The sequence below is a fragment of the Micromesistius poutassou genome (genome assembly GCF_964030765.1).
Source record: "Micromesistius poutassou genome assembly, chromosome: 22".
Classification (NCBI taxonomy): domain Eukaryota; kingdom Metazoa; phylum Chordata; class Actinopteri; order Gadiformes; family Gadidae; genus Micromesistius; species Micromesistius poutassou.
Window position 1 is genome coordinate 13081543 of NC_140292.1, and position 72089 is coordinate 13153631.

The window sequence follows — 72089 nt, forward strand, 5'->3', positions numbered from 1 at the left end:
ATATAACACCTACTGTAATATATAACACCTGTAATATATAACACCTACTGTAATATATAACACCTGTAATATATAACACCTACTGTAATATATAACACCTGTAATATAAAACACATACTGTAATATATAACACCTACTGTAATATATAACACCTACTGTAATATATAACACCTGTAATATAAAACACCTACTGTAATATATAACACCTACTGTAATATATAACACCTACTGTAATATATAACACCTACTGTAATATATAACACCTGTAATATATAACACCTACTGTAATATATAACACCTGTAATATATAACACCTACTGTAATATATAACACCTGTAATATAAAACACCTACTGTAATATATAACACCTACTGTAATATATAACACCTACTGTAATATATAACACCTGTAATATATAACACCTGTAATATATAACACCTACTGTAATATATAACACCTGTAATATATAACACCTACTGTAATATATAACACCTACTGTAATATATAACACCTGTAATATATAACACCTACTGTAATATATAACACCTACTGTAATATATAACACCTGTAATATAAAACACCTACTGTAATATATAACACCTACTGTAATATATAACACCTGTAATATATAACACCTACTGTAATATATAACACCTGTAATATATAACACCTACTGTAATATATAACACCTACTGTAATATATAACACCTGTAATATAAAACACCTACTGTAATATATAATACCTACTGTAATATATAACACCTACTGTAATATATAACACCTACTGTAATATATAACACCTGTAATATATAACACCTACTGTAATATATAACACCTGTAATATATAACACCTGTAATATATAACACCTACTGTAATATATAACACCTACTGTAATATATAACACCTACTGTAATATATAACACCTGTAATATATAACACCTACTGTAATATATAACACCTACTGTAATATATAACACCTACTGTAATATATAACACCTACTGTAATATATAACATCTACTGTAATATATAACACCTACTGTAATATATAACACCTACTGTAATATATAACACCTACTGTAATATATAACACCTGTAATATAAAACACCTACTGTAATATATAACACCTGTAATATATAACACCTACTGTAATATAAAACACCTACTGTAATATATAACACCTACTGTAATATATTACACCTACTGTAATATATAACACCTGTAATATATAACACCTACTGTAATATATAACACCTGTAATATATAACACCTACTGTAATATATAACACCTACTGTAATATATAACACCTACTGTAATATATAACACCTACTGTAATATAAAACACCTGTAATATATAACACCTACTGTAATATATAACACCTACTGTAATATATAACACCTGTAATATATAACACCTACTGTAATATATAACACCTACTGTAATATATAACACCCACTGTAATATATAACACCTACTGTAATATATAACACCTACTGTAATATATAACACCTGTAATATAAAACACCTACTGTAATATATAACACCTGTAATATATAACACCTACTGTAATATATAACACCTGTAATATAAAACACATACTGTAATATATAACACCTACTGTAATATATAACACCTGTAATATATAACACCTACTGTAATATATAACACCTGTAATATAAAACACATACTGTAATATATAACACCTACTGTAATATATAACACCTACTGTAATATATAACACCTGTAATATATAACACCTACTGTAATATATAACACCTGTAATATATAACACCTACTGTAATATATAACACCTACTGTAATATATAACACCTGTAATATATAACACCTACTGTAATATATAACATCTACTGTAATATATAACACCTACTGTAATATATAACACCTACTGTAATATATAACACCTGTAATATATAACACCTACTGTAATATATAACACCTGTAATATATAACACCTACTGTAATATATAACACCTGTAATATATAACACCTACTGTAATATATAACACCTGTAATATATAACACCTACTGTAATATATAACACCTACTGTAATATATAACACCTGTAATATATAACACCTACTGTAATATATAACACCTGTAATATATAACACCTACTGTAATATATAACACCTACTGTAATATATAACACCTGTAATATATAACACCTACTGTAATATATAACACCTGTAATATAAAACACCTACTGTAATATATAACACCTACTGTAATATATAACACCTACTGTAATATATAACACCTGTAATATATAACACCTACTGTAATATATAACACCTGTAATATAAAACACCTACTGTAATATATAACAGGCAAATAGCTTAGCCTGCTGTCTGTACGATGGATTTCTACTGCGTGTTCATTCTGTGTCATCACCATTCTTCAACATGGTTGAGGAGTGTTGGAAAACCCTCAAATGACAATGATGGAGCGTCGGTGGTGTGACCCAATCCAGATGTAGGGTCACAGCGGGGTACGGCAGCCTCTGGGACATCATACGTGATGTTTGATGTCTTTAATCACGCTGTGTGTTCGCTCCACAGGTTCATCGCCATGAGGTTCAAGGCAGTGACCTTCATCGACTCCACCTTCGTCAACTGTTACTTTGAAGACGTCTCCTCCGTCGCCTCCTCCTTCAAGAACTGCACCTTTATAGATTCCTTCTTTTATAACACTGGTTAGTCCACGGAAAGACCTGCCGTCTGTCTGTCTGTCTGTCTGTCTGTCGGAGCATCTGTCTCTGTGTTTGTCCCTCCATGTCCATTTGACCGGGTTGTCTGTCTGTCTGTCTGTCTGTCTGTCTGTCTGTCTGTCCGGTCAGTACTAGTCAGTACCGGTCAGCTGAACCCAATGGTTTGGAGGCGGAGGGGATGTTGTGTCGTACTAGACGTTGTGTTGTACCAGACGTAGGGCAGAACCCTCTCAGGACGTTTCCAGAGAGAGGTGCTGATTCAGACCATGTGGAGCACAGGCTGCAGAATGGCCTCCGTCCAGCACTTAGGAAACAGCTGAGCATGAGGAGATGATAGCAGCCTGTCTGGCTGCTCCTCTACGGAGCAGTGGGCAGAGACACAGGGGATACTGATGAGGGATAGGAGTGGATGTACAGTAGAGATGGAGGCCATAGTTTGTGAGATGATCGTTATTTATGTATGTGTCACTGAATGAATCCATCGTCACCACTGTGGATCAAGGAATGGTAAATGTTTCAGTTGTCAACAACCTGTTAATCAAATGGTACCACTGTTAGATTGAAGTCACGTGTTTATTTAGTTGGGTTTGTAGCTGATATCCTCTCATTGTGTTCATGGGGAATATATTCCTGAATACCAACGAGTGTTTCAACTCCGTTCTGTGACGTCCCTCTTCCCTCCCGCCCTCTGTTCAAACGGCAGATATCGATGACGCCAAGCTCACCAACTCCCGTGTGATCAACAGCTCCTTCCACCACAACAAGATGGGCTGCCAGATGACGTTTGACGACGACTACAGCGCCTACTGGGTCTACTTTGTAAACTTCCTGGGAACTCTGGCCGTGTTGCCTGGCAACATCGTCTCTGCGCTGCTCATGGACAAGATCGGCCGCCTCAGCATGCTGGGTAGGAGAGTCTGTTTGATGTCTGCTCCGGTGGGATACTCAGATCTCACAATCCACTTTAGATCTGGGAGCGCATGTAAACAGCTGCCTCTAATCTGGTTTGAAAGAGTTCAGATTGACTTTAGATCTAGAAGCCCATGTAAACAGCTGCCTCTAATCTGGTTTGAAAGAGTTCAGATTGACTTTAGATCTAGAAGCCCATGTAAACAGCTGCCTCTAATCTGGTTTGAAAGCCCCTCCCTTATTTTGCACACCGAATATATATTAATACATAATACATATGTATTAATATAGCTTATTACACGGCTCTTCTCAATGCTGTGGAACGCTCCGTTCACTTGCACGTCTTGGGCGGACTATTTCTCTTCTGATCAACACTACCAATGGTAATTGTAGAAAGAGTTATTTTTTTGTTTTGGCAAGTAGCCGTGTAATAAGTGGGATAATGTATAGAATATCGCCGGTCATTATCGGGAAATAAGTCCTGAAGGGGCTTATTTTAGATAATATACTATACATTATCCCTTACATATTATATGCTATATTATAGCATATAATATGCCATTATATAATGCTAGAATATAATATGTAAATATGATATATACTATAATATTATTATTATAGTATATTACAAAACATACTGAGCAGAACTGAGTCTAGGAAGGTCTGTTTTTCAGGTCCGGAACTGAAGAAAAAATATATATTAATATTAAATAAATAAAACATTCTCCATCTCTTGTTTCTATAATGTAGCACTTGAAGCAGTTTGCCTATTTGAAGAATATTATGTGTAAGAGCCAAATTCATGATTTCATGTGTTATAATAATTTAGTTAAAAGGATTAAAAATGCAATAGTTAAGATAAATAATTTCATTGTGATTTGAAAGAATACGTAGGTAAAATTAATAATTTAGTGATGTGTTAATGAAAACGTTATATAAAATGTTAATGAAAACCTATCAGGATGTAAGCTTCCAATCAGAGAGCAGCGAGTCAGCGTAAGATCACCTAATGGGACTCGTTCAGTTCAGATTGAATTCAGAGACGTTGGAAGCAACATCGTTTTTTGACCGTGTAGACGGGTGAATTGTGAATATGTGAACAACTTTATCAGTAAACACTTGAAGAAGATCATCTTGCCTCACTCGCGTTTCAATTACTAGTTGCTAAGACTGATTTCAAATTGTGGTACAGAAGACAAAACAGCGTGCCACTACCTTATGAATCTCACATGGTTCGTACACCTTCCTGATTGTATCTTCATGATTGAATGGCCTCATTGTCTCTGGTGTGAGCTCAGTAAACAGAGCTGCTGTCCCTGTCCCCACCACAGGGGGCTCCATGGTGCTGTCAGGGATCAGCTGTTTCTTCCTGTGGTTCGGCACCAGCGAGTCCATGATGATCTTCATGCTGTGTCTGTACAACGGACTCAGCATCTCGGCGTGGAACTCCCTGGACGTGGTCACCGCCGAGATCTACCCCACCGACAGGAGGTGGGTGCTGTGGGTGTCGTTGTGCACTAGGTGTCGTTGGTGGGTGTCATAAGGACCTGTGCTGTATTCCCATATCCACGATATCCATGAGTACACTTAAATGTAGTACACCATCCGCACTGACTAAGCGCGCTGATTTTCAGATGTCAGTGTTGTTCCAAATCGAACACTCCGTGGTACGCTAACCGGAAATTACGATCGCGCCTGCCTCCACGGCTCCTCCTGAAGTCTTTACGCCTCGCAGCTATAGGAAGCTATAAAAGTTATAAAAACTACAAAATGACCCCGGAAAATGCGGCGACGTTGGCTCAGCCTGGCTCCGCCCTCCTCCTCTACGTAGGTCAGGTCTGGCTCCGCCCTCCTCCTCTACGTAGGTCAGGTCTGGCTCCGCCCTCCTCCTCTACGTAGGTCAGGTCTCAGTCTGGCTCCGCCCTCCTCCTCTACGTAGGTCAGGTCTGGCTCCGCCCTCCTCCTCTACGTAGGTCAGGTCTCAGTCTGGCTCCGCCCTCCTCCTCTACGTAGGTCAGGTCTGGCTCCGCCCTCCTCCTCTACGTAGGTCAGGTCTGGCTCCGCCCTCCTCCTCTACGTAGGTCAGGTCTGGCTCCGCCCTCCTCCTCTACGTAGGTCAGGTCTGGCTCCGCCCTCCTCCTCTACGTAGGTCAGGTCTGGCTCCGCCCTCCTCCTCTACGTAGGTCAGGTCTGCCCCTGCTTCTCGTCGACCTGCCCTCTGTGTGTCCAACACGGAGCGCCACCAAGAACCTCTTTGTACATTGAAAACAACGAGGTGATAGGGAAGTAGTGTGACCACGATGAGGCCACCACACAGTGAGCATCACACTGTACAGTATACATACAGTATGTGAAAGGAGTTTGTATGATGTTGTGTGTTTTGATTCTATATGAGAGGTGTTTGTATGACGTTGTGTGTTTTGATTCTATATGAGAGGTGTTTGGTTGACGTGTGTTTTGATTCTATATGAGAGGTGTTTGGTTGACGTGTCTTTTGATTCTATATAAAAGGTGTTTGGTTGACGTGTGTTTTGATTCTATATGAGAGGTGTTTGGTTGACGTTGTGTGTTTTGATTCTATATGAGAGGTGTTTGGTTGACGTGTGTTTTGATTCTATATGAGAGGTGTTTGGTTGACGTGTGTTTTGATTCTATATGAGAGGTGTTTGGTTGACGTTGTGTGTTTTGATTCTATATGAGAGGTGTTTGGTTGACGTTGTGTGTTTTGATTCTATATGAGAGGTGTTTGGTTGACGTTGTGTGTTTTGATTCTATATGAGAGGTGTTTGGTTGACGTTGTGTGTTTTGATTCTATATGAGAGGTGTTTGGTTGACGTTGTGTGTTTTGATTCTATATGAGAGGTGTTTGGTTGACGTTGTGTGTTTTGATTCTATATGAGAGGTGTTTGGTTGACGTTGTGTGTTTTGATTCTATATGAGAGGTGTTTGGTTGACGTTGTGTGTTTTGATTCTATATGAGAGGTGTTTGGTTGACGTTGTGTGTTTTGATTCTATATGAGAGGTGTTTGGTTGACGTTGTGTGTTTTGATTCTATATGAGAGGTGTTTGGTTGACGTTGTGTGTTTTGATTCTATATGAGAGGTGTTTGGTTGACGTTGTGTGTTTTGATTCTATATGAGAGGTGTTTGGTTGACGTTGTGTGTTTTGATTCTATATGAGAGGTGTTTGGTTGACGTTGTGTGTTTTGATTCTATATGAGAGGTGTTTGGTTGACGTTGTGTGTTTTGATTCTATATGAGAGGTGTTTGGTTGACGTTGTGTGTTTTGATTCTATATGAGAGGTGTTTGGTTGACGTTGTGTGTTTTGATTCTATATGAGAGGTGTTTGGTTGACGTTGTGTGTTTTGATTCTATATGAGAGGTGTTTGGTTGACGTTGTGTGTTTTGATTCTATATGAGAGGTGTTTGGTTGACGTGTGTTTTGATTCTATATGAGAGGTGTTTGGTTGACGTTGTGTGATTTGATTCTATATGAGAGGTGTTTGGTTGACGTTGTGTGTTTTGATTCTATATGAGAGGTGTTTGGTTGACGTTGTGTGATTTGATTCTATATGAGAGGTGTTTGGTTGACGTTGTGTGTTTTGATTCTATATAAAAGGTGTTTGGTTGACGTTGTGTGTTTTGATTCTATATGAGAGGTGTTTGGTTGACGTTGTGTGTTTTGATTCTATATGAGAGGTGTTTGGTTGACGTTGTGTGTTTTGATTCTATATGAGAGGTGTTTGGTTGACGTTGTGTGTTTTGATTCTATATGAGAGGTGTTTGGTTGACGTTGTGTGTTTTGATTCTATATGAGAGGTGTTTGGTTGACGTGTGTTTTGATTCTATATGAGAGGTGTTTGGTTGACGTTGTGTGTTTTGATTCTATATGAGAGGTGTTTGGTTGACGTTGTGTGTTTTGATTCTATATGAGAGGTGTTTGGTTGACGTTGTGTGATTTGATTCTATATGAGAGGTGTTTGGTTGACGTTGTGTGATTTGATTCTATATGAGAGGTGTTTGGTTGACGTTGTGTGTTTTGATTCTATATGAGAGGTGTTTGGTTGACGTTGTGTGTTTTGATTCTATATGAGAGGTGTTTGGTTGACGTTGTGTGTTTTGATTCTATATGAGAGGTGTTTGGTTGACGTTGTGTGTTTTGATTCTATATGAGAGGTGTTTGGTTGACGTGTGTTTTGATTCTATATGAGAGGTGTTTGGTTGACGTTGTGTGTTTTGATTCTATATGAGAGGTGTTTGGTTGACGTTGTGTGTTTTGATTCTATATGAGAGGTGTTTGGTTGACGTTGTGTGATTTGATTCTATATGAGAGGTGTTTGGTTGACGTTGTGTGTTTTGATTCTATATGAGAGGTGTTTGGTTGACGTTGTGTGTTTTGATTCTATATGAGAGGTGTTTGGTTGACGTTGTGTGTTTTGATTCTATATGAAAGGTGTTTGGTTGACGTTGTGTGTTTTGATTCTATATGAGAGGTGTTTGGTTGACGTTGTGTGTTTTGATTCTATATGAGAGGTGTTTGGTTGACGTTGTGTGTTTTGATTCTATATGAGAGGTGTTTGGTTGACGTTGTGTGTTTTGATTCTATATGAGAGGTGTTTGGTTGACGTTGTGTGTTTTGATTCTATATGAGAGGTGTTTGGTTGACGTTGTGTGTTTTGATTCTATATGAGAGGTGTTTGGTTGACGTTGTGTGTTTTGATTCTATATGAGAGGTGTTTGGTTGACGTTGTGTGTTTTGATTCTATATGAGAGGTGTTTGGTTGACGTTGTGTGTTTTGATTCTATATGAGAGGTGTTTGGTTGACGTTGTGTGTTTTGATTCTATATGAGAGGTGTTTGGTTGACGTTGTGTGTTTTGATTCTATATGAGAGGTGTTTGGTTGACGTTGTGTGTTTTGATTCTATATGAGAGGTGTTTGGTTGACGTTGTGTGTTTTGATTCTATATGAGAGGTGTTTGGTTGACGTTGTGTGTTTTGATTCTATATGAGAGGTGTTTGGTTGACGTTGTGTGTTTTGATTCTATATGAGAGGTGTTTGGTTGACGTTGTGTGTTTTGATTCTATATGAGAGGTGTTTGGTTGACGTTGTGTGTTTTGATTCTATATGAGAGGTGTTTGGTTGACGTTGTGTGTTTTGATTCTATATGAGAGGTGTTTGGTTGACGTTGTGTGTTTTGATTCTATATGAGAGGTGTTTGGTTGACGTTGTGTGTTTTGATTCTATATGAGAGGTGTTTGGTTGACGTTGTGTGTTTTGATTCTATATGAGAGGTGTTTGGTTGACGTTGTGTGTGTGTTTGGTTGACGTTGTGCGCCGTGTGTTTCTCCCAGGGGAACCGGCTTCGGGTTCTGTAACGCCATGTGCAAGCTGGCGGCGGTGCTGGGGAACGTGGTGTTCGGCTCGCTGGTGGGCGTCAGCAAGGCGGTGCCCATCCTTCTGGCCTCGGCCGTGCTGGTGGGCGGCGGCCTGGTGGGGCTCAGGCTCCCCGACACACGGGCCAACGTCCTCATGTGATCGACTAACGACGTTATTTCATTTGTTGGTTTTCCTCCATTTAATTGCATTAATGTGTTTGATGTTTTCTTGTATCTGTGCATTTATTTTTGTGTTTTGAATTTAGATTATTTGTATTTATTTATCTTTAATTAGTGTTTTTACTTTGTTGTTTTAGTTTTTACATCTGGATTTAGTCCATGACATCAAAGTGCCAAAATGCTAGAAATCCTAGCACCCTTCTGGTTATTTTAAGCCAAATTCAGTTGTTGGCAAGTCCGACAGATTGTCTGTTGTTAAACCAGTAGCAAATAATAAGCAGAAAATATGGAACAATGAAATATAGTCACCGTTATTTGCAGTCGCAAATACACAGAGGCTCATCGTTGTGTTTATATTATGGAGTGTATAAACACAGTAAGTGGTCCTTATTACGTCTTATTCTGGGCAGTATGGATCTATATGGTACCACGGTCCTGAGTTAGGTCATTAGGTCTGGATCCCTGGTTCTTAGAACCACGGATCTTCAGAGCTCAGCAGGGCTGACCCTCTGGGGTCCACCCTGACCCTCTGGGGTCCACCCTCTGGGGTCCACCCTATGGGGTCCACCCTGACCCTCTGGGGTCCACCCTATGGGGTCCACCCTCTGGGGTCCACCCTGACCCTCTGGGGTCCACCCTATGGGGTCCACCCTGACCCTCTGGGGTCCACCCTGACCCTCTGGGGTCCACCCTGACCCTCTGGGGTCCACCCTATGGGGTCCACCCTCTGGGGTCCACCCTATGGGGTCCACCCTCTGGGGTCCACCCTATGGGGTCCACCCTGACCCTATGGGGTCCACCCTATGGGGTCCACCCTGACCCTCTGGGGTCCACCCTCTGGGGTCCACCCTGACCCTCTGGGGTCCACCCTATGGGGTCCACCCTGACCCTATGGGGTCCACCCTGACCCTATGGGGGTCCACGCTGCCCATAGGCTGAGGGCCATAGCCCCGCCCATAGGGTGCTGGATAAAGAATGGTTAGGATTTTTTTCCTTAATGACTCTAATTGAATTATTTTTCAAATCAAAGACATTATTATACAACGACATGGGACGTAGACTTCCTCTACAAATGACCCGTTTGAATCTGTACGTCGTTTAGTGTTCTTTGTTCAGTGTTGACTTTCTGTCCACCTGCTGGACTGCATAACGAGACGTTGACTGAAGACGTCCTCATGTGATCCAGTCCCCACAGACTGCTGCAGAACAACGTTTACACGCTCCACCCCCCGCTGAGGAGCGTTTACACCTCACACCCGCTCTGTCTGGATGCTCCGTTCCCTCCTGTGTGTTTGCGTGTTACTTGCTCAGTGTTAAGGGCTTCGCCTTTAACCCGTCTGGATCTCTATCCACAACTCTTCTACTGGAAGACCTCTTTCTCCGTCTGACCTCTGACCCTCTGTCTGGCCACTCTCTCTCCATCTCTCTCTCTCTATGGGTGAGGGGATCTGAATGTCTCTCGCCCTGCTCTTTTTAGCTTCTGTTGTTTCTGCTGCTCTGCGCCCTCTGAACTAAAAGGCCTTTCTTGAAGAGTCTCGCTTTGTCTCTCGCTCTTCAAAACCTAGCAGACTCTCTTTTTGTGTGCATGCGTGTGTGCGTGTATGTATGACTGTGTGAGTGTGTGTGTACCGGTGAACGTTAGTCTCTGTGTGTGTGTTTGTAGGTCAGTCCTTGTGTATGCATGACTACGCTTCTTGAAGCAGGCGTCTGTGGTGTTGTAGCTGACTCATCGCCTTCTACTTCAGAAAGTCATGCGCCAAAAAAATGAATATTGTGTACGTTTTATTTTTACTCTAAAACATGCCACGTATTTTAAGGGATTCAATTTGTCCAAGCAGTGATACTTAGCCCAACCTTGAGTGAAATCAAAAGCCATGCTTCCAACATTGTTGGTTATTAATATCCATGCTTGATGTTATAATATTAACAGTAAAGTTTTCATTCTAATAAGAAAATATGTTCACTTGTTGCTTTGCACAGAATCAATGTAAGTTGTTGAGATGTGTTATTGCTTTCGGTTTTCTGTTGATACAAACAAGTTATATGGGGGATGATTCTAAGTGGACATTAGTGCAGCTCAGTAAATGCCTTTAAATCTGTGCTACAACTTTAAATCGTACGGTTCACCTTTTCATTTCTTATTTTTCCTGAACTGAAAAAGCCAACCCCATTAGGACTTGTGTTTCCCGTTTCTGGTTGTAGTTTGTGTGTACATTTTTCGTGTTTGCTTGTTCGACCTTCTCCGCCACTGTGCCATCAAGGCAACACTTTAATGTGCCGAGCCTAATTGATATATCGACCCCTGTTGAAGAAGAAACAACCTGCATGTTTGTTCTGTGGTTCTGTTGTTGTGTCCGCTGTTCTTTGGTTCCCTAGTAATAACTATTATTGTGTTGTTCTTTTTTGTGTTTGGTTTACTGTGGACCGTCCGTGGGTACTTAGTTCTACTCTTGTTTTGAGTTCTGAATAACGTGTCGACATGGCATGCTAGTTGTGAGGGGATGGCTTTATGTGCTCAAAGAGCCAATCACACTGGGGTATTTTAAACCTCAGAGCTTCATTGTCGATAGATTATTGATCACAACTTCCTGACGTCAACGATGAGCATGTCTTACCTTGTGGTGTCATGTTCACCCATTTAGGAAACCAAATAAAACATGTCAAGTTCCTTATGGGCATTTCTTTCAAATGTTTATTTCCACAAGGGGACTCTCCCAGTGAGATCCACGTCTCTGAGTAAAGACCTGCCGCTCTATGCAGATCAACAGCAGATGGCACTATAGGTCTATCTATTATAGATTTAAGTGTCCCAGAGGACTAATTTATTCACATTTTCATCTACATAAATCCCACTTTGGATGTTTTCCCCCCTCAGTTAAGTGGAGTGAATCATCAAGTACAGCATAAAGATTGCTTAGATCCATTAAAACACAGCTGGTGAGAGGCCCACTACATCACTGCATTGTTTCCTTAATTGTACCTTATTCTAATTTAATCTTGGGGCTGAATAAAAAGGAACTCCCTTCTGCCAAGTCTCCCGGTATTGCTGTCACTTTATTCAGTTATTTTTGACAGATAGACACTTGGATGAAGTGCAAACTCATGTTTGCAGAAAGTAAAAAGTGGATAGTCCTTTTTCAGCTCATCTCATCATTTTTTATCCTTGTGATTACAGACCATCCTTAACATACTTCTGGAATAAATAGATGACATGGTTTCAGCTCTATACACTGATTATATTCCAGAATGACAATGTATATGGAGTTAATAGATGACGATACGATTCAACTTTATTAATCCCCCGTAGGAGAAATTTGTTTGTTGCAATTGCCCAGCAGCAGTAGAAAAACGCAGGATGATAATAAATAATATACAATACAATAAGAATACAAAGTACTAATACAACAAAAGTAGACACTAAGGGAAATGCTAAACAAAATGCTAAAGTAAGGAGAAGACAAGACAAACGGAACAAACAACAAATAAGGCAGACAAAATAGACGGTATAAATAGTATAAATTATAAAAAGTGTAAAGTATAAAGTGTAAATTGTAAATTATAAAGTGGCTAAGTTCCAGAAATGCAATGTGAACAAAGAGAAAGTGGCCCAGTGCGCACACACACACACACATACCTATCTGCACGTACATACATATATACACATGTGTGTGTGTATATATATATATATATATATATATCTACACAGTATATAGATATATACACACACAGTGGCGATTTGAGAGTCTGTTGGGGCCCTAGGCAAAAATTCCTAGGGGGTCCCTCCAACCAACGTTCCTCACCATTATGTTATAAATAAACTGACCAAACCAGTATTAAGGCCAGTGCTCATCCATGCATAAAGCATTTATTTAGCAAATGCTGTTTTACATGCCATGGCTAGTGCAAATGCTATACTCAAATCAAAATACATTGAATATTGCACTCTGAAAAAGAGTCAGTGTTCACATTAATTTGTTAGCACTATATTAATACAAATATAGAACAATACAACTAAAAAGAATTATATAAACAGAGTCTAAAATGTACACATAACTGAGGTGTGAAGTGACTGAAGTGAGTGTATTAATTATCTCAAATTAGTTACAGCAATTGAGTAATTTTGAATAGTTTTCTTAAATAAACCCACATTACAATTCCAGTGCTCATCAAAACCCTTGAAGGTGCTACATATGCAATTCTGAACATTAATATAACAGCAAACAAACTACAAATGCTGTTTCCTGGCCTTTGCTAGGGCAAATGCTTGCCCTAGCTCAGGGGTGCCCACACTTTTACGGCCTTCGAGCTACTTTCAAAATGACCAGGTCAAAATGATCTACCTACATTAAATAATGCTAAACATATATTTATTTATATATACTGAGTACATACTCTGATGACTTGCACTGAATGGAGTCATCCAGGGTTTCATAGTCTGGACAGTAGCTGCTGGAAGCTATTCTCAAGCAGGCTTCCAAATGACCATAGGGATGATAGTTCTTAGGGGCTCACCAGGGGGCCCCCCAAGAAAAAAAGAAAAAAAAACTTTTTTTTATTTTTTCTTGGGGGCCCCCTAGCGGCCCGGGGCCCCAAGCAGTTGCCTGCCTGCACACATGCATATGCATACACATACACATACATCCTTACTGCCAAACTCTCCCACCTCTCTGTATCCCAGTACCTCTCTGTATCCCAGTACCTCTCTGTATCCCAGTACCTCTCGGTATCCCAGTACCTCTCTGTATCCCAGTACCTCTCTGTATCCCAGTACCTCTCTGTATCCCAGTACCTCTCTGTATCCCAGTACCTCTCTGTATCCCAGTACCTCTCGGTATCCCAGTACCTCTCGGTATCCCCTGCCATCTGTCAGTGGATCTCCAGCCTCCTGACTGACAGGAGACGACGTGTGCGGCTGGGAGGCATCACATCCGGATCACGGTCAGTGGGGGGGGGGGGCTATCACAATATCACACAGCCCGGTGTCCAGAGTGGACTCATCCAGGTTTCATCATTTCTCAGGATCTGAAGTGGGAGCCCAACATCAAAGCCATCCTCCAAAAGGCCCAGCAGGGGATGTACTTTTTACAGCAGCTGAGGAAACATGGCCTACCACAGGAGGCCATCCTCTGCACATCCATAACGGTCTGGTTTGGTACAGCCACAAAACAAGACTCACTCAGACTTCAGCCCATCATCAGGTCAGCTGAGAAAATCATTGGTGTCCTCCTGCCCTCCCTCCTGGACTTATAAAAGAAAGACCCCTCTCACCTGGGTCACAATCTCTTTGAACTCCTCCCCGCTGGCAGACGTTACAGATCTCTGTATGCCAGAACATCCAGACAGAAGAACAGCTTCTTTCCCTCTGCCATCACTCTATTGAATAGATAACCACTACTGCTCACTGTTGTCCTACCTCTTAAATCTACCTCCTACACAAATTATGTTCATTCATTCATTCTGTACATTTCCTTTTATATTATATTATATTCAAATTCTGTACATTCTGTCCAAAGGTATATGTATAATTGTATATAAGACTGTATTGCATATTAGATATATATATATATATATATATATATATATATATATATATATATAGTATATAAGAGCATTACACTACTTCCAGACTGTCCAGACTCTCCAGACATCATAACTGTTCATGACTCAGCAATGTTGATTTCAATCTTGTTCCCGGGCCAAATGTTAGTGTGTCCACTGATGGATCAAAGGCCAGGAAGCTGCTCCCTGTCGGACAGGAAATACCAATGCATTGAGTCGGAGTTCTGGACCAATTCAGCGAATACAGTGAGCCGAGAGTTCTCCCACTCAGCTGTATCTGGTTCCCTGAAAGAAAATGTTGTGAGAAATGCAACCCCTTCAAATATTCACAACAAAGATTTATATGATTGATTCAAGTGTGTATTTTATTTGATTCATACAGATGTAATCATCAACGGTACTGCTTGAACTTGAATATAGAATTAGAATCAATTAGAATCCAAACACAACCTTTTAAATGAAAAAATGTTGACAATGCAAAGTAGAGAGTTGCATTGCTCCACATAATCACTAATTCCATTCACATCAAAACCTGAAAACACAGTCAGTACGTTTACATGCACAGCTTAATCAGATTAAAGCCATAGTTCGACTATGCTCCTCAATTGGACAACTGCAATTGTCCGAGTATACATGGCGGTGAGTAAATCGATTCATTGGCCAAAGCGTGTCATGCCCCGGTACGATAGGTAGCGCTGTACCCATTTCAACTAGTGGTAATCCTCTTTACGTCACCAGCAACAACAAACTCAGGCGGCATTCGAGAAAGGTGCTTTCAGTAGACAGCTGTCAGTTCGGGTCCATGTCATTACTTTACTACATTGTTCTGACCTCTCAATAACCTGAAAAATTCAGATTGGTCCTTCAGCCCACTAGTCTGACGTCCCTTTATTTCGAAAAAAATAAACCCTCCGCTCCGACGTCCCATTGTTCCGACCATATAAGCTTTTGTGGAGCACCTCCAATAATCTAAGATCTGAATCAACAATAACAAGCAAAATCATTTTTCTCTAGCTTATTAACACATTTCAATGTGTCTGCCTGGCAGGGAGTCCGGCGGCAGAGCCCCTCCAGTAGAGCCCCTCCAGTAGAGCCCCTCCACTAGAGCCCCTCCAGTGGCAGAGCCCCTCCAGTAGAGCCCCTCCACTAGAGCCCCTCCAGTAGAGCCCCTCCACTAGAGCCCCTCCAGTAGAGCCCCTCCAGTAGAGCCCCTCCAGTAGAGCCCCTCCACTAGAGCCCCTCCACTAGAGCCCCTCCAGTAGAGCCCCTCCAGTGGGAGTCCACATACGACAACAATCCCTTTCTCCTTCATGTCGCGGTTCTATCTGGACTTCAGAGAGTCAAAGCCAAAGTTACTTTCCCCAAATTCCTTCTCCACCATGGGCGAGATAACCCCCACTACGAGTCTTACTTGTTGTGGAAGAAGCAGAGAGTCAGAGATTGTATCCACGCAGCCGTGGATACAATTCTTATACGGGTAACTACATTCACCGGCTTCCTCCATCTTCTTCGCCACCATTTTAAATAAATCTCAGTTTCTCATTTTCCGACGGCGCCAACAACACGACTATTGTCTCCTTCTACCGCCGGCTCACAGCCCCGGAATGTGCCCCCCGAGCATGTGCAGAATGCATGATCCAGTTCCAATCTGATTGACCGTAAACATGCGCGCTTAATGCGACTATCAATAAGGTGTATACATGCATCTTAATAATCCAATCAAGGTCGGACTAACCCAATAATTCGACTTTCTTGAGTGTCACGTAAACACACTGATTTTCTCAGCATTAAAACACAGACACACACACACACACACACACTGACACACACAAACACACTGTATATCTCTCCTTGTAGTGAGGCTGTGGACATTAAAGCCTGATGAGGGTTTCTACTCCTTGATTCTTCACCAGGAGCAGCAGGAGGACAACCCCCAGAAGGTCCATTCCTCTTCTCCAGAACTGCAGGCTCGGTCCACAGCAGCAGCCAATCAGCAGAAACTATCTCGCTCCAACTCATTTAGATATGGTGTGTTCCAGATGCCTCGTAGTCTAGGGTGACCAGACAGTCCCCGTTTTCAGTGACCTGTCCCTGGCTACTGCTGTCCCCGGAAATGTCCCCGGATTTGACTGTGACTGAAAGATCCGAACCCCCCCCCCCACCCCGTCAACAATCACGTCCGCCAGGGGAAGGGCAGCGTCCCCATTTTAGTTTTCTATGACAAAAACACTACATGTTTGGAGGTTTTTACACCGCTGAACCCAGATTTTGTCTCAGAAATCTGGTCACCTTATCGTAGTCGTACACCACCCGCACGAGTTGCAAATGGGGAAATCTTTCTTGCAGCATTTCACTGAGGAACGCCCCCTTTTTGTCGGTCCCACTCGGGATTCTGAGAATATACAGAGTTCAGTAAGGCTGACCGTACGACCCGACAACAAAAGTGGCTGCGCCCGTAAAGAGATTTATTTTCTTTGTATTTGTACCACGTTGGTCATTTTAATGTAATGTTTAAATGCTCTTACACGCTTGACTACATTTCTACTTTATTCTGGTCACCAATTTATGCATTGCACGGTCTTGCTGTGCGAGCAATACAATGTTAAGTGTTGAGGCTAATGTAGCTAACAATAACAATGACTAGCCAATGACATGACACGCTCACAAAGACAAACGTCACAAGAGCAAAAAAAGTCCACTTATACCTTTTAGAATTCAGCCAAATGCAGCCCGTTTTGACTATGGGCGGAACACGCGGAACAAACATGCATCCCCCGCCCCTCGCTGCTTGCTTAATGGCAGTGTTATGCAAATTCATACTTCACATGAACTAGTTCAAAGTTCAGTTCATACTAAATAAAATGAATAAATTCACGTTCATAGTTCACCAGTTCAGTTTTGAACTAGTTCATGTTAAGTTCATTAACAGTTTTTTTAGAAACTGAAGAAAAACTGTATTCTGTGCTTATCTTTTAAATGAATCCTCTCCATTACCTGCTGCCCATCACTACAATCTCAGATTGTTGTGGATATTATTTGTACACCTCCTTCATTCATCACAACTAAGGCAGTAACTCTATTTAATAAACATGTCATCTGGACCTAAGCATCAATTCAGAATGTTACAAAATCTAAACTAGTTCAAGTTCAAGTTCTTTAGTTAAAAATATGTTCAAAGTTCATAGAAAAATGAACTTTAACTAGTTATTTTGAACTAGTTCATGCACAACACTGCTTAATGGTATGATCATTAAGCAGGTATGAGTCTATCCACACCTTATTGGTTGCAACCTGCATGCATGCACAACGTGTCACTGCACACATGCATAGCATGCAGCACAGAGCACCTGTAACACTGAGACCTTCATATCATTGTGACTAGGCAAACTTTATATTTAAAAAAATAAAACGTCTCGCGGTCTGGAGCCGACTCTCGTTCACTTAAAAGAGCCGGCTCTTTGAACCGGATCGTTCGCGACCGACCCATCACTAATATACAGGAGTGTTGTGTACGAGATTGTAGTAGATAAGCCACCCTGACACCCCTTCTGCACTGTAACACTCTTATACGCTATACAGTATGTATTCCCGCGATACCAGGGAACAGGAGCACAATCCAGGAAGATGGAATGAATAAAGACGCACGTTATGCTGCTACGGATGACTCGTGGAGTTACTTTTATTCATTGGAAAGTGTGCCACAGAATAAACATTACATGCACTTTGTATTTGTATTCACAGCCTGTTTAAGCTCCGCCCCTGTCCAATGTTCTCCATGTCAAGGTCTCCGTCCCTCTCATCACTCATGATGTAAGGCCGTTGGCCGTTTCCCACAGATAACACATTACAGTACCCACTGAGTCGCATGCGCTCTGGCATTCCTCCCTGGAATGTCCCCAGCTCTCCTGTGGCCATAGAGCTGCCTGATGAACGTTTGTTACAAACACGTCTTTATGACTGTCTAACACAAACCTACACTAAATGCTGTGTCGCTGGTTTCTTGTCACAAAACATTTACTGCAAATTCATTGCAGAAGACTTTCTAAAGAATAAAAAGGAAATTAGATATTATGGGGACGCATATAATAGGCTATAATCATCATCAGCGTGTATTTTATTGTACATTGTGATTCACCGTCCCAACCAAAAGGAAATAAAAGCATAAATGTTGGGACTGTATTAACAGTCACCCACGCACAGCCTATCCCAGTGGCCGCCCGTTTTAAGCGAATTAAGGATATACTCATTACTCATTACTCATCACTCATTACTCATTACTCATCACTCATTACTCCTACACGCAACTCTGCTTCCAGCAGGAGATTGTCTGTTATTCACTCACACACACACACACACACACACACACACACACACACACACACACACAAACACCCACACTCATGCACACGCACACACAAGCACACACACACACACACACACACACTCACAAACATGAACACTCACGCACACGCACACACAAGCACACACGCACAAGCACGCACAGACATACAGAGAGAGGCATTTTTTTAGCTGTCAACACACAATTTTGACACATGTTCAGGAGGGTGTCCTCTATGTCCATGACAAGTTTCTGCTTCCTTCTGAAGCGGACTTGTGGTCGATATAATACTGTTTGCAAATGTTCAAATATTGATTATAACGGGTGGCATAAATCAAGCGATCTGATTGGTTCCCAACTGTTGTATATTGAGCGTATACACACAGCTATGACGCCCGTTCAGTTTACAGAGTTCAGTATCACTCCGCGCCTAACTTGAACTGTTGTTTATTTATTTATAAAAGCAATAGCATAGTTCACTGAAGCCTAAAAACATGTTGATTGCTGGAGAGGGTGGAAATGTTGTAAAGCAATAGGCACACGGTGAGTGAACTCAGTAGGCTAAATTGCCGGTGAACCGAGCTACCGTCTCTAGCCTTCTCTCTGAAGGACGCTACAGTGTGTTGCATAGCAACCGCCGTACACTTTGCCGGCAGCCGGGAGGGACTACTTTTTTGTATTCGTTAAAAGAAATGCTTTTTCGACTTTCTAGCTTTTTCAAAATTGAGGGTGTCTATGACTTTCATTTCGCCATACTTACGTAACCGTTTTATAAAAGCAATAGATCACTTCAGTCAGTGGTATACGGTCATTATACCACAGTGAAGGGGCGTTGTCCGTCCCGACGCGCAGCGGAGGGGCGGCGACTAAAGGCCCTTACATAGTCGACGCGAGCAACGCGCGTAAGCGACGCGAGTGACGCGAGTAACGCGCTTCCTTTCATAGTCTACACAGCATACGCAAACGTCGCGGGCAATGCATGACATGCAATACACCGCTCACGCCACTTGCGATACTATGCGACAACGCATAGTATTGCATGGATCGGCGCGTCGCGTATCAAAAATTGGGACGACACATTTTGCTACGCATCGCCGCATAATGGCGGCCGAAGCGTAGCGATGCGTAGCCTTGTGGACGCGTATGCGTACCGATGCGTTGACTATGTAAGGGCCCTAACTAACTAACTACTTATCCACAAAGGTTATGGAAAGGTGGCATAAAGGTTAGGAGATATGACTTTCCAAATGGGCCCTGCTCTTCCAGGATACAAATATGATGGACACACTTCAACCTTTTTACTTGCTGAGATATGGGCGCTCCCATATAAAAATAATAAGAAGAATTATCTTCTATAACAACAGGTATCCACAGATATACTGTGAACACCTCACAAGACGTGGTGAACACATATGGCCTTATCCTCTCAGCAGCGTGTCCTGCTGTGGCTCTCCTTTCCCAGCCCTGGCTGGTTGGATCCATGGGTCTTTTCTCAGTGTCTAAACATTCCCAGCCCCCTCAGATCCCTCCCCTTCAAACAGGAATACATTTTATTAGTTGAAGAACATCCACAACGTGATCGATGGTACCAGGGTTAGCATCTGCACTGAACATCGTGTCAAGCAACATTTTTTTGATAACAACGCCTACTTTATTTATAGAGCACTTTTTTGTGCAAAACAGCAAGGTGCTTGACCCTATGTGCTTAACAAGGGAACCAACACAACAACAACAACAACAACAACAACAGGAAAGCACTTAAAAAAGAAAAAGAAAACGCATCCTAGGATCCTAGGAAACGCATCCTGGGACAGTCCCATAGATATGTCCCATAGATATGTCCCATAGATATGGACTTTGAATAGATTCTATGGGAAGTCCATATCTATGGGACTTGAAAGGAGACTTAGCCGACCGCTAGGATGTTGGTGTTGTCATTCAAAAACAACAATTCCCAGGGACTTCCCAGGGAGGCGTTGTGACGTTAAATGAAAGTGAAGGCAGCTGGTTGACGTTAGCGGGAAACGAGACCCAAACAAAGAGAGAGGCCGAGTTGAGATGCACATGGCTACTCCCATCAATTACCCTCTAATATAAACCTTCTTAAGATGTGTCACCTCGGGAATAAACTCTGGAATCACCAATAGCCTTTGAGTTTTCTACGTAATAAAGTGTCTTCATTTACTAGCATGGTCAACAGAATGTTGCCGTAAACACACCTGCGTCTTTCTAGTGCTGAGGACACCACGTATCTTTCAACTGATAAACCAAATATGTACTAAACAGAGAATTAACATAACAAAACATAACAACACAACTTTTGACATTACATTACATTACGTTATATTGACTACTTTGATAACTTCAAATAACTGACATATTTAATGTATAGGCTTTTATCAAAATAACTAAATAAATAGGCCTATGTATTTAGCCTAATTATTAGCCTATTGCTATTAAATAATAAGCCTGATGATTTTTTTTTTTTAGTTTTTGCATAGTTTATTAGTATTACCGCGTTTAGTTCATTGATCTAGGGCGGCCAATACAGCTTTAGGGTTCGTTGTATTGCTAAAGTTCTTCCTCACAATTACGAAGTTAAGTTAACTTTCTATCTCATCTATCTATCTCATATGAAAACGGGTTGGCTGGAGACGTGACATCACAGGAGTGGAATGCGTGTCCACTGCGCGCTCTGCGTCACAGAGGAAGCAGGAGGCTAGGGAGGGAGCGAGCGCATTGGTTTCCCAGTAAACAACTGTCCCAAGATCAGAGGTAGCATACTTCGAAGAAACGGGCAATTAAGTTGCCGTACAATGAACATCTTTGTTTTCCCAACTCCAAAGTCGGCCAGCATGTTTTGTACAACTTTTTGGTTGCTCCTGTTGTCTGCGCGTGTGGCCTCGACTGCGATCCATAACGGTGAGTTAACGGTGACGCACGCGCCCTCGGTGATCTGCGCAATGCTTTCTGATAACGTGTGGCATTCAATGACTAGTTTGTGTGAGGATGTGACTTATCTTATACGTTGTGGTTACTATTACTAAATAGGCCTACTAATGTGTTGTTGATGTGGCCAACTCGGTATAACATGGGTCAAAATATTTTTTATAACCTATCCTCAATGAATGTATTTGGCCGACTTCTAAAACAAATGTATAATAAAGGCCTAAACATGAACTATTTTAATTGATTTACAAACATATCTAATATATTATTCATATGATTTATGATCTAATTCCTCACTGCAGGGAGCTCCATCGTGAGAACGTTCGCCTTAACACGCACGGTCCAGAGGCCCACCGACGAGCCCTTTGACTCGTACCTCAACGAGTACGGCGACACTTCACCATTGCAAGAAAACGATTCTTTTCACCGGCAAACGTTCGTCTTTTGGGCCCAGGAAGACCTGCAAAACAACTCCTACAATGGAGTAAACAACACTTGGCCGAGCCAGCAGCACATCTCAGACCAGGCCCTGTTGTTCCTGAGCGGTCCTCTGTCCACCGTCTTCATCCCGTCGCTGTACACGCTGGTGTGTCTGCTGAGCCTGCCCCTCAACGCCCTCGCCCTGGTGACGTTCGCGCGGCAGGTGCGTCCCGTCAAACCGGCGGTGGTCTTCATGTTGAACCTGGCCGCGGCGGACCTGCTCTTCGCTCTGCTGCTGCCCTTCAAGATCCACTACCACTTCAACGGCAACGACTGGACGTTCGGCCCGCTGCTGTGCCGCGTGGTCACGGCCAGCTTCTACTGCAACATGCACTGCTCCGTGCTGCTCGTCGCCTGCATCAGCGTGGACCGCCTGCTCGCCGTCGTCTACCCCATCCGCTCGCTGGGCTGGCGGCGCCCGCGCTACGCCGCCGCCGCCTGCGGCGCGGCCTGGGCCCTGGCGCTGGCGGGCTCCGCCCCGCTGGCGCTGACGGAGCAGACGGTCCGCCTGGACCAGCTGGGCGTCACCACCTGCCACGACGTGCAGGAGATCGAGCAGCTGCGGTGGCGCTACATGGTGTACTTCTCCACCGTGGCCGCGGCCCTCTTCCTCCTGCCCATGCTGGTCACCCTGGGCTGCTACGCCCGCGTGATCTGGGCGCTGCGGAGGGTGCCGGACAAAGCGGGCCGCCACTCGCGTAGGAAGGCCCGGGCCATGTCCATGGCTGTGATCGTGCTGCTGCTGTTCCTGGTTTGTTTCGCCCCCACCAACTGCCTGCTGCTGCTGCACTACCTCCAGTTCAGCCGGGCGGGGGAGGCGGCCGACGGCTCCTACGTGGCCTACCTGGTGTTCCTGTGCATCGGGAGCCTCAACGTCTGTCTGGACCCCCTGGTCTACTACTTTGGCTCGTCTCAGTGCCAGCGGCAGCTCTCGGCCACGCTTGGCTGCCGGAAGGGGCTCGATAGTGGCAGGAAGAACGTATACTCGTGCTCTGAGTCCTCCTCCAGAACTGTGTTGAGGTCCAGCCACACCGGGTCCACCGCTGTGAAGGCCAAACCCCCGGGAGCCAAACTGGACCCTTTCCAGGCAAGCCTGGACAGCCAGTACAAGAAGCTTCTTGTTTAGATCATTGGCTGACTGTACTGTCCGGACCCCCGGGTCCTGGGAGGCTCACACTGGATCGGTTAGCCCCAGCACAAAGGCTTTTATACAGGAAATGAAAACAAAGCTTTGAACATGTAAAAAAATGAATTGGTTGTATATATTATATTTGCTTTGATTTATAAATGTGCCATCTCATTCAGGATTGTATCCTTCAAGTAGGCCTTCCTGCCTAGACTGTGGACCCTTGATATTAGTGGTGCACTCTTACAAGGTCCACATGCACTCATATTCCTTTATTTAATAGGGCTGGAAGTGAGCTGAATACACTAAATCATTACAAAAAAACACATATCACAGATGATTCCTGTATTTTACTTTTCTTTAAAACCGTGTGTGTGTGTGTGTGTGTGCGTGCGTGTGCGTGCGCGGGTGCGTGCGGGTGTGTGTGTGTGTGCACGGGTGGGTGCGTGTGCGTGCGTGCGTGCGTGTGTGTGTGTGTGTGTGTGTGTGTGTGTGTGTGCGTGCGTGCGCGGGTGCGTGCGGGTGTGTGTGTGTGTGTGTGCACGGGTGGGTGCGTGTGCGTGCGTGCGTGCGTGTGTGTGTGTGTGTGCGCGTGCGTGCGTTAAAGTAAAAAGAACACAACCAACAGAAAACTGCCCTCTGGTTTCTGCTAACCCAACCGCAAGCCTATTGTGTAAATGAGGCATGTTGTTGTTACTGTTTCGTCCAATATATGAGATCCTATATTCTTTTAAATAAATCACAATGCTCAAATGGATTTTTTCCATGAGCTGGATTTGTGCTTTTTTGAACAGTCATCATATAGTAACTAACACACAAATGAGGAAAATTAGGAGATCAGTTTGGTATTCCGTTTTTTGACACTGAATATATCAATGTAAATATTGCACTTACGAAATTGATTTTAAATATATACAATATATATCCCGGAATATATACAAAGAAACGCTATGAGCCGGAAACTCATTGAACGACTAGGGGCGGTAGCTTACCATTGTCCGCACTAGAGGGAGCTGAATCGCTGCTGACCGTCTGCTCCAGCTGCTGAGTGCACTCTTACACATGCACTCATATTCCCAGCTTTATGTAATAGGGCTTGAAGTGAGCTGAATAAACCAAAGCATTAAAAAGAAACACGCAACACAGATGATTCCTATATTTTACTTTTCTTTATAACAAAAACGGCGTTGTCTTGAAAAATAATGCCTTATAATGAAATGATTTAAACGGGTTGCTTTTAATAGAGGCTGCTGCTATAGGCCTATAGTGTTTATCACCAGTCAATCGTCATGTCTGCCAGTGGGTAGGGCCTACGTGCCATGTAGGCCTACACTAAACTATATTATGGTGTCTCGTGTCTGTCGTTTTCACGCTATACAATCTATGGTTTCATTCAGATCTTATAGCCACGATGAAAGTTGATTTTTAATAACATAACTTCACAACATAACTGAAATAAGTATATTGTTTTCTAATCATTTTTATATTATTAACAATCCATAGACTGTATTGCCATGCTGAATTTGTTGCCCTCTGGGGCACTAGGAGGAAGTTTTGTCTGAATTCAAATTCCATGAAATAACATCTCCAGCAGCTGGGTGGAGATGGTTTTGGCTACGTTTGGTCACCTGACTGAGTGACATCACGACTATATAAAGCAGGTAAACTTATGCAACAGACAACTGCGGAAGACCTGAACCGAGTCTCTGACTATCGAACGCTTTTAGTTAAAGTCTCTCAAGCGATGAAGCCTGGCTGTGTTTCTAAGTTCCTGGTACTTTGTTTTTTCCTCAACATACCAAGGTCTATGACCGAACATGGTAAGTATCTCTCCTGGCTGATTGTTATGTTTCTCCTGAGTAGACCTACTGAGAAAACCAGCAGCGATCCGCCCGTCCGGCTGTCAGTCAGGCCGGCTGTCAGTCAGGCCGTGGCAATGCTCAGTGATTGGTGGAAGTATTGTTTACAGTATTCAGTAGATCAATAGACTTATCTCTGATCTGCTTCATTATTGATTAAAGTGATCCGGATTTAACTTCTGGTCATGTTTGGAAGCGTGCATCAGAAAACGATGTCCCATCAGTCATTGCTATCTCGCCTTATTTTCGTTTATCGAATTCCTTCAAGACGATAATCGATGAGTATATTACTGTCCCTCGTGAGAATAAGCGGATGACCATAACCGCACACAACGGCATTGTCCAAATAACAGCAGAATGAGGAAGGCACAGTTTGGGTGTGTGGGAGTAGGCTACAAACCACCCAATATAAACAGGTGTGGTGCGGAGATTCAGACCACGCCCCAATCCGGAGTCCTTCCTAGAAAGGTGACTTAGAGATGATATAAATATTTATAAATTGTTCCTGACTAGATATTCAGTAGGTCTCTCGTGGAACCCTCTGTGTGTGAGATATAAGTTGACCGTAACTTAATGACATTTCTTGCTTCATGCCAATACAAATATTGCATGCGTGTTTTTTAATAATTATTTTTAAATATTTTTTAATAATTATTTTCTACAACTTAGTGTGCGTAACATTTCCGTTTGTGATGTGCCTGACGCGATAATGTTGTGAAACACTTGACTGGGCCATTCTATACACCTTTTGTTGCCATCTGTTGACTTAAGAGCGATCTGAATACCATCTTAATAAAACTTGTCTTTCATTGACCTTACATTTAGGGCATTTAGCAGACGCTTTTATCCAAAGCTTCTTACGATAAGTACATTTGTCAGAAGAAGGAGAAACACTATCGGTCTAGGTGAGCTCTGAACAAGTGAGTGTTTTGCGGAAGCTGCTGAGCGACTGCGGTCCTGACCTTGGCAGGAAGCTCATTCCACCACTGCGGTGCCAAAACAGAAGAGTTGTGGCTTTGATGATCAACCTTTGCTTGCTCTTAGCGGTGGTGGTACCAGACGTCCAGCAGTAGTTGAGAAGAACGCTCAAGCTGGGGTGTGTGGTTTGACCAACACATCGACCGCTTTGTATGCCAGTACCATCATCTTGAATCTGATACAAGCTACTGCTACGGTTTAATGGCAGGGTGTCCAACCAGGAGCGAGTTGCAGTAGTCGAGGTGGGAGATGACGAGCGCTTGAACTAGGAGCTGAGCTGCTTCCCTCGTGAGGAAGGGCCGGATCCTGCGGATGTTGTAGACGGCAAATCTGCAGGATCGGGCCAACAATCAGTTGCAGCACAACTGATTGTCCATTACCACACCGAGGAATCTGGCAGTTGGTGATGGTGATACAGCGATGTTCTCTACAGTGACCAGTAGGTCCATGTGAGGGCAATCTTTCCCTGGCATTAGGAGGACCTCAGTCTTGTTGAGGTTAAGCTTAAGGTGATGGGCAGTCATCCAAGTGCTGATGTCTGCCATTCTGAGATGCGTGTTGCAATCAGGGTGCTGCCAGAGGTGGGAAAAGAGAGGAATAGTTGAGTGTCTTTCATTCTTGAAACCACAGATGCTAAATGTTAAAGGTTTCCCTAAGGTAGTGAACATGTTTTATAGTGGAACAGTTTGACACAAAGTAAATACTTCCTTTTGTATTTGACTCCAGACAATGACGGTCGAGGCTTCGTAGGAGTGGAGGACGCGGCAGGGGTGAGCGTCAGCGTCAGCGGTGAGGCAGTCTTGAAGAGTCCGCTGACCACAGTCTTCCTCCCCATCGTCTACATCATCGTATTTGTCGTGGGTCTGCCTGCCAACGCTCTGGCCCTCTGGGTGTTTCTATTCCGGACCAAGGAGAAGAACCCTTCCTCCATCTTCATGGCCAACCTGGCGCTGTGTGACCTGCTCTTTGTCATCTGGATCCCTCTGAAGATCGCCTACCACTTCAACGGCAACAACTGGATCTACGGCGAGGGTCTGTGCAAGGTCCTGGTGGGCTTCTTCTACGCCAACATGTACTGCTCCACCGCCTTCATCGCCTGCATCAGCGTTCAGCGCTACTGGGCTGTCGTCCACCCATTGTCCCGGCAACGAAAGGACAACGCCGTGAGCGTGGCCGTCGCCGTGGTGATCTGGCTGGCGGTCTGGGTCCTAACCACGCCCCTCTTCCTGTATGACCAGACGGTGAGTGTCCTCAACATGGACATCGTTACGTGCCACGACGTCACCCGTCTTAGCCAGAGGGAGTTGGCGGCCGGCTACTTCCTGACCATGGGCATTCTGGGATTCGTAGTGCCGGCGGCGGTGTGCGTGGTGGCCTACGTGCTGATCCTCAAGGCCCTGCGGAGCTCCATGACGGACGAGGCCATCGCTAAGAAGCGGCACAAGGCGGTGGTGCTGATCGTCACCGTGCTGGTCATGTTCCTGGTGTGCTTCAGTCCCAGTAACATCATGCTGCTGGTGCACTACGGCCTCCTGCTGGTCCAGAGGACCAACAATGGCTACGGCTTCTACATCACCACCCTGTGCCTGGCCAGCCTCAACTGCTGCATCGACCCCTTCGTCTACTACTTTATCTCAGAGGACTTCCGCGAGCACGTACGAAACACGCTCATCTGCCGCAGCCAGCGCAAGGCGGAGCGCATGCGCGTGTCCTTCAGCACTCAAGAACTCCAAGAACAAGAAGAGTACGTACAGCCCTGACAGCTCTGGGAAGACCCAGAGCAGCAGCTGCTGACCGCGGGGGGCGTGTTGGACTTGGCGGGTGCTGCCTCACACTGAGACACACTTTTTAACGTTTTAACATGAGCTTCTCTTCCTATGAATGTGTATATACTGTAATGACATCCATTGTTTTGATGTGAACTCGGAGGACTCGGTTGCTTTACTTCCACATGAAACTCTCCCGGAAACTCGTTTTGAGCATTTTGAAGGCGGCATAAGTGCGTACATTAAGTTCCAGGACGTACAACATACAATAAGTAGGAGGGGAGGGACGGGGTGGCTATGCAGAGTCTAGGTGAAGTCTGAACAGGTGAGTTTTGATTCTTTTGCAGGGAAAGGAGCTGACAGGGAGCTCATTCCACCACTGCGGTGCCAAAACAGAGAGTTTTGACTTTGATGATCGACTTTTGCTTGCTCTTAGCGATGGCGGTACCAGACGTCGTTGAGCGGAGCGCTCAAGCTGGGCAGTGTGGTTTGACTAATGCTTGGAGGTAGGCAGGAGCAGTTCCATTGAGCTCCTTGTATGCCAGTAGCATCATCTTGAATCTGAAACAAGCTGCTACAGGGAGCCAGTGGAGGTCCCTGAAGAGAGGGGTCACATGGGAGAATTGAGGTAGGTTGAACACGAGGCGCGCTGCAGTGTTCTGGATACGCTGCAAAGGTTTAATCGCGCAGGCAGGGAGTCCAGCCAGGAGAAAATCTGCAGGATGGGGAACCGCGGTGATGTTGGCGGTGCAGTATGACTGTCCAGTACCACACAGAGGTTTCTGGCAGATGGGGCTGGAGATACAGTGATGTTGAAGGGTTGTCATCCCATTTCGTAGGGGTAGGGTTAAATGGTAGGGTTGAGGGGTAGGGGTAGGGTTGAGATTTTGGGGTAAAGGCAGTAATGGGATTGGGCCTTAATGGCTCCTTTTGGAGTCGTTAAGAGTCTTAATGGCTCCAAAAAGGACCCATTGATTCTTAAGTGGTGCTGCTTATGACAACGCTTTTAACATTTAACCAGTATCATAATAGCAATTGTAGACAGTGGTGGACTCAGGGGGCAGGGGGGGAAACCGCCCCCCCTCGTGCCTCCATGGTTGAAAAAGTGCCCTCAAGGGTGGCGAAAGCGAGAGGAAGTGCCTTATTGGCTGCCCTTTACACATGCAAAACATTATTGAGTACCAGGGTGCCCCTCCATACAATCAATTATGATGATGTGCCCTCTAGAGCAAGAGTTTAAAGTCACAATTCTGACTTTAATCTCAGAATTTTTACTTTTTTTTCAGAATTCTGAGAATAAGGTCAGAACTCATTTTTTTTCTTATGTGTGGCCCTAATCCTCTTCTGTATAATCTTAATAAGGATGAGGGCTATTTCATCATACATGATGCATCATAGCTTTTTGCTCGCTGGTGGGGCCCCATGTTGTGCAGAATGTGCCCTTTTTATTTTTTCGCCCCTGCCCTTCAAACAGTCCACCACTGATTGTAGATATCAAAAATTCCTTTTTGACTAGTTATGATTCCAAGCCAACATATCCATAATGTCATTGTGTGTTTTCTTGAAAAAGATTGCTTCATAATGAAGTGCTTTAAATGGATTGCTTTTAATAGAGGCTACTGCTACAGTAGGCCTATAGTGTTTAAAGACCGGGTAAACCAAATTCAGTATTTTTCTTCTTATCATATTAATTAGGCCTTAAATGTGTCCCTCAAAACATGTAAAAAATATTTTTCCCATTCATCATTTCCTTGAGGAGCTAGGCCTCAGAGAATGTTCTGTGTGCAGGTTTAAAATGGGCGGGTCTACATCGAAGACCGCGTTACGTAAAGCGGTCATACTCACATAAACCCGCCCCCTGCTGCCCTCTAGGTATAAATACATTAACCGCGCACTAGCATTCTGTGGTTTCACCCGTCTATGGTTTTACCGCTCACGAGTCTGGTTTGAATTGTCAGTTTGCAGTTGGCTCTCCGGTGATGGGCGTGGTTTCCTGGCCTGCAGCGCACACGCCCCCACCGTCCTGAGCCAGGGATTACTGCTCATTTTTCATCAACTTTGAAGCATAATTTTATATACTTCGCGATTTTTTTAGTCCTTCAAATTTGGCAGGGTGGTTAATAATATATTTTCCTGTGGTATTATAAACTCAAAACCCATAATTATTCTTGGTTTACCCGGTCTTTAACTTCCTACACTAAACGATATTATGGTGTCTCTATTCGTGTCTGTTTCACTTTACAATCTATAGTTTCACTCCGAACTTTGCCACGATGATAGTTCATTGATAACATAGCTTAACAACATAACTCTGAAATAAGTATATTGTTTTATAATCGTTTTACATTATAATAGGCTGTATTGCCATGCTGAATTTGTTTGTTCCCTCTCGTCCACTTGGAGGAATTATTGTCTGAATTCTAAATAAATTAAATTACATGAAATACCATCTCCAGCAACTGGGTGGGGATGTAGTGACATCACAACTATATAAATACAATATACACTTGAGCTCGCTATAACGACACACAGACAACTGCGGAAGACCGGGACCGACTCTCTTAATATCGAACACAAGCGATGAAGCCTGGCTGTGTTTCTAAATTCCTGGTACTTTGTTTTTTCCTCAACATACCAAGGTCTATGACCGAACATGGTAAGTATCTCTCCTGGCTGATTGTTATGTTTCTCCTGAGTAGACCTACTGAGAAAACCAGCAGCGATCCGCCCGTCCGGCTGTCAGTCAGGCCGGCTGTCAGTCAGGCCGTGGCAATGGTCAGTGATTGGTGGAAGTATTGTTTACAGTATTCAGTAGATCAATAGATTTATCTCTGATCTGCTTCATTATTGATTAAAGTGATCCGGATTTAACTTCTGGTCATGTTTGGAAGCGTGCATCAGAAAACGATGTCCATCAGTCCTTGCTATCTCGCCTTATTTACGTTTATCAAATTCCTTCAAGACGATTTAATCGATAAGTAGTAATTAGTTTATTATTGTCCATCGTGACTGCATAGCCAAGCGGATGACCAATAACCGCTCACACGTTACCAATGCATTGTCCAATTAACAGCAGAATGAGGAAGGCTCATTAGTTTGGGTGAGTAGGCCTACAAACCACAGATATAGAACCAAATATGGTGTGGTGCGGGCAGTAGCGTATCCAGAAATGTTTACATGGGTGGGGACAGAAAAAAAACGGGCGGACGAAGATAAGCCTAGATTAGATGCACCATACAAACATTGATCAAAGGAGGGCTCTCACAGCAACATTCAGGAGGGGAGGGCTGAAGAGCTGATGATGACCGTAACTTAATGCAATTTCTTGCTTCATGCCAATACAAATATTGCGTGTGCGTGGGCTTGGGCTTTGTGCGTGGGCTTTTGCTGGATAGATGAGTCCACCAGCCTACCCAGTGGACTGTAGCATACGTTGCTCATCTATCCGTCACACATCTAGGTGGACACACCCACTTGTGATGTCATAAGAGACAGATTTTCAAAACGACTTGTAACGGCTAATCACACTCAATCAAGTGAACGGATTTGAACTGAGTCTAAATGGAGTAAACAATGTTTAAAAACAAACACACCATTTAAAAACAAATAAAGTGAAGAGTTAAACAAATAGCTGAAGTGATCAAGTTTGAAAACATTTGAGATAAATATGGAATAGCTGAGCTGTTCTGATTGTGTGTGTGTGTGTGTGTGTGTGTGTGTGTGTGTGTGTGTGTGTGTGTGTGTATGGTAGTAACTTGGATAAGTATGTAGTTGACCTTATTCCTTCACATCAGTTCATCGAAATAAGCTCACAAAATGATGAGGCTCATTCCTTTGGACTCCTTTGAGGCTTAGCCTTCATATGGATATATATCGTTTGTGTAGATCAGCCACGGAGTTATGGGCCTGACAGGCCTAGGACCACGCACTGTTCAACAGGCCCACCCAAAACTTTATAAAAAAAAAAAGTTTAGTATTTTTTAATTTGATCAAGAATTATTAAAAATCGGCAAATAATCTCATAATTTGTGCTTAAATAATGCCCTGTGAGTCGGTTTTGATGAAAAAAAAAAAATGCTCTGGTGCTCCTGTTTCACACTGCTCTAGTGTGGTGGAGGAGGTGGGTGGGGAGGAACGACATGATTTTGGCTCTCATGACATTCTAATGACGCCTGATTGGCTAACAGCACTCTCCGTCACAGTAATAAAACCAATTAAACTTCCAGGGAGACTCAGAAAGAGAGAGAAGGAGAGAGAGACAGAGAGAGAGAACCACTGGGCTCCTTGGGGGTTTCTGGTTGATTTAATGTAACGTGAGCACTAACTGGGAATTACTGCGGGGCAGCTAAGTGATGTGGTCAATGTAGTGAATCTGCGAGAAAACATTAGAATATATCCCACTCCTTTTGTCCAGAAAAACAGACTGAATTTCCTAAAGAAAAGTAACAATCCATTTATTGAAACTCAATTAAGCTGCAGTTCCATTGGGCAATTTAAGAAATAATAATGAAAATAGCAATAAAATAAATAATAATACCAGAAGTCCTGGCAAGCACTAAACACCTTCTAAGGCCTGAAAGTAAGCCCTCAGTTTTAACCACTACTAACCACTACTAATAAACAGTAGCCACAGATATCTTCACAAAACAAATCAAGTGCATTTAACCAAGATATTGAGTCTGTATCTCCTTGAACAGGTGGCGAAAGTTGCTATGTTCGAACACAGTCACACAGCACATTTACATGCAGAGTCATAATCGGGTAACTAAACGAATAAGACCTCAATAGGACTTGTGAAATGCACGTAAACACCTTTACCCAATCTACTTCGCACAAAAATCAGCACATGAACGGTCAAGCGAGATCGGATAAGAACACCTAGATAAGTCGTTCATAGTCCGGTCTCTACCTGCATGTAAACAGCATGTTTCAGAGTTTGCATTCTGCGCATGCTCGAGATCTTTTCCGGGGGCCGGAAGTAGAAGGAGACGGTATACGTACGTGTTGTTGTCGCCGTCGGAAAACAAGAAACTGCGATTTATTTAGAAAGGTGGCGCAGAAGATAGAGGAAGCCGATGAATGTAGTTACCCCCTATAAGAAGTGTATCATCATCAACATGCATTCAGTACACACTACGCTTCGAATGCTGAATTAGAAGTACATGTTTTTCTAAATGTTGCTCATCAACGAGGTTGTAAAGTAGTAACTAAGATCTTCATCCATTGCACGGCGGCCGAACTGACGGATATTCTCTGATATTATGAAACGTGACATGGAGGAGAAAGCGATGTTTTCAGTAGACAGCTGTCAGTTCACTTCGGGTCCATATCATTTCTCCGACGCTCCATTGTTCCGACCTCTCGAAGTAGTTGAAGTGTCAGAGAATGACTTCCAGTGTAAGAAATAATATTTAAAAAGTAGAAAATATTAAAAAGTTAAAAATATATATATCTTTCGAATAGAAACGACAATTCCAAGCTAATCTAAACATTTTAAAATTAAAATGGAGTCTCTAGGTGAAAAATTGGAAGGAGTAGGGTCCCAAAGTTTGTAGAGAATAAGAAAGAAGAAAGAATAAAACCTAAGAAGAACAATAGTTGAGTGCTGCATGCAGCACTCACCTAAAATGTAAAGGTTTACCTAAGGTAGTGAACAAGTGTTTTAAAGTGGAACTTTTCAGTTGGACACAAAGTTAATACTTTCTTTGTATTTGACTCCAGACGACGACGGCCGAGGCTTCGGAGGGGTCGAGGTGTTCAAAAAGGTGGAGAACAATACAGCGGGGCAGAAGAATGCAGATGTGAGCATCAGCGTCAGAGGTGAGGTGGTCTTGAAGAGTCTGCTGACCACAGTCTTCCTCCCCATCGTCTACGTCATCGTGTTTGTCTTGGGTCTGCCTGCCAACGCTCTAACGCAGTCTTTATGATTCATAATATCATCCGGAGGCGCACATAGCTTTTGGCTGTGATATTAGATATTATATAGATACCTATATATTATATAATATTATATATAATATTATTATTATTATTATTAGGTGCCAAGCACAAAGTGTGCGAAGGCAACTTATTGTAATTGTTAGTTTTATTATTATTAGGTGCCAAGCACAAAGTGTGAGGAAACCTATTGTAATTGTTAGTTTTATTATTAGGTGGCAAACACAAAGTGCGAGGCAACCTATTGTAATTGTTAGTTTTATTATTATTATTATTATTATTATTATTATTATTCCGCCGCGTTTGCATTACACAGCCTAAACCGCTCGCGCGCTTTTTATGAAACTTACTAGACTTGTAGAGGTTGACCCAAGATTAACAGACAGCAAATATTACGTATTTAATATTTGCTGATTAATATTACTGATTGGCACAAAGGTGGCGCTATACCAACTGCTCAAAAATGCAAACTTTGCACAAGCATATCTCGTAACCGGTTTGACCTACACTCATGAAAATTTGTTCACACATGCATATCCACATGCTGAACAAATATGCCTCAAGAACCTATGACTTCCGGTTTCCAGATTTGCTACCATTTTGAATTTAGTTAAAAACAGTAAATTGCATAAGGATCCCAGGTTTTTTGACTTTGACAAAAATCCTTTAGCCCATATCATCTATGGACCATTATCTTCAATTTGACATAAAGATTAGTCTGTACAATAAAGTTTAAAGCACCCATGATCCATTGACTTCTAAAAGGGGTGTGGCTTAAACCGCGAAAAGAGTTAAATGCTCATATCAACATCAAATTGGACTCGATCAACTATGATCTTGACTCCAATACAAAAGTTATTCGGAAGCAAATTCTGAACAAGATAAAGTCAACATATTTTCAAATAGGGCGTGGCATCAAAATGGGCGTGGCCTGTCACAAAAAACGCCACAGTTCATAGACACAATGTTTGATTTGAGCGGGACTGACTTAGTGGCTGTTGGGGTCCAAAGTTCCAACTGCTCAAGTAAAATAAGGTTGATTGGCAAAACAACATGGCCGCCAGAGGCTCAAAATCGTAAAAATTTAACTTAACGTCAAAAGTCAGGATTAACTTAACCCAATCATCATCAAACTTGGGATACTCAAAGGTATATTGGTCAAGATAAAACTGTCCAAATTGTATCTAAATCAGCCTAAAGTTGGCGCTATTGCAACAGTCCAAAAATGCAAAAAATGGTTTATTGGTCGGTAGGGTTAGGGTTAGGTTTGATGGTTTATTGGTCGGTAGGGTTAGGGTTAGGTTTGATGGTTTATTGGTCGGTAGGGTTAGGGTTAGGTTTGATGGTTTATTGGTCGGTAGGGTTAGGTTTGATGGTTTATTGGTCGGTAGGGTTATATTGGTTGGCTCAGGCTTGGCACCTTAAACGCTGTTTGCAGCTTTAATTATTATTCTATAATATAATATTATATTATATCATATAGATATAGAGCTCCGGGAGTCCGCAAACAGCAACAATAACTTCTAACTCCTCTATGCTGCAGTTCACTCTGATAGCTCATTTGTATGCAATGGGCAGCAGCTCATTTGCATTAAAGCTACAGACACCAGAAACAGCACATTCTGAAGGGACTGAAACAGAGGGGAATAGCGGTAGGCGAGAATTTCTTTCCTAAAAGCTATTTCCAGCTAATAGCTTCAAAAATATGTTTTCTGGAACTCATATACTATGTTTACTTGTTGGAAAAACATCATAATATGTCACCTTTAAAGCTACAGACACGAAAACGGCACGTTTGTGGAAAGCTCATTGTGGGACTGGCTTGTAGCGGCTGTAATTCTGCACCAAGGCTGAATTTGGGGAAAGAGACTTCAGATACAGTATTAGGGGACCACCTATATATAAAAGCATCCAAAAAGTAGCATGCCATAGGACCTTTAAAGCCACTGATAGCTTTAAAGCCACACGTGGGTGTGTCCACCTAGATGTACGCTGGATAGATCAGTCTACCAGCTTACCCAATGGACTGTAGCAAACGGTGCTCATCTATCAGTCACACATCTAGGTGGACACGCCCACCTGTGATGTCATAAGAGACAGATTTTCAAAACGGTTTGTAACTGCTAATCACACTCACACCTGGTGGCATGTCATGGGACCTTTAAATCAAGTAAAGGGATTTGAACAGAGTCTAAATGGAGTAAACATTGTAAACATGCACACAATTTAAACAATTTAAAATGGTTGAAAACAAATAAAGTGAAGAGTTAAACAAATAGCTGAAGTGATCAAGTTTGAATACATTTGAGATAAAATATAGAATAGCTGAGCTGTTCTGATTGTGTGTGTGTGTGTGTGTGTGTGTGTGTGTGTGTGTGTGTGTGTGTGTATGTGTGTGTGTGTGTGTGGTAGCAACTTGGATAAGTATGTTGTTGACCTTATTCCTTCACATCTAGTTCATCGAAATAAGCTCACAAAATGATGAGGCTCATTCCTTTGGACTCCTTTGATAGTATGACGTAAAAAATATACTTTAAGCATTGTTGTTAGCATGTAGCTTCTACCGAAAGTAAACCGCATAGATATGAATCCAAAATGGTTCGCTTTCGTGATTGCCACCTTGGGCTAGAGACGAGTCATCTAGAACGTCCTCATGCTCTAGCCTCAATGGAAGTCAATGAGATAAACTGAAAATAGACAAAGTTAAACTGTGATTCTGAGAAATTATATCGAAAATGAGTTTGATATAAATGAAGATACAAGTGTGTTAAATGTCAGAATGAAGTTTAACGGTTAAAAAATGACCAAGTTGCGAAGTCTGAAGTAGTTGAAGTGTCAGAGAATGGGCGGATGGCTTCACCATCCTCCCATTGACTTCCAGTGTAAGAAATAATATTTAAAAAGTAGAAAATATGAAAAAGTTTGTATAGAAACGACGATTCCAAGCTAATCTAAACATTTTAAAATTCAAATGGAGTCTCTAGGTGAAAAATTGGAAGGAGTAGGGTCCCAAAGTTTGTAGAGAATAAGAAAGAAGAAAGAATAAAACCTAAGAAGAACAATAGTTGAGCGCTGCATGCAGCACTCACCTGAAAAGTAAAGGTTTACCTAAGGTAGTGAACAAGTGTTTTAAAATACTTTCTATAAATTATAAATACTTTCTTTGTATTTGACTCCAGACGACGACGGCCGAGGCTTCGGAGGGGTCGTGGTGTTCACACGTGGAGAACAGGTGAAGAACGATACAGAGGTGGAGAACGATACAGAGGTGGAGCAATATGCAGGTGTGAGCATCAGCGTCAGAGGTGAGGAGGTCTTGAAGAGTCCGCTGACCACAGTCTTCCTCCCCATCGTCTACATCATCGTATTTGTCGTGGGTCTGCCTGCCAACGCTCTGGCCCTCTGGGTGTTTCTATTCCGGACCAAGGAGAAGAACCCTTCCTCCATCTTCATGGCCAACCTGGCGCTGTGTGACCTGCTCTTTGTCATCTGGATCCCTCTGAAGATCGCCTACCACTTCAACGGCAACAACTGGATCTACGGCGAGGGTCTGTGCAAGGTCCTGGTGGGCTTCTTCTACGCAAACATGTACTGCTCCACCGCCTTCATCGCCTGCATCAGCGTTCAGCGCTACTGGGCTGTCATCCACCCGTTGTCCCGGCAACGCAAGTACAAAGGCATGAGCGTGACCATCTCCGTGGTGATCTGGCTGGCGGTCTGGGTCCTAACCACGCCCCTCTTCCTGTATGACCAGACGGTGAGTGTCCTCAACATGGACATCGTTACGTGCCACGACGTCACCCGTCTTAGCCAGAGGGAGATGGCGGCCGGCTACTTCCTGACCATGGGCATTCTGGGATTCGTAGTGCCGGCGGCGGTGTGCGTGGTGGCCTACGTGCTGATCCTCAAGGCCCTGCGGAGCTCCATGACGGACGAGGCCATCGCTAAGAAGCGGCGCAAGGCGGTGGTGCTGATCGTCACCGTGCTGGTCATGTTCCTGGTGTGCTTCAGTCCCAGTAACATCATGCTGCTGGTGCACTACGGCCTCCTGCTGGTCCAGAGGACCAACAATGGCTACGGCTTCTACATCACCACCCTGTGCCTGGCCAGCCTCAACTGCTGCATCGACCCCTTCGTCTACTACTTTATCTCAGAGGACTTCCGCGAGCACGTACGAAACACGCTCATCTGCCGCAGCCAGCGCAAGGCGGAGCGCATGCGTGTGTCCTTCAGCGCACTCAAGAACTCCAAGAACAAGAAGAGTACGTACAGCTCTGACAGCTCTGGGAAGACCCAGAGCAGCAGCTGCTGACCGCGGGGGGCGCTGCCTCACACCGCAACTCACATTTTAACATGACCTTAAACACACACACACACACACCTGTGTGTGTGTGTGTGTGTGTGTGTGTGTGTGTGTGTGTCTAATGGTGGCTTGCCATCGTTACTCACCATTTGTGTCTGGATACATGAATATGAATGAATGCAATTCGCACAGGATCATGAAAAGCGCAACATGTGTTTGTTTACTTATTATTTATCGATCACATGCAGTGATTGATAGCCTACATAAAGTTAAAATGTTATCAAACATAAAACATTCAGATTATCACACCAACAAAGCTAATTCCCAGCCTAATTATATATAATTACAAAGGGAAGTTATATCCCGTTTTACCTTAATGTTAGTGAGGTGATACAAATACGTTACTCGTTCTCATTAATAAAAACATGAGGATCTTACAATATGACTGCATTGTGCTTTCATCTTGTAATACTGTTGTAACACTAACACTATCAACATTGAGGATAGTTAACGTTTTCCAACAGTATTATCAAAAAATAATTTACAGCATGCTATTATTACTGTTGATATTATTGTTGTTAGTACTATTATTACTGCTGATAGTACTATTATTACTGTTGTTAGTACTATTATTACTGTTGTTAGTACTATTATTACTGGTGATAGTACTATTATCGCTGTTGTTAGTACTATTATTACTGGTGATAGTACTATTATCGCTGTTGTTAGTACTATTACTGTTGTTAGTACCATTACTGTTGTTAGTACTAGTGCTAACTTTAACTATTAGTAACTATTTTAACTATTAGTGCTAGTACTTTAGGGCTCCAGACCAGGGGCCCCAGCCCCAGACCAGGGGCCCTAACTGGGGCCCTAAAGTGACAGTTACTCAGTAACTGTAGTTACTGAGTAACTGTCACTTTAGGGCCCCAGTTAGGGCCCTGGTCGTTCATCATTCGTTACTCATTCGTTCCTCATTCGTTACTCATTCGTTCCTCAGTAACTAAGTTTTTGTGTACCTTATTGTAAAGTGTTACCAACGCACTTAATGTACGTTGTATTCATTCATTGTATTTAATTGTGTAGCATATGCATCTTGTGTAGCATGTACTTAATTGTGTAGCATCTGCAGTAGCTAGCTATCACTGCTGTATACAGGGAATGGGTTGGCCTGGCGATTGTCAGTACTTGCACTTGGTTCTATGAACATCTTCGCGATATATTGTTTCACTTCTTATGACAAATGTACTTATTGTAAGTCGCTTCGGATAAAAGCGTCTGCTAAATGTAAATGTAAATGCAATAAAACAATAAATTATCGTATTGTGATAGACTTTTGATCAATATCAATATAAAACATGTTCAATATATATCGATAAGAGACTGGACCACCGAATTTAGCAGCTGGGTTTGTTACACAAACACGGTTCCATACTTATTTACAATACTTGAGTGTTTTTCATTGTTGTGTCGACATTGGAGTATTTACCAATGAAGAACAGTGGAAGGTCGTATTAAGTGTTAAACAGAAGTGTTTAAATCCAGCATGGTAATTCCTAGTCTTTTCAGGTCATTCAAATGTCTTTCAGCCATATCGCCCAGGCCTAAGACTATATAATCCGAGCTGAAAAGGTCTGAAAGTCCCTAAGAAAGGCAAAGGAATAAGTTAGTGGTGGACTGATAGAGCCATGCTTCTGAATTGTACTAACCTTTCACCATCCATACGACAGAGCAGCAAATAACTAACCTTGACTCAGTTCAAAAGCAAACTACCAAACTATGAAGAGACAAAATTAGAAAAATTAGACTCTGTTAAAATCTGACAATGTTATGAAAGTGGGCACATCATCTGTATGGATGTGGGAATTGCAGCCATATTGAGAGAGATTTCCATCAAAAAGGAGCCATTAAGAATTTGTAATGGCTCCAAAATGGAGCCATTAATGGCTCCAAAAGCCATTAAGCCATTAAGTGGTGCAGTTCATGGCAAGCTCTTTTAAAGGAGACATATTATGGTGTTTTCCCAACAAGTAAACATGGTTTCCAGAAACCATGTTTTTTCAATTAAATTCTCAAGATGTCGAAGGTGATAAATCTAGGTTTGTGTAAATGACACTTTACACAGAACTCATAAACTCGTTAGGTTATGAGTGTGCTTACATTGTGTACATTAATGTTCCTCATCACACTGCCTGCTCCTATCTCAGGAATCTACAATCAATATGTTCGGGTTCAGAATATTGTGTTCATATAACATGTTCACAACAACATGTCCAAATTTGGCATGTCATCCTGGGACACTGTAATATTGATGATGTGCTAAAAGTATGCAATGTTGAGGGTAGGAAGATCCCAGGTATCACCAAGGTGATACAATCTAGTGTCTGCACTGAGGTAAAATTCACCAACAACAGAAACAGGAACCTGATGCAGAAGAGAGAACGCCTCTTGAATCGGTGCACACTGACTGGTCCGGTTGAGCCAACTGCTCAAGATGGAATTAAGAATGCAATTTTATTCACAGATAATCTTTCAATTTTTTGTTAACTTCCTTAAGACAAGAGTGACACAACATTAGCAACAAATGTTCCTTGCAAACATTGCACTGTACGGTATAATCAAGTGTATCAGATCAGACAATGGCACAGAACACAGAAGCAATGTTTTTCACTCACTTTTAAGGGTTAAAGGTATAAGACATGAGACATCATTGCCCTACCCTTCCCGTCCAGATGGTACAGAGAGACAGTGGAGGATCCTCTGTGAAATGGGGAGGTGTCTCTTATTAGAGAAGTGATCACCAAAGGTATTGTGGCCTTATGCAGTTATAAATGCTGCTCATATTCGTAATAGATGTTATGATGACATGACTAAAATTACTCCATATTTTATGTTAACAGGAAGAAAGCTGAGTCTTCTAAAATGGGGGTTTGGATGAGATTGTAATGCATACAAACAAAATCATAAGAAAATGGACCCCAGATGTGAGAAGGGCATATTTGTGGGGTACAGTAAGAATAGCCCGGCTTACCTGGTATACCACCCACATAAAGAAGAGGTGTCAAAGCACAGACTGGTAAAATTCATTAGAAATAACAGTGTTGAACAACAGACACAAACTGAAGAATAGGATTCAGAAATCCAGAGAATCAGGTCCTAGGTAGTAACGTGTCACTACATGAGAAAATGACTCAGAGAACGTAGTCCTAGATGAGAACAAGAACAGTGCAGATCCAAAACTAAGTGATTCAAAATCATTGCTACCAAAGAAGAGATAAGAGACCCCCCAAATACTATTAGATTATCTTCTAGCAGACTGTGAAGATAACGATGTGTCTCAGGTAAGTAGTGATCATTGTTACAGGGCGGCATGTGGAGTTTCAGAGAAGCACTGATGTCCCCTGAGCCGCCCTGAGGGAACGCACTATGAAGGAAGAGTTTGAATCACCTCAGAAAGGGAGAAGCGACCTGTTCACCTGAGGGTAGGACTACAGTGGGGGGAGATGGGTGTCATACAGAACAAAACAACTTTGTGAGAAATGTATCTGATCACTGTGTGTATAGAGAGCAGATGAGCAATGAGATAATTATTGTAATTATCTGGGTTGATGATTTAATAATTGTGGCCAGCAATAATGATCAGTTAAACATGTTCAAAGAAACCATGAAGTCCCAATTTAACATGAAGGATCTGGGGAAAGAATCATGTTCCTTGGGCCTTCAGTTTGAACCGAAGGGAGAGGAAATCAAAATAAATCAGAAAAAGTACACCCTAAAGGAGCAGCTGAACATGTTTTGAGATACCTGAAGGGTAATATTCACTGCGAGTTGTGCTTCAAGAAAAATGGATGAGGACTTGAATCAAATAGCATCCAGTGATTCTGGTTGGGTTCTGATTGGGTATCTTCTTGTGAAGATAAACGTAGCACTACAGGGTATTGTTCTAGCCTGACCCAACAAGGCTCACAATTTCCTGGAAGTCAAGGACACAAGCTACAGCACTATCTACATGTAAGGCTGAATGCATCGCTCTAGCAATCACTACTCAGGAATACATGTATGTAACTCAAATGTTAAATGCCATGGATAATAATCTTTACAGTTATGGTGGCAGACATATTGACAAAACCTGCGGCAAAGTTATGTTTAAAATGTTTGGTAATGGTATTGGAGTGCAACAGTGTGGTTCCGGAAGTAAAAATCTCATTCATTTTCTCCATAGAGGTTTTGATTAAAAGCCATTATGTCGTAACCATCCAAGGTACACTTACCACAAGCCTTTATATTGTGAAACGATGGTATATGCTGTAGAAGCCACAAGTTAACTTTTTTAGAAAAACATGTTTTATTTGCAATGTCATTTACAAGCACTACACTACCGACAATCCTAAAGTGTAACACAACATATTTGATTGGTGGAGCTAACTGTTACCATGGAAACGTATCACCCGCCCAGTAGCGGTTCTACATTGAATTACGCCCATTAAGCTAAAGTTTGCCATCCTTCTTGGACGTCCTCCATTGTTGCTCTTTGATTAATGTGTTTTGTTCTTCTTCTTCCTTCATTACCTGGCTACACTGTGTCGGGCTGCTATGAGGTCACGATGCTTACGTAGCTGCCGCAGCTTTCGCCCATAAGGGTACTGTTGGCGGTGGAAACGCGAGCCGTAACTGAGCTGGGCCAAACTGCACCTTCACTACTGGGCCAAGGCATGCTGGGCCTATAGGTGCACCCGCTGGTGGAAACGCACCATAACTGCCACCATGCTTTCCCTTAGATTAATGGAAAGTTAGACAGTTGTTGTAAGAGCTGTAAGGAAATAAGCTCTACGTGTGGAAAAATATGTTGATAGAGAATATATGATAAAAATAAATGTAATTAAAACTGCGCGCAGTGATGAACGGGACCTCGCGCCGGCTTGCGGCCGCGTCACGTGCCGTCGTAACATGTGGGCTGGCAAGATGTGCACATGTTAGGACCGCACGTGACGCGGCCGCAAGCCGGCACGAGGTCCCGTTCATCACTGCGCGCAGTTTTAAAAAAGCGCAGTTTTAAAAAAATTTCGCGAATTTATGTAATCTGTAGAAGCAGAGGTGCCCTGTGGTGTCCTACTGATTGTTTTGACATTAACATGTAAGACCACATTTAACTGAATTACATGTTCATTAACCCTACATCAATGATCCGATATTCCCTAGGAGGAGTTAGTTGAAATACAAGGCGAAAAACTGAAACAATTCCATTCAAAAGGGCCAACTTTGACAGCACGCCACGGCCATGCCCTTCAACGTACAGTCACAAATAGCACGATTTTGTTTCAGCACCACTTCATGACTGTACTGACCAATTTTGAAGCAGATCCGATAAAAGCACCACTTCATGACTGTACTGACCAATTTTGAAGCAGATCCGATAAATTCCCTAGGAGGAGTTAGTTCAAATACAAGGCGACGGAATTCAAAAATGGCCAACTTTGACGGCACGCCACGGACACGCCCTTCAACGTACAGTCACAAATAGCACGATTTTGGTTGGGGGAAAAATGCAGTCGAAGATGAGGGAAAATAAGAAGAAGATTTCAATAGGGACCTTGCCATGTTTGGCTCGGTCCCTAAAAATATATGATAAAGCACTTTTAGTCATTTGGGTAGTATAAAAGCTAGGAATACATAATGTTGAATGAATATGTAACTGGAATACGAGACTGAATATAATATAATGAACAATATATAAATGACAAAGGTTATAAGATGCAAGAAACGCGCTAAACTATTTGGTTGTAGGCCTAACCATTGCGAAAAAGTTTGCAATGGTTTATGGGTTTGCAATGGTTTTCTTCCATTTTCTAAATCAACCTCACGGATGATTAGCTTGGTTCCAGGCTTCAAACTCTTTATATAACGATTTTCTGAAAAGTGAATTGAGAAAATGAGTGGCAAATTTTCTCCTGCAACCAGAGCTGCTAAAAAAGGGGGCAGTCACAAGTTCAGTTATGTCTGTGCTCTCATCTATTATTTGTTAGAATTATATGCTCCTATATTACATGGTTTACGACTAGATTTTGTAAGGCTGATTCAGGAAAGGGTAAGGATGCCGAATTTGCATTAATGTGGCCATAATGTGGCAACTTGCCAGTTGGCAGGCAAACCAAATCAGTGCATTACGCCTGCTCTCTTGCATCCTATACCTGTGATAAGTCAACCATTTGAACAGTTGATTATTGATTGTGTTGGCCCTCTACCTCGGTCAAGATCGGGTAGTCAGTATTTATTGACTGTGATGTGTCAGGCAACCAGGTATTCGGCTGTTTATCCACTGCACACTATTTCTGCCAAGTCAGTGGTTAGAGCCCTTAGCAAGTTCATTTCTGTGTTTGGGATCCCCAAAGTAATCCAGAGCGATCAAGGCTCAAATTTCACATCTCGGTTGTTTGCCCAGGTCCTCCAGCAACTTCATATTAAACATAATAAATCGTCGGCATATCATCCTCAAAGTCAGGGTGCACTGGAGCGATTTCATCAGCATTTGAAATAATTTCTCTGCGCTTACTGTACTGAGTTGAAGGTAGACTGGGAAGAGGGGTTGCCTTGGCTCCTGTTGGCAGCCAGAGAAGTTGTGCAGGAAAGTACAGGTTTCAGTCCGAATGAGCTGGTGTTTGCACACACTGTGAAGGGTCCGTTAACTATAGTGTCGGACCAGTGGAAGTCTGAAGGGCCCCCGCAAAACTTGATCACCTTTGTCAATGGCTTTAGGCAGAGACTTTATGAGGCAGGTGTGCTGGCTAAGGAAAATTTGGAACTTGCTCAGAAAAAAACTAAAAGGCTTTATGACCGTAAAGTTGAACAACGCCAGTTCTGTCCTGGCGATCAAGTTTTAGTATTGTTGCCAATGGTTGAATCATTGCCAAGTTTTTTGGTCCTTGTTCAGTTCTGAAACAGGTTTCGGAACAGAACTATCTGATTGACATGCCAAACAAAAGAAAATCATTTGTTGAAACCCTATCATGCTCGTTTGTTGTTGTCTGATTCACCCTTGAATATGGGTCATTCCAAAGCATGTGGTAACCCCACTCTGTTGGTAAGCACGGTTAACCCCTGTATATTCCAGGTAATGGCAGAGCTTGAGGTGGGAGGGGATGTGTCAGGAGATGAGGTTTTACAACCTTGCCTAAAGAATTCAGAGACACTGTGTAACTTGTGTCTGACTCCTTGGGACATTTGGAGGACAGTAAACGTGATCAGTTGGTGAGCATCCTTCAGTCCTATCCATCTCTGTTTTCGGACACGCCTTCTCGCACTCACTTGATTGAGCATGATGTTGACGTTGGGGATGCTCAGCCCATTAAACAGCACTTTTACCATCTTTCTTCCGACAAAAGAGAGGTATTCGATTCTGAGGTACACTATATGCTGGAAAATGGTATTGCGGTGCCATCTTTTTCTGCTTGGTCTTTGCCTCTACTTCGCGTCTACTGGTGAAAAAGACGGATTCCACTTTTAGGCCTTACATCCAACATCTAACCTAAATGACGGCACTGTTAGACCGACTGGTTTGGGCAAGGTTAACAATCAATCTAGCCAAATGTGAGTTCGCTAGAGCCAGTCAGTACGTTTACATGCACAGCTTAATTCGATTAAAGCCATAGCTCGATTATGCTCCTCAATTGGACAACTGCAATTGTCCGCGTATACATGGCGGTGAGTAAATCGATTCATTGGCCAAAGCGTGTCATGCCCCGGTACGATAGGTGGTGCTGTGCCCATTTCAACTAGTGGTAATAGAGCCACCGGTTGACCTCTTTACGTCACCAGCAACAACGTCAACAACAAACTCATTCGAGAAAGTGATGTTTCAAGATTCAAGATTCAATACATTTATTGCCATGTCAACAAGTTGATAGGAATTTGTCTTGGTACAACTCTCAGACAGCCAAACATGAAGGACAGACATCATAAGTACAGAACAGACAATGTACAACAAACAATAAACAATCCCAGCAGACAGTAGTACTGCAGACCATACCCAACAGACAGTAAAACAGTAGACAGAGAAAGTGCACAGTGCATACAGTTGTTAAAGTGCTGTTAACATATCTTTAGTGCAAGTTCAGATTTCTGATAGCCAGAGGGTAGGTGCTGTCTCTGAAACGTGATGTGGAGGTCTTAATGCTCCTATATCTTCTTCCAGATGGAAGGAGAGGTCGTGAAAAAAGAGGTCGTGAGCAGGGTGAGAGTGATCTGCTATGATGTTTTTTGACTTCCTAATTATTCTGGTGGAGAAGAGTGAAGAAAGTGAAGGGAGACTGCAGCCTATGATTTTTGATGCTCTGCGTTAGTGGTGGATTTCATGATTAATTTGAAAGAATCAGTTTGCGTCGGTCAGTTCGCCAAGAAGAGTCGTTTGTTCGTTTGTTCGTTCGTTCGCAGTGAATCATGATTCTCAGTCACTGAGTCAGTCAGACTCGGCTCCTCCCTCGTTCTCGTTCAAACGAATCGCGAATGCACGTTCGCGAATGCCGAGTCGGTCAGACTCGGCTCCTCCCTCGTTCTCGTTCAAATGAATCGCGAATGCACGTTCTCAGCCGAGTCGGTCAGACTCAGCTCCTCCCTCGTTCTCATTCTCAAACGAATCGCAATCATGCAATGGTGCAAACGGTCATCAATCAACACAACATTAACTAAGTTCCTTTTAGCTGAGGAGTGCTTCATGTTCGGAATCGGGATGTTGTTGCCCGGCTGACTCTCGTGACTTCTCAGTCCTCGAGTCTTCACCGCTAAACACAGTCAGTGAACGAACGGTGACTCGCAAGTCAGCGACTAGTGGGTGGAGCTGGGAGTCGAGTCTCGGAGAACGAACGAGACGAACGACGACGAATGAGAGCGGCGAATCAGTTCGGTTCGTTCGTTTTAAAGAGTCGTTTGTTCGAACTGATGCGTTCGCGAACGAGCCACCACTACTCTGCGTACTACTCTTTCCAGCCTAGTTTTGTCCTGAGCGGTTGTGTGACCGAACCAGACAAGCATGGAAAAAGTGAGCACGCTTTCAATAGTTGACCTATAAAAGTGGGTCATGGGAACTCTAAACTTGTTGAGCTGCCGCAGAAAGTGGAGTCGCTGGTGGGCTTTGCTGATCTTAATATTAGTGTTGAGCTCCCATGATAGGGATTCATGGATTGTGGTCCCAAGGACCTGGAAGGAAGTGACCCTCTCCACCTCCACCCCATTAATGGAGAGCGCAGAGAGGGGACTGGGGGACCTTCTAAAATCCACTACCAGTTCTTTGGTTTTTGAGATGTTGAGTATCAAATTAAAGCTTTCACACCATTTCACCAGCCCCTCCACTTCTCTGCGGTAGTCAGACTCATCTCCATTAGTAATAAGACCAACAACAGAGGTATCGTCTGCAAACTTGAACAACAAGACTGAACTAGTGTGTGATTGACAGAATTGTGTATATAAAGAGTAAAGAAGTGGGGAAAGTGATGGAAAAAACAGCCCAATGAACACACCACATGATACGTACATTACGAATATAGTTAACCCGTGTTCTAAACTAACACACACATAACCAGCTATTCTTCAGATCAAGGCCTGAGCCGGAGGCCGGATGTCCCAACATGGAGAGATGCTAGAGACTCAGACAATGCACCACACATTCGCAAACCCTGGAGCCAGTCTACTGATAACATAGCACCCATAACTCCCAAGATATTCCTTGGGAACCCATCGCACCTGGTCAGAAAGGAACACTGAGCACTCATAAATTGTATCAGTGCCCAGAGACTCAAGGTCAAGATGTGCGCTCAGAGACACACACAAACACCTACCTTAAGCACACACACCTCGTTAGGAGGAGAAACACAGCATAAGACTATACCACACAGATCATCTCCCACTCTTCTGAAGCAGAACTTCCAAGGAGGCGAAGCTCCAGACGACCTCAGCGCTGATAGGGACTTAGAAATATTCGATCTCTCACGCTTTATGTACCTGTATCACTTTCACCATTTTACTCAATAAATCCGAAGCCCTCGTGCTGATAGCATTTATCACCTCTCCGTCTCATTTTCTCTGGTCAAGTAGCTAGACAGACTGATTTTTCCCAACAAAAGGACGCAGCCCTGAGGGGTGCCAGTGTTCAAAAACTTTGGCTGTGAGACATGGTCACCCATTTTAACCACCTGCTTCCTATTGTATAGAAAATTGAAATTCCATTTACAGAGTGATGTACTAACATCAAGTTCCTGTAGAGTGTCAATCAGCTTCACAGGAACGATGGCGTTAAACGCTGAGCTAAAGTCCACAAAGAGGACACGGGCATATGTAGATCTTAACTCCAGATGTTGAAGAATAGAGTGCAAACAGAGTGGAACTGCATCATCAACACACATATTTGCTCTATAAGCAAATTGGTGGGGGTCAAGTGAAATACTGGATAGGTGTTTACATACCAGACGCTCAAACACTTTCATAATGACAGAAGTTAAGGCCACAGGCCTATAGTCATTAAGACATGTGATTCTAGTTTTCTTAGGAACAGGAATGATCACAGCAGTTTTAAGACAAGCAGGCACAATACCAAGTTGGAGAGACCAGTTGAAGACAAAAGTGAGGACAGATGTTAATTGATCAGCACAGTGTCTTAAGGTGGCGGACATTACGCCATCAGGCCCCGCCGCCTTCCTGATGTTCTGCTGGCCGAGCAGTATTCTAACCTCATGCTCAGAGATAGTGGGTGGAGGGTCACCCTGCTCTCTGTAGTGGGGGGGGGGGGGCAGGTGATTTCCACTATCAAAACGACAGTAGAAGTCATTAAGCCTCCCAGGAAGAGAGGGGTCGCTGACTGGAGCATGGTGCTTGGTCTTATAGTCAGTACTTTGATGTCGTTTGCTTGTAATTTATTTTCACGCTTAGCTTTATAGGAAGACTTGGCTTTCAACACAGCACGCTGAAGTTCATATTTCAGTTCAGTTCGGCCGCGGCGCAATGAATGAATAAAGATCGTAGTTATTTTACAACCTCGTTGATGAGCAACATTTTAATTCAGCCGTGGGTTAAATCGAAGCGTAGTGTGTACTGAATGCACGTTGATGATGATACACTCCTTAGGGGGTAACTACATTGGCACGACACCGGCTTCCTCCATCTTCTGCGCCAGCTTTTTAAATAAATCGCCGACCCAAAGTTAGTTGACAGCTGTCTGCTGAAAACATCTTTCTCCCACCGGAGCAGCCCCTCTGCCGCCCGTCCGTATACATTACCCGCCGCGGCGCAATGAATGAATAAAGATCGTAAACACGTCGGGAGAAAAAAACATTTATTTTGACAGATGTGCCCGAAGTTACTACTTTACAACCTCGTTGATGACCCACATTTAGAAAAACATGTACTTTTAATTCAGCCTTGGGTGAAATGGAAGCGTAGTGTCCGTGTGCTTCCACCTTTAATGAATGCATGCCATGTGCGCTCCCGCGGCCGGGACACAATTCTAGGGGGTAACTACATTCACCGGCTTCCTCCATCTTATGCGCCACCTTTTTAAATAAATCGCCGTTTCTCGTTATCCCTTATCCGACGGCGGCGACAACAACAACAAGACTATCGTCTCCCGGGAAAAGATCTCGAGCATGCGCAGAACGCAAATAAACGCATAAGCCAATTCGATTGGTTACATGCACGCTTAGCTCGACTATGAATCGCATTATCTAGGGGTCTTAACTCGACTATGAGTAAGCCAATTAGATTCGAGTATAGCTTGACTAAGGTGTATACATGCATCTTAGTAATCCAATCATAGTTGGACTAAGCCAATAAGTCGACTTTCTTGAGTGTCATGTAAACGCACTGACTGTTACATATATGAGAAAGGTGGTCGGACAGGGCAAAGGTTGCAGCCATTGAAGTATACCCAGCCCTGTCCACTAGAGCAGAGCTCATGAGATTCCTGGGATTGGCAGGTTATTATCGTTGTTTCTGTGCCAACTTTTCTTCTGTAGCGGCCCCATTGACAAACCTGCTTAAGGCTGGAGCCAAGTACAACTGGTCACCTCAGTGTCAGGCAGCTTTTGAGAAAGTGAAGCAGCAACTGTGTTCAGCTCCTGTCCTGGCTGCTCCTCAGCTGGGGAAACCGTTCCAGTTGCAGACAGATGCTAGCAATGTTGGGGTTGGGGCGGTTTTATTGCAGTCAGATCTTAACGGTTTTGAAAGACCTGTATGCTACTTTTCGAAAAGGTTCAAGCAGTATCAGCTGCATTATTCAGTGATCGAGAAGGAAGCTCTTGCAATGATTTGGGCTCTCCAATATTTTGATGTTTACGTTGGGGCAGGTGCTCCGCTGGTGGTGTACACTGACCACAATCCGTTGACATTCTTGAGGTCTCTTCAAAATCCGAATCAGTGGTTGATGAGATGGGCTTGCTTTGTGCAGCCTTATCACCTGGATATTCAACATATCAAAGGCCAGAATAACGTAGCCGCTGATGCTCTTTCTCGTGCACCGTTGCCTTAGCTACACTCTTCCTGTTAGCATTCATTCCTGTTGTGTGTGTTCCCTAGTTACAAGCTTGCTGGGGCTCGGGATGCCGGAAGAACGAATGTGAGGACAAAAGGGTTGATGCTGATCAGTGTGTGTGAATGGGTTGGGCGTACCTGACATTCACGGTATCCCAAGCTTGTTTTTATTTGGTTATTGTTTGGGTTATGCAACTTATGGTTCCACCATTTAACATTTGTTGTTTTTCAGGTTAAGGGGTGAACCCCGGTCTTATGGAGGCGGGTGTGACAGCCCTCTGGCACTTCCTGATTGAGGGATCAGTGTAATGGGTGTAAACACCCATGCGGGCTGAGCTCCTCAGCTAGATAAGCTGTAGGAGGAGTCACTTGGTCTCTCTCTCTTTGGTGTATGGTTTGTTTAGGTGTTTGGGTTAGCTTTGCTTTGCACATACACCACATTCTCCACTCATCCACACACAGCATTCATTACTGATTACTGATTTACATGCATCACTTTAACTCGCTGTACTTTGAGTTGGTTAAATAAACGACTATTGTTAAACTTAATGCCATGTGTGGTTTTAAGTTTAAAGCTTGTCACATATATCAATACATCCCATTAGTATTCAAAAGTAAAAAATTACATTTTCTAATGTGCATCCCCACCCCTCACTGCTTGCTTAATGGTATGATCCTTGTCTATACACACTTTATTGGTTGCATGCACGTGGCAGTCAGTCACTGACACACGCATAGCATGCACGGAGCTCCCGTAGAGCGGAGATCTTCATATCATTCTGCCTAGGCAAACTTTATATATATATATTTAGATATATTTTTTAAACTGCTTATATTTGTGTGTGAACCTGTCTGTATTTATATGTGGATTTTTGAGACTCTCCTGACGTGGCTGGATTCACAAATGCATTTTTTCCAACAAGGAACTCTCTGTAGCCAATCAGATGCCTCCCTCATTTTCAGCCAATCACATGACTGCAGTCCTGGCCTCTGAAGAATAAGTCCCGCCTCCGAGCCTCCCCGTTCCCTCGGTCAAATGTCTATGGGAAATAACATGGGGTTTATGAATGATCGTACATAACAAACTCTGTAGCTGGCGAAGAAGTAAAAGCTGTGTCACGTTTTGAACTACACACTTTTTCCATCTAGTTTCGACTGTTTTTTTTGGATTGTCTGTGCTGTTAAAGTAGCATTAATAATCATTTATTACTTGAACAGCACTGACAATCCAAAAACCCAGTAGAAACTAGAGTGAGGTACCCCTTGTGGGACCTCACTTGTGTAATTGGCTGAAAACGAGGGAGGCATCTGATTGGCTACAGAGAGTTCCTTGTTGAAAAAGGTTAACACACAAATGTAAACAAATTCACAAATGAAAAGCGTCTTTTAAATTCAAGTTTAATAGTTTGTATATGAATGTAACAACATCCAAATACATTTTTGATGAAAATTGATGAAAATATATTTATGGATTTATATTAGGCAAGGCAAGGCAACTTTATTTATATAGCATTTTTCATACACAAGGCAGACTCAAAGTGCTTCACATATAAACATTGTCATACAAAAAGTAAAAAGTAAAATAGATAGAAAATAAAGGCAAAGTTAAAAAAAAAACATTTAAGAAACATTTTAGAAAGGCAAAGTTAAAAAAAATGCATTTTAGAAAGTGAGAAAATAAAGGCAAAGTTAGTAATAAAATAAAAAAAAGATAGAAGCATTGTAAATTTAAGATTTAGCAGAAAGCTAAAGCAAACATAAAAGTCTTCAGTCTTGTTTTAAAAGAGTTGGGGCAAGTCTTAAATCCTCAGGGAGTTTATTTAGGTGCAATGACATCTATGACTTTCAAAATTTTCAAATTAAAGTTTTCTAAAAGATCATCAGCAGAACATGGGTTGAGAGGTGGTAGCAAGAAGATGGCCTTTTAAAAAAAGTACATTAGAATGTTCATTGATATACCGTTTTTTGACAGTATTTGATTTTGTCTGTATGTCGGGAATAAAATATATATTAAATAAAACACAGAAATGGTCAGACAGTGAAGGATCAGTCACCGAGAGATCTGAAACATTGAGACCCTTTGTGATAACCAGGTCTAGAGTGTGCCCCTTATAATGAGTAGCCTCTTTCACATGTTGAGACATTTCAAATGTGTCCAAAATGGTAAAAAGTTTTTTTGCACACTTATCATTAAAATCATCAGTATGAAAATTGAAGTCACCAGTTATAACTAGACAGTCAAAGTCTGTGGAGATGCTAGACAATAATTCTGTAAAGTCATCGAAGAAATTTGCACCGTATGTGGGTGGCCTGTAAATAATTAATAGGAGAACTCTGGGGGAACATTTCAATACAGCACAACGTTATTTGAATGATGGAAAATCACCAAATAACATCTGTTTCCCCTGAAATACATTTTTAAATCTAGCAGCAACCCCTCAACCCCTATTTTGTTCTAGCCATGTTTCAGTTAAAAACATTAAATCCAGTTGAGAAGTGGTAATAAAATCATTAACTAAAAAATATTTGTTATTAAGAGACCTAACATTAAGTAGACCCATCCTGATGGTGTTATTGATAGGCTTCAAGGTTGATTTTGGTTTGGAGGGAATAGGTATGAGATTTGAGAAGTTAGCAGTGCGTCTAAGTTTCCCTTTGTTTACTCTCTTAGTGGTTACAGCAGGAATGCAAAAGTTGCCATGTTTTGATGTAGGCAACCTTGGGTTCAGCACATTATGCAAAACTTCCTTTGTGCTGTGTCTACGGCTGAACCCTTTTTTGTCTCAGTAATAATCAGGACTACTATCAGTACAGGGAGGGGGGGGCTGGGGCGCCCTCCGCTTGGGTGTTATCAGACTGTGGTCATGACGTGGGGATGGTATCATTGATGCAGATGTAAGTTTGATGCCAACATTTCTCAGTTTCTTAAATTAATCTGGAAAATCATAAAGGGAGCAGACAGTGGAACTGGAGTTGTTGTTGTGGCTATGGGAGAGATGAGGCTGGTGGTCATCATCGATGGGGGAGTGCTGGAGGTCATCGTCGATGGGGGAGTGCAGAGGAGGGGGGTGGCCGTTCCTCGCCAATCCAGCATCAGCAAAGGGGGAAGGCATGGTGTCAATGGTGTCGGGCGGGCTGTTGTCTCTCTTCAAGGTCTGTGGTCTGTCTGCTCTGAAAAGATATTTGCGCCCCCAGAACAAGTTGAAATTGTCAATAAAGCCCCTTCCTCTTTCGTTGCAGACTCTTGAAAGCCATGTATTCAGTGCAAGTAGACGACTGAATCTGTTTATTCCCCTGTCAACTGCTGGTATGGGTCCACTGATGAATGACCTAATGTGTAATTTGTCCAGTGTGTCCAATAGTTCAGTGAAATCCCTCTTCAGAAGTTCTGACTGTTCTCTTCGAATATCATTAAGTCCTGCATGCACAATAACCTGTGAGATTTGGGGGTTTTCCAGTATAATTGTGGTTAGTTTCTGGTTGACATCACTAACCGTCACATCTGGGAAGTAGCATGTTTTTATCTTCTTACCGGTTATATCCTTTATGGTTGAGTCTCCTACAATTAGTTAGTGTCTGGTTCATCTTCTTTCTGTGAGAATGGCCCTTGTTGGCTTGAGGTGGCGGTGGCAGACGCATGCACAGCACGACTCCGTGACGACTGGTTCTTGTTCCGTCTCTGTCCCCACCGTCCGTCCGGACGCATCCTGGGGCTCAGGGTGCATGGGTGGCAGATGCATGCGCAGCTGGCCTCTCTGGGGACAGGGTCATGGTCGGTCTTTGTCCACACCATCAGTCTGGACGCATCTCTGGGCTTAGGGGTGCATGGGTGGCAGGCGTGTTCGTGGACTCTGGCTGACTTTAGCTTTGGGAAGCTTAGCATTTGGAGTTGAGTGAACTCGTTGATTCACTTTGGAATGTTGTTTGGGCTTAGCACTGACTCTGTGCCAGTGAGAGGCAGCTGGAACTGCCTCTCACTGGCACAGAACTCTTGTCCAGCTTCGGGAAGGATACAGTGTAGTTTTGATCATCCTGTTGTGTATTTGTCTGAGCTAGCTCAGCAAACTCACCCATCGGCACTGTATCCTGGAGGAGTCCTTTGCATTTTTCTAATGCTGCTAGCCTTGTTTCAAATAAAGCCACTGTCTGTTGCAGTTTGGTGCAGTCTGTGCATTTCCTGGTCTCCGTGCCTGAGACATCAGAGTACAGAGGCATGTTGGTGATAGGAAAGTCCAAGGCTTTTGCTGCAGTCTGATCCGGTAATCAAAGTGCCAGAATGTATTGTTTGAATCGAGCAATGGAGGTTGACGGAAACAAACAATATATTCTAAAGTATTATGATCATGAAATAAAATAAAATAAAGTAGACCTGAACGATGAATTAAGTCATTTTTGCCACTGCCTAGCAGAGCTTCGGGTAACACGACCTCTCTGCTTCCTCTTATCTAATATTACATTTATTTAAAACAAGAAACATTTGTGTGTGGATCAGAAATGTGTTTGTGAAACTTATTTTTGTTTATGGATTTATTTTACATTTATACATACCGATATCCATTTGTGTGTGCATTGAAATGTATTTGTGAGAAGAGAGTCATTTATATACAAATCACAAAACACATTTGTGAATCCTTCTCTGTGCATTCATTATTAATGAGACTGTACTGACCCCATAGCTGACTCCCATCGTTCACTTCAAAGAGCTGGCTCTTTGAACCCGCTCCCGACCAACCCATCACTAGTCCTCAGCTCCTGATACCTGCCAGCACCCGGTTCTGCTTGACCAGCTGCACCCTGTACACTGTCTGATAACTGCTCCAACACGGTGCAAGGGCCCACTGGCCGGACAGGGGGAGACGGCCTTCTTCCACTCCGGACAGTAGAACCACACCTGGGTCCTGGGTGCAAAGTCCGTCCCCCTGCCGCGGCCGTCGTAGGTCTGTGACGCCTGCCTGGTCAGACCATGCGCCTCCTGTAGTCTAGCACGGAGGTTTTTTATGTAGCCCAAGCTGGCCTCCCCCCACTTCTGGCTCTGGCTCTGTGTGTGTGTGTGTGTGTGTGTGTGTGTGATAAGGATGCGATAAGGATGTGATAAAACAGTGCCATTATCATTTAAATAAACAAGCATTGCGTATCTTATACACATTAATCATGTGCTGGTCTTCCCAGTGTGTGTGTTTTTTCAAAAGATAACTTTACATTGAAATTATGATTTTGTGTTGCTTTTTTTTTGTGATGATTTTGTGTTGTGAAAAGCATAGTGTTTAACCACCTGTCAATCATCATGTCTGCCAGTAGGTCTAAACGGTGTTATGGTGTCTCGTGTCTGTCGGTTTCACTCTATGCTAACTATGGTTTCACTCAGGACTTTGCCAAGATTATAGGTCATTTATAAGAACATAACTTAACAGCAAAACTCTGAAACTCACTTGGCACACGTGTACCAGGTTACTGTGGGACTATATGGAATGAAATCAAGCAATGTTTATTATAATTAATTCATTAGGCCATGTTGTAGGAGCCCTTATCATTATATTGAGGTATTCACAGAGTGGATTCCTGTTGTTATCGTGGGCTCTGGGTATTATTAATCTGAATTGGTAATGTCAGGATAGATTTTTGACCAAATATAGTAATGACTACACTCGCTGGAAAAGGACGGCCGCTTGGAGAGGTGGTGCATGAGCTGTGTACCTCTGAGTATTTTATAAAGCACTCTAGCACAGAACAATATGACACCGCGCTCACTCCCATGAATGTCAATGTTCTCAGGCCAAGTTTTTTTATGTGTGTGCGTGTGTGTGCGTGTGTTTTTTGAGATCTAGGCCTAATGGTGGCTTGAAGTAAACACTTGAAGTAAACCCGCAAACCCACAACTAATAGAAAACTACTTATAAGGTCCCTGGTGTTTCTGCTAACCCAACATGAGGCCTGTTGTAGTTGTTACTGTTTAGTTTTTCGTCCAAATATGTGAGATTCTTTTAAAGATTCTAAGAAACTGAGAAATGTTGGCATCAAAATTGCATCTGCGTCAATGATACCATCCCCACGTCATGATCACAGTCTGATAACACCCAAGCGGAGGGCGCCCCAGCCCCCCCCTCCCTGTACTGATAGTAGTCCTGATTATTACTGAGACAAAAAAGGGTTCAGCCGTAGACACAGCACAAAGGAAGTTTTGCATAATCTGTTGAACCCAAGGTTGCCTACATCAAAACATGGCAACTTTTGCATTCCTGCTGTAACCACTAAGAGAGTAAACAAAGGGAAACTTAGACGCACTGCTAACCTCTCAAATCTCATACCTATTCCCTCCAAACCCAAATCAACCTTAAAGCCTATAACACCATCAGGATGGGTCTACTTAATGTTAGGTCTCTTAATAACAAATCATTTTTAGTTAATGATTTTATTACCACTTCTCAACTGGATTTTATGTTTTTAACTGAAACATGGCTAGAACAAAATAACAGTGCAACCGTTCTGATAGAGACAGCTCCTCCCAACTATAACTTTTTTGATGTATGTAGATCTGGAAAAAGAGGTGGAGGGGTTGCTGCTATATTTAAAAATGTATTTCAGGGGAAACAGATGCTATTTGGTGATTTTCCAAAATTCGAATACCTTTGTGTTGTATTGAAATGTTCCTCCAGAGTTCTCCTATTAATTATTTACAGGCCACCCACATACACTGCAAATTTCTTCGATGACTTCACAGAATTATTGTCTAGCATCTCCACAGACTTTGACTGTCTAGTTATAACTGGTGACTTCAATTTTCATACTGATGATTTTAGATAAGTGTGATAAGTGTGCAAAAAAACTTTTTACCATTTTGGACACCTTTGAAATGTCTCAACATGTGAAAGAGGCTACTCATTGTAAGGGGCACACTCTAGACCTGGTTATCACAAAGGGTCTCAATGTTTCAGATCTCTCTGTGACTGATCCTTCACTGTCTGACCATTTCTGTGTTTTCTTTAATATATCTTTTATTCCCGACATACAGACAAAATCAAATACTGTCAAAAAACGGTATATCAATGAACATTCTAATGTACTTTTTAAAAAGGCCATCTCCTTGCTACCACCTCTCAACCCATGTTCTGCTGATGATCTTTTAGAAAACTTTAATTTAAAAATTTTGAAAGTCATAGATGTCATTGCACCTTATAAGGTTAAAACGATTTCTGGAAAGCAAAAGGCACCTTGGAGAAAAGTTGCTTTTGTAACAGCCCAGAAAAAAGAATGCAGGAAGGCTGAACGCATATGGCGTAAAACAAAACTTCATATTCATCATGACATCTATAAAGAGAGCCTCTGTGCCTACAATTTAGACTTAAAATGTGCTAGAGAAACATTTTTCTCCAATATCATTAAAAACAATACTAATAATGCCAAAACCCTATTTACAACTGTTGACAGACTGACCAAGCCCCCAACACAAATTCCACCTGACCTTCATTCCACTGAGAAATGCAATGAGTTTGCAGCATTTTATACTGATAAAATTGAAGGCATGAGACGCACCATCAATGTCTCCACTTTAAACAAAAATGCTGGACTACCACCATATTCAGGCAAAAGTAACATGGCAATGACATGCTTTAATGTCATAGACTCTAAAACTCTTGTGGAAACTGTGACACAACTGAAGCCATCCACCTGTTGCCTTGATACTTTACCTACCAACCACTTTAAGAATGTTTTTGACTGCCTAGCAATATACATATTGCAAATAGTTAACAACACTCTCCAATCAGGCACTTTCCCAAAAGCCTTGAAAACTGCAGTTATCAAACCCCTTTTAAAAAAGCGGAGCCTAGATGCCTCTATTATTAACAACTACAGACCAATATCAAATCTACCCTTCATAAGTAAAATCATTGAGAAAGTTGTTCTCCAGCAACTTAGTGACTTCCTGGCATCAACTGGTTGCTATGACACCTTCCAATCCGGATTTCGACCCCTTCACAGCACCGAGACCGCCCTTATTAAAGTTGTAAACGACATCCGTCTTAACACAGACTCTGGCAAAATCTCAATACTAATGCTACTAGACCTCAGTGCTGCATTCGACACTGTAGACCATACAATACTTTTGGACAGATTAGAAAACTGGGTGGGGCTTTCAGGCACAGTCTTAAATTGGTTTAGGTCCTACCTACAAAATAGGAACTACTTTGTTTCCATTGGCGACTTTGTTTCAGAATCAACAAACGTGACATGTGGAGTCCCACAAGGTTCGATCTTAGGACCCTCTCTATTCAACATCTACATGCTCCCACTAGGGCAAATCATGCAAAATAACATTGACCATCACTGCTATGCTGATGACACGCAAATCTATGTATCTCTATCACCAAATGACTATCAGCCCATTGATCTGTTGTGCCAGTGCATTGAGCAAGTCAAAGACTGGATGTGCCAAAATTTCCTTCAACTAAATGAGGACAAAACCGAGATAATTGAATTTGGTGCTAAAACCGAAAGGCTTAAAGTTACCCAACACCTTCATTCTCTGTCCCTGAAAACCTCAATCAAAGCCAGAAATCTAGGGGTTATCATGGATTCAGATTTACATTTCGACAGTCACATCAAATCAGTTACAAAATCTGCATATTATCACCTTAAAAACGTAGCAAGACTTAGAGGGCTCATGTCTACCGAAGACTTACAAACACTTGTACATGCCTTTATCACTAGCAAGCTTGATTACTGCAATGGTCTCCTTACAGGTCTCCCAAAAAAAAACTCTAAGGCAACTACAGCTTGTTCAGAATGCTGCTGCTAGAGTTCTAACAAAGACCAAAAAATGTGAACATATTACACCAATTCTTAAATCATTACATTGGCTCCCTGTATGTCAGAGAATTGATTTTAAAATCATGTTGCTAACCTATAAATCCCTACATGGTTTAGGGCCAAAATATTTAACTGATATGCTTCCACTACATAAGCCTTCTAGGCCACTAAGATCCTCTGAGACCAATCTGTTAATTATCCCCAGAGTCAACACGAAACATGGGGAAGCAGGATTTAGTTACTATGCAACAAATAGCTGGAATAAACTCCCTGAGGATTTAAGACTTGCCCCAACTCTGACAGCTTTTAAAACAAGACTGAAGACTTTTATGTTTGCTTTAGCTTTCTGCTAAATCTTAAATATTTATTATTTTAACTTTGCCTTTATTTTCTCACTTTCTAAAATGCATTTCTTTTAACTCTGCCTTTCTAAAATGTTTTTTAAACTTTGCCTTTATTTTCTATCTATTTTACTTTTTACTTAACTATTGTTTTCTTTTATTGTATGACAATGTTTATATGTGAAGCACTTTGAGTCTGCCTTGTGTATGAAAAGTGCTATATGAATAAAGTTGCCTTGCCTTGCCTTGCCTAAACAAATCACATTACTCAAATGGATCGAATGTCATCAGATAGTACACAATAGTACACAGATAGTACACAAATGAGGAACATCAGGAGATCAGTTTGGTTTTCTGTTATTTGACACACCATTGAATATATCAATGTAACTATTGCACTTATGACATTGAATTCAAATTGCCCATAATATATAAAAAACGAATGGATAATGATGTACTTAGAACCGTTTAGGCTCCATAACTATTGAAAAGCATTCAAACATGACGCTATGGGCCGGAAACTCGACGAGGGGCGGAGCCTCCACCTCCATGACGTCATACAGGTAGGCGACCCTGAAGCTGTCTTCCTGAGGTTAGGGTGGGGTGTTGGTGGGTTTTAAGTATCGAAGTTAAAAGACGGCGACTGTCTCGGATTCTTTAGTGAGACTTTTACACTCCTTGACTTTATTTGACCAGCATGGCCGTGATTACGTTGGTGTTGTTGTTGAGTTGGATTACGATAACAAGCGCGATTCCAGGTAGGTCCCTTCAGACTCCTCCGTCTACTTCCTATGTGATATTTTATTATGGTCCTCGCGTCGCGACGCCCCGTAGAGACGGCTCGCTTTTTTACTCACACAATTACCGAGGCTTAATCTGTCTTCATTATGGCTACATTCTTATTAGGAATTAATTAACGTCATTGATTTAATTATTGTCTTCCTACAATAGTTAGTCGGTCACCTGTAGTAGGTAGGATACTATGGAAAGGGAGCTGGGTAATCATTGTAAGTCTTTCCAATAGGAACTGGACGGGGCTTTGTTGGACACGTGGATCCTGAAGATTCGGGACTGATCAAAGTGGACAAGGCGACTTCAGACGCCCTGCAGAGCGGTCTGACCACCGTCTTCCTCCCTGTCGTCTACATCTTTGTGTTCGCCGTAGCGCTGCCCACCAACGCCATGGCTATCTGGGTGTTCGTCTTCAGGACTAAGAAGATGCACCCCTCCTCTATCTACATGGCCAACTTGGCCTTGTCGGACCTGCTGTTTGTCATTTGGACGCCACTTAAAATCTCCTACCATCTGAAAGGCAACGACTGGATCTACGGAGAGGCCATGTGTAAGGTGTACGTGAGCTTCTTCTACGGCAACATGTACTGCTCCGTGCTGTTCATCGCCTCCCTGAGCATGCAGCGGTACTGGGTGGTGGCCCACCCTCTGTCCCAGCAGCGCAAGAACAACAAGATGGCGCTCGTCGTGTGCGCGTGCATCTGGGCCTTCATCTGGCTCAGCACCACGCCCCTGTACCTCTACCAGCACACGGCGCGCCTCGCCGACCCCAACGTCACCACCTGCCACGACGTCAGCGTGATCCACGACCGCCAGGACCCCTTCCCCTCGGTGCGGTACCCGTACTACTACTTCATGCTGACGGCGCTGGTGGTGTTCCTGGTGCCCTGCGTGCTGATCGTGGTGGCCTACGTGCTGCTGCTGCGCTCGCTGGACAGCAGCATGGGGGGCGACGACGCCGCCGGCAAGAAGCGGCGGCGGGCGGTGCAGCTCATCGCCACGGTGCTGCTCACCTTCCTGCTGTGCTTCGTGCCCAGCAACGTCCTGCTGGTGGTGCACTACTCGCTGCTGAAGGACGGCGTGGAGAACAACCTGTACGCCTTCTACGTCACGGCGCTGTGCCTGAGCAGCCTCAACAGCTGCCTGGACCCCTTCATCTACTACTTTGTGTCGGAGGACTTCCGCGACCACGTCCGGAACACGCTGCTGTGCCGCAGCAGCCGCACCGTGGAGCGGATGCGCGTGTCGTTCAGCTCCATGAAGTACTCCCGCAAGAGCCAGGCCTACGTGTCCGACTCGGGGAACACTCAGAGCAGCAGCTGCTGAGGGAGGAGCTAAGAGACTGACCTGGGTCATGACCCTGACCCTGACCCGGATTCTATCTATTGGCACTAAACATTGTTGCTGTTATTTCGGGGACTAGAGCCCGTCTGTGATAACCATGGCAACGTGTGGATCAGTGTAGGAGGGTCTCTGAGGAGGGCGCTATAGAGGGGCTATAGAGGGGCTATGGAGGAGCTTCAGTTCTTTGTAGCACGTCTAGAACAATTCTGGTCAATGCAGGGAGCCTGAACCCCCTGCCCACGCACACACAAATGAGCCATCATTGTTACCCATGTAGATGGAAGTTATTGATATGTTGTTTAATGATTCCAGAACTGTGAACTGCAGCCTGGACTCTCAATCGTTTCACTTTGACTGCATTTTTAGGGGTACAATCATGTGAGATACCCTGATTATTTATTTGTACTTTTAATTCCGGAAGGCCTCAAAAGATGATATTCATTACTGGTTGTTTTATGTCTGTTTAGTTTGGGCCCTTCCTTTGTCTCTGAACAATCCCATCGGGAACGTGACTTTGAAACCTATCTTGTATGCGTCTAATAAATATTTTTGTAACGAAATGATGACATCAGAGGGCTGTGGTTTCAATGAAACTATAGTCACTATTATGCAACGGGCCATTTGTTGTGGAGTGAGTCACTGAACAAATAGTCTAAGTGTCTGCAGAGTGATGACACACACACACTAGTTTTAGAGGTCCTGTTGTCAAGGAATTCCTGGAATGTTTGGGGGCTGTGGCCCAGATCTAATGGATCCAGATCTAATGGATCCAGATCTAATGATCTGGATTCATATCCTGTTAACACATACTATAGTTTAGATATGTGCTCCCCTTACCTCTGACATGGTTGTGTGATTTGTGTTGAATTTTGATTAGAATCAAACATCCTGTCGTCTTAAAACCTTTCAAATACAATCAGTGAATCAGTGACGTATTAAAGTAAAAAAAGTCCATCTTAAGTTGAGCAAGAAAGAGCGACAAGCCTTCCCTGCTCCCACACCCCACCCAGCCTGGCCCTCCGGTCAATCATTGCCACCCAGTTTCGCCTCACGTTTTATTGGGTTGCATTTAGTATTCACTGTAGTGAAGGTAACCTGTAATCATCAGGACAAGAGATCAAGATCACACTTGATTTGATCAAAATTCAATAGCAACAGTACAGGTAGCGTATCTATTAATCTATGGTATGAGACATTGGCACTGATACTAATTCCTGCCTGTACCTGTATTGGCCAGGTGTGACCGAGCCCTGAGTCATGTGACCCAGCCACCCTGACATTCATTTGCATTTGTTTTGTCTTGTTTGTTGTTGGTGGTAAGGCCATGGGGGTGATTCTGGCTGATCCGATAGCTTTAAAGGGTGTCTGGCCTCCCTTTTTGTTTAACTGGTGACTTTTAGAGTGGAAAGATGTCTATAGGTTCCCCCTCCTATTTTTTTAGTTTGACCACTTAAATCTAGATAAGACGATTTAGGAATTATAAAGAAACCTGTAAATTGAAATGTATCCATATCCTGGAGCAATACATACGATAAAAATAATCAAACAAAAACACTGTATTGTGCGACCATTCTTAAATTGGACCATAAAATTATTTACAAACACATTGTAGAAAACCTCATAAAAAGCACTTACTAAAAGCACTGAATAAATCGAAAATAATTTGCTGTCATAATCCTAATTGCAAAACTGGGATGTAACGCACTTCAATGTTTTGTAACTATGTGTGCGCGTGTGTGCCTTCTTGAGGTGTTGGCCGTCATGCGTTAGGTGACCGGTATCGTAGAAACCGCTGGTGGAGACGAGCAGGAAAAACATTGGGCAGACCAGTACATGATTCATGTGTATAAGAGACGCAATGATTGTTTATTTAAATGATAATGGCACTGTTGTAAGGTATATCCATAACACACACACACACACACACACACACACACACACACACACACACACACACACACACACACACACACACACACACACACACACACACACACACACACACACACACACACACACACACACACACACACACACACACACACACACACACACACCGTGCCTGCAGCCTATGTACCTCCCTCCTACTTGAGGCAACATAAACCAGTCCTGCAGGTTCCAACTGGCGGAAGCGTAACTGCGTAACGAAAAACAAAGACAGGAATGCGGTCAAAAGAATATTGCATTGCTTCAACCACTAGAACACCCTTTCTTTCAAATGTAGGAGGCTCATCGTATTTTAATTCATTAAATGGAAGATGAAAAAACGAAGGTGAATAAAAAGCTCAGGAGTCACCCTTTATAACGATGGTCAAAATAAAACCGTTTTATTATTGGGCAATACAACTATACAAATATATCATGCAGCTGCAGAATTGTATATTTATCAAGCCTCTAGCGACCTCTCCTGTCTAAATCGATTCATTCCATATCGTACACAAGATGTTGAAATTAATCAATTTAGTTAAGCAGTCAAATAATATTGAATAGGTATTCAAAGATTTATTTGAGGTTTCAAATACGTATTTTCATCATTATGATACACAATAGTTATTACATTAGATACATTCAAATAAATAGAAGAAATAACACAAGTATGTATATGTTTGTATTAATAATAACAAATACCAGCATTAAGTATATAAATTCATAAATGTGCATTATGGTGGACAAACATGTATCACGACAGTGCCTGTTTCGTGAATTTTAGAAAGGTTTCTTCTAATGAGAGCTTTTCAAACAAATGTTAGCAAAATAAATTAGTATTTTTCCCACACCCCCTACTGGCCAGCAGGACGTCCGTCCATGCATGTTGAGCAAGCAAGACTGCTCACCGCTGATAGGGAGCATAAAGAGTACATGTTTAATGTGTCTCTAGTGACTAAAAAGCTTCCTCTTGATGAGTAAGAGCAAACACAGGGAATATAATTTCCACAAACAAGTTCCAGTAAGTAGTTCTGCCATTCCTCAAGAGATAGCTTAGAAAATACCAATCACCAAATGCAAAAACAACCTGAGAGAATACATGGACAAAGAACACTGAAACTCAAACATCATATGAAAGATGAGTACATCATGTGAAGTTATGTCAATATGCAAGCCGATTATATGAATCACTTACCAGACGCATAATCAAGAACAAACCCATTCCTGAAAAAGCGTTAAAGTCTGAGTGTTTGGTAAAAACAACGGGATAGGGAAAGTGATCTAAGGGACAAGACGGATCGTCTGTAGTTTACTCTTTCCTTCCCTTCATCTCCTCCTTCACGTCCTGCTCTGTGCTGAGGGTGGGGGTGGTTCCTGAGAGGGTGGTGCTGGTGGTGGAGGTATTGGTTCCCCCCAGCCAGTCCCAGTGGGAGAAGAATGGAGCAAAGTGAGTGGCGGGCCTCTGGTGGTGGGCGTCGTGCTTGGGGGCGCCGCCCCACAGGCCGAAGGGCACCAGGCGGTGCATGGCCCATGGGAAGTCGTAGCCGCAGTGGTCCTCGGTGGACACGTAGATGTTGAACACCATGAAGCCCCAGGCGGTGAGGCAGTGGCACCGCAGCAGCACCGGGTCCACCGTGGCCCAGAAGCCCACACTGAACAGCTCCCAGCCCGACAGGTACTGGGTGACCAGGCTGAACGGCTGGCTGTACTGGTGGTGGACGGCGTGGAACGTCCGGTACAGCCAAGGCACCCGGTGGTGCAGCAGGTGCCACAGGTAGTACTGGAAGTCAAAGACCACGGTGCAGCCCAGGATCCCCAGCAGGAACTCCCAGAGGGTGGGCGCCTGGCGAGGCAGCGCGGTGGCCGGCCGCCACAGCCACTGGGCCACGGCGGCCGGGAAGATGTACAGGAGGTGGTTGTAGAGCGTGACGGCCAGCGTGGACCAGACGTGGGCCGGGGTGACGGGGCGCTGCGGGTGCAGCTTGTAGCGGTTGACGCAGGGCCAGGTGGGCGCCAGCAGGTCCAGGCCGGTGTACAGCCCCACCAGAACGAAGTAGGTGGACACGGACAGCACCACGGGGAACAGCGGGCTGCGCAGGAGGAGCTGGTGGTGCTGCTGGAGGTGGTCCCACACGGGCTGCAGGACCAAGCCCTCGGGGACCAGGGCGGCCGTCAGGTTGCTGAGGTCCAGCACCCAGGACGGAGCGTCGGGGGTGCTGCGGAGCACCCCGCTGCTGCTGCTGCCGCCGCTCATGTCTCGGTCCAGCAGCGTCGGCACGCTGTGCTTCACGAGGAGACCCACAGCCAGGAGCCTGCAGCCGACAGGACAAGAGCCGACGCACAGCTGCAACGAGGACAGAGCTAACAGCCTGGAAGTGAATGGATGGATCCTGGAGGTCTCTTTGTGTATGGAGAGAGGAAAAAAAAAAAAGGAAGCAGATCATCTGGTGTGGCCGGTGCCAAATTGCACGGGCAGCTCGTTAGCTGGTCTTATGTATGGTAAAGCCCCACCCCCCACACCAGCCCACCCCCGTGTCTCAAAAGAAGCGCTCACTAAAGGGCTCTTTCTCATGGCACCAGGACCGCCGCCAGGACTCACAACCCGGGCCACAATAGCGCCCATCTCTGACCCAGATCATGGAGGCAGCGCCTCCACTACGGGTCCTGGGGAGCAGACCTGAGCCCCCGGCCTCGGAGGACCTCCTCCAGCGCGCTGCGGAGCGCCGACGGGCGGCGGGACGCTGCACAGCCCGGCTTCATCCTCTCACCTTATCTAATGCACACACACATACACAGACACACAGGCACACACACACACACACACACACACACACACACATGTGCGCACACATACACACAGGCACACACACACACAAGCACACACAGGCACCCACGCACACACATACACACACATGTGCGCGCACACACACACACACACACGTGCGCGCACACACACACACACACACACACACACACACTCGCAGCAGGTCTAGACAAGTCATTAATCATAACACGCTGTCGGAACTGTCAGAGTGGGGATCAGTTGAAAAGCGCTGTGGAGCTGATCTGGAAGGCGGAGGCTCTGCTCACACACAGAGCCGTCATTGTTGAAGCCTGGAAAGCAGCGAATGCCCCCCACTGTTCATGTTCCTATGGCGTGCCATGGAGGAAGTTTATTATTAAGATAATCTCATGATCAAAGTTAATGAACCAATGTTATGAAGATGTTACGTAATAAGATGGAATTGCTTTGCAAATATGTAACAATTTTTTTTAATGAAAGCTTATATTTTGTTAAAGCATTGATTCAGTACATTTTTTAATGATTTATTTATTCTATTTTATTATTCACCCTCTGAACAACTTCCTATTTAGTAATTTAGCAGACGCTTTAATCCACAGCACATTTCACTGACTTCAGACTCAGATCATTAAGGAAGGGGTTAGACAGTACAGAGACAGGTCATTAAGGAGCAGGTAGGGGTTAGACAGTACAGAGACAGGTCATTGAGGAGCAGGTAGGGGTTAGACAGTACAGAGACAGGTCATTGAGGAGCAGGTAGGGGTTAGACAGTACAGAGACAGGTCATTAAGGAGCAGGTAGGGGTTAGACAGTACAGAGACAGGTCATTAAGGAGCAGGTAGGGGTTAGACAGTACAGAGACAGGTCATTAAGGAGCAGGTAGGGGTTAGACAGTACAGAGACAGGTCATTGAGGAGCAGGTAGGGGTGATACAGTACAGAGACAGGTCATTGAGGAGCAGGTGGGGGTTAGACGGTACAGAGACAGGTCATTGAGGAGCAGGTAGGGGTTAGACGGTACAGAGACAGGTCATTGAGGAGCAGGTAGGGGTTAGACGGTACAGAGACAGGTCATTGAGGAGCAGGTAGGGGTTAGACAGTACAGAGACAGGTCATTGAGGAGCAGGTAGGGGTTAGACAGTACAGAGACAGGTCATTAAGGAGCAGGTGGGGGTTAGACAGTACAGAGACAGGTCATTAAGGAGCAGGTGGGGGTTAGACAGTACAGAGACAGGTCATTAAGGAGCAGGTAGGGGTTAGACAGTACAGAGACAGGTCATTAAGGAGCAGGTGGGGGTTAGACAGTACAGAGACAGGTCATTAAGGAGCAGGTGGGGGTTAGACAGTACAGAGACAGGTCATTAAGGAGCAGGTAGGGGTTAGACAGTACAGAGACAGGTCATTAAGGAGCAGGTGGGGGTTAGACGGTACAGAGACAGGTCATTAAGGAGCAGGTGGGGGTTAGACGGTACAGAGACAGGTCATTAAGGAGCAGGTAGGGGTTAGACGGTACAGAGACAGGTCATTAAGGAGCAGGTAGGGGTTAGACGGTACAGAGACAGGTCATTAAGGAGCAGGTAGGGGTTAGACGGTACAGAGACAGGTCATTAAGGAGCAGGTAGGGGTTAGACAGTACAGAGACAGGTCATTGAGGAGCAGGTAGGGGTTAGACAGTACAGAGACAGGTCATTAAGGAGCAGGTAGGGGTTAGACAGTAGTGACTGAGCGAGGTCATCAGATAGAACAGTGACCAAATCCAAGGTCCAACAGGACCTTACCTCTCCATATAGTATCTCCATGCGCAGTCATGGGTGTTATTGGGTATACGGTGGTTTATATGGTTTCATCTACTTTATATCATTTCAAAACAAAGTGGAATATTTGATGGACTTATTTGAGATGTTTTCACGCAACGCATTCAAAGTCTTCCAGGGAGGTGGAGAATGTTTATTTGTTAACAGTATTTAATTAACAAACAATTTCCTACTATTTTATCTTAAATTAGGAAACTTAAGTGGCAATGTGTATGATTGACGAATAAATAATATATAACCTATATATTCCTTAAAAAAGTAAAATAATCAGTAGTAAGCTACAAATAGCAACAATCCCATGAATTCAATTGCACCCAATACCTAATATTGTATTTAGAAAATGTTACTCTAGTGCGGAGTAAAATCTTTACTTTCCTTGCATTGACTGCAGGGGGCGTGCTTCCCCTGTGTAGTAGAGTAGTATAGAGCAGTGGTTCCCAACCTTTTTTGTCTTGTGTACCCCCTGAGCCTTTTTGTCGTACATGAGTACCCTCTCACTCATACGTGTGGATGATTCTTCAAAAGTAGAACGTAACATAACTGATGAAAATCATTTTATTTCATCTCCTTAATTTGAACATTTAATTCTCAGGCATTTTCTTAATTTGAACTCTAAATTAAATTAATCATAAAAATAAATAATATGTTGCCTTGGAAATAAATAAGTAATACAAACAAATAAATAAATACGAAATCAAAAGAATCCACCTGCCTTTGTTTTATATTCAAGCAATAGCTTATGACTGTGGAATGTGCTCATTATACACAGTTAGGACGGCAACCCCCTTAACTGTGGTAAACTGTGGTAAAATGAGTAACATTCACCACAACAAACTGGAGCTCCTTTGAATAAGTCCCCTTTAAACAAGCATTTAAACTTTAAACCAGAAGCACTGAGGCTGCGGTGGGTCTGCAGAAGTAGAAGTGAATCCATATAAAACATCGTTCTCACTGTCGGCCCACTGCCTTGGTTACAGTTCGGCCTCTTTCTTGCGTTTCTCGGCGGGCTCCTCTGAACCCTGACCTGAATCCAGAGCCAGTGGACGTTTCAGCCATTCATCCAGATTGTTCTGGCTGCAGGTAAGCAGCTGTTGTGATTGTGTGATCTGGGTGCGGCTGATGTCATGATTCTTTTCCTTGATTCAATTTGCGTCGGTCAGTTCGCCAAGAAGAATCGTTCAGAATCGTTCGCTCGTCGCGTTTCCGGGAGCGGTGAATCATGGAATGCATGATTCTCAGCTCCTTCCTCATTCTCAAACAATGGTGCAAACGGTCATCAATCAACACACAACATTACAACTTCCTTTCAGCTGAGGAGCGCTTCTTGTTCGGAATCAGGATGTTGTTGCCCGGGCCAGTCCCTCTCCACCACTCTGCTAACTCAACACAGTGAACAGCGAGTCAGCGAGGGGGAGTCGAGTCTGGGAGAACAACGATAGAGAGGAACGAGACGAACTGAAACGTGGAATCAGGTCGGTTCATTCTTGTTAAAGAGTTCCTTCGAACTGATACGGTTGCAAACGACCCATCACTAGCCTTGTCTCCCCAGGAAACTAGTTATAGTACATTATCTGATTGACGGGCTTATTAAATGACTGAGGAATATTCACTTATCATCTTGGAATTTCCTAGACTGGGTACCCCAAGCCCGTTCTGCCGGCGTTTTGAATTTGCTCTGCAGGAGGGGCTGGAGAGGAGCAAGACATTTTTCCGATACGTTTTTGTGGGGGCAAATCACCAAGCTGGCTTTTCCCCCTCGCTCGCTATTGGCTGATTTAACACAATGACGACAGGGAAGCGACGGCAAGCAGCTTTTTGATCGTTGGTCTGATTGGTTGAAGGACTATCCAATTGCGTACAGAGTCATTTGAACTACGGCCGTTGATCAAGCCTCTTGTGCTAAAAAAAAATGATATATTGCCAGGAATGTCCCCGTACCCCCTGTTGGGAAACACTGAGGACACGGCACAGTGTGCTCTGGTTATGGCTAAACCCTACCCTGGAAATCCAGAGTTCTCGTGAGAACATTAACCAATCACATCGATGTATCTGATATAGGCGGGCCAAAAGCGTTGCTGTTTTACCGACCGGATACGGCGAGAGTCTTATCTATTGACCTCTGAAGAATAAGTCCCGCCTCCAAGGATACGGTTCCCTCGGTCAAATGTCTATGTGAAATAACATGGGGTTTATGATCGTACATAACAAACTCTGTATTAACTCTGTATAGCATTAATAGCATAAATTAATTAATAGCATTAATAATCGTTTACTACTTTAACGGCACAGACAATCCAAAAACCCAGTCGAAACTAGATGAAAAAAGTGTGTAGTTCAATACGTGACACAGATTTTACTTCTCCGCCACCTACAGAGTTTGTTATGTACGATCATTCATAAACCCCATGTTATTTCACATAGACATTTGACCGAGGGAACCGGGAGCCTCGGAGGCGGGACTTATTCTTCAGAGGCCGGGACTGCAGTCATGTGATTGGCTGAAAACGAGGGAGGAATCTGATTGGCTACAGAGAGGTCCTTGTTGAAAAAAATGCATTTGTGAATCCAGCCACGTCAGGAGAGGCTCAAAAAAAAAAGTCTCCGGTTCCCTTGAATTTTTTTTTTCTCAAAAATCCACATATAAATACAGACAGGTTCACACACAAATGTAAACAAGTTCACAAATGAAAAGCGTCTTGTAAATTCAAGTTTAAAAATTTGTATATGAATGTAACAACATCCAAATACATTTTTGTTGGGCCATTTTCATTACTCATTTCCAGACCCTACAGCTTCCTAGATGTGGCTCTGGATCTAGCTTAACAGTGGCTTCAGCTGCACACCTGGGAACACCTGGGCGTATGAGAAGTGAATCCTGCACAGCGTCACCGACCTCATACGGTCAACTCGTCACATCAATGGCGTGTGACCCCCTGGCAAAGCATGACCAGGGTAGACCTATGCACCGGGTTGGATCAGCTGTCATAGGGTGGGTTGGTAGTAGTACACATGTTCGGTATGAAAGTGGTGTCTCAAGTGAAAAGTGAGAAGCATATTTGGGGTCGTTAAAAGTTGACCGCCTTACTGGAACGCATCTCAAGGCTGTGTGAGGATGAAGGTCCAAACACCAATGCTCTGATGAAAGCCTTGTGGTCTGGTTCTTCATGTTCTACGTCTTCTGGGGGGGGGGGGTTAACGTCAGAATGTACAGGCCTACCACCTGCTGGGCGGCTTGGTGCTGAAACTCTTTCATCAGCTGATCA

General features: G+C 43.3%; 5 protein-coding genes and 1 pseudogene across 6 annotated transcripts in view; 5 read left to right on the forward strand and 1 right to left on the reverse strand.

Moving 5' to 3' along the window:
- Nucleotides 1–9176, forward strand: part of LOC311368089 (synaptic vesicle glycoprotein 2C-like) — a gene marked incomplete at both ends in the record, with an annotated part of 28655 nt that extends 19479 nt beyond the window's left edge. The window contains 4 exons of the mRNA XM_084486976.1: nucleotides 2582–2715; nucleotides 3434–3637; nucleotides 4971–5130; nucleotides 8993–9176. Coding sequence (XP_084343102.1) covers nucleotides 2582–2715; nucleotides 3434–3637; nucleotides 4971–5130; nucleotides 8993–9176 — 682 coding nt within the window. The remainder of the gene's footprint in view (nucleotides 1–2581; nucleotides 2716–3433; nucleotides 3638–4970; nucleotides 5131–8992) is intronic.
- Nucleotides 9177–21801: 12625 nt separating this feature from the next.
- Nucleotides 21802–24406, forward strand: LOC311368025 (proteinase-activated receptor 1-like). The gene is made up of 2 exons (XM_084486905.1): nucleotides 21802–22016; nucleotides 22346–24406. Exons 1-2 carry the CDS (start codon nucleotides 21911–21913, stop codon nucleotides 23647–23649), a joined length of 1410 nt encoding a protein of 469 aa, XP_084343031.1. The 5' UTR covers nucleotides 21802–21910; the 3' UTR covers nucleotides 23650–24406.
- A 929-nt stretch (nucleotides 24407–25335) lies between these two features.
- Nucleotides 25336–28382, forward strand: LOC311367429 (proteinase-activated receptor 2-like). Its single transcript, XM_084486270.1, has 2 exons — nucleotides 25336–25469; nucleotides 27213–28382. Exons 1-2 carry the CDS (start codon nucleotides 25394–25396, stop codon nucleotides 28244–28246), a joined length of 1110 nt encoding a protein of 369 aa, XP_084342396.1. The 5' UTR covers nucleotides 25336–25393; the 3' UTR covers nucleotides 28247–28382.
- A 2450-nt stretch (nucleotides 28383–30832) lies between these two features.
- Nucleotides 30833–38501, forward strand: LOC311367953 (proteinase-activated receptor 2 pseudogene; annotated as a pseudogene). The gene is made up of 3 exons: nucleotides 30833–30908; nucleotides 33974–34144; nucleotides 37369–38501. The product of its transcript is annotated as a proteinase-activated receptor 2 pseudogene (transcript).
- Nucleotides 38502–60767: 22266 nt separating this feature from the next.
- Nucleotides 60768–62341, forward strand: f2rl1.2 (coagulation factor II (thrombin) receptor-like 1, tandem duplicate 2). Its single transcript, XM_084486945.1, has 2 exons — nucleotides 60768–60906; nucleotides 61173–62341. Exons 1-2 carry the CDS (start codon nucleotides 60846–60848, stop codon nucleotides 62264–62266), a joined length of 1155 nt encoding a protein of 384 aa, XP_084343071.1. The 5' UTR covers nucleotides 60768–60845; the 3' UTR covers nucleotides 62267–62341.
- Nucleotides 62342–65519: 3178 nt separating this feature from the next.
- Nucleotides 65520–66970, reverse strand: ch25hl2 (cholesterol 25-hydroxylase like 2; the record flags this gene model as incomplete). The annotated part of the gene is made up of 2 exons (XM_084486823.1): nucleotides 65520–66522; nucleotides 66888–66970. The coding sequence occupies 2 exons, from the start codon at nucleotides 66968–66970 to the stop codon at nucleotides 65520–65522; spliced, it is 1086 nt and encodes a 361-aa protein (XP_084342949.1).
- Nucleotides 66971–72089: the final 5119 nt, after the last annotated feature.

Coding starts and splice junctions, on each gene's coding strand:
- LOC311368025 (XM_084486905.1), top strand. CDS start 21,911: ATGAACATCTTTGTTTTCCCAACTCCAAAGTCGGCCAGCATGTTTTGT. Junction 22,017..22,345: donor CTCGACTGCGATCCATAACG/GTGAGTTAACGG, acceptor TCCTCACTGCAG/GGAGCTCCATCGTGAGAACG.
- LOC311367429 (XM_084486270.1), top strand. CDS start 25,394: ATGAAGCCTGGCTGTGTTTCTAAGTTCCTGGTACTTTGTTTTTTCCTC. Junction 25,470..27,212: donor AAGGTCTATGACCGAACATG/GTAAGTATCTCT, acceptor ATTTGACTCCAG/ACAATGACGGTCGAGGCTTC.
- f2rl1.2 (XM_084486945.1), top strand. CDS start 60,846: ATGGCCGTGATTACGTTGGTGTTGTTGTTGAGTTGGATTACGATAACA. Junction 60,907..61,172: donor GATAACAAGCGCGATTCCAG/GTAGGTCCCTTC, acceptor TCTTTCCAATAG/GAACTGGACGGGGCTTTGTT.